Genomic DNA, 72,089 nt, shown 5'->3' on the forward strand with positions numbered 1-72,089 from the left:
AGTCCCGCATCGGGCTCCCAGCTCCATGGGGAGTCTGCTTCTCCCTCCTCAAATAAATAAATTTAAAAAAAATAAAAATAAAAGAAAGCAAGGACATTCTTACAGTCACTTAAGTGAAGTCAGTGTCCTTCACTTTTAAAAGTGAAACATCAACATTGAAGCATGTTTTATTTTATCTCCAAAGGGCATTTGCAGGAGGCCCTGCATCTTTCTCTCCCGTTGTCTGCACCACACCCATGTTTTCTGACTGCACAGACCCAATTTGCATACTTATCCACAGGCATGCAGGGTCTGGCTAAGATGAAATAAAAGGCAAATAAAATGCTGCTACTTGAATTAAAGTATTAGTTATCCAAAACTATATTATCTTTGGGAAAACCCATTTATTTAAAAAAATATATTCTATTATTCAAAGCTCACTACACTACAGACCTACCAATGAGGCAGATACACAGTTCACACAACCCACAGCTTTATGAAATCAAATAAATCCCTCTATTCTGTCCCAGTAAGGGTCATAGTAACACAAATAAACTTAACTCCCAATATATTTCTGGCGCTACTTATTTAGCACAGTAGTATATGTCCGTGTGAGAATGTGTTCAGAGTGGGTTGTACAAAGGGGCAAGGGTAGCAAACAGGGTACACAAATCCAACTCATGCTCCATTCAACAAACATACACAGACTAATATCTTCTGCTAGCAGTGGCTCTGGTATGTATATTTATGTCTGTAGGCAGCATCTAGGGATTAATAGACTAACTGAACTTTCAACAGTGTGCTTCAAAGTTCTTTTTCAGGTGCCTGCTTCCCATGAAGTGGGGAAGTGAAGCTGTTAGGGAAGAATCAAGTGATGTAGTTGGCAGAGTGTGTTTGTGCGTGCATGCGTGTGTGTGTGAGTGTGTGTGGCAGGGGAGGTGGGCATATTGGGGAGAAAACCGCCAAGTTTCTCTTTCATGTATTCCCTGGCTTTTATTTCAATCAAGCCGGACCCTATCTGAGATTGTATAGTCAGTCACTCTCTATCCTTCTCTTCCCTGAGAAAAAGGTGCTCACAGAACAGAAGAACTTCAAGGGAAACTTGGTCCCTACTTTGGCTTCACTTTGCTCTGCATGACTACCTCAATTGGTACCTTATTTTAGTAACCACCACTTTCAAATGACAGCTGAACATACTGTTTCATTTTTAGTTCTGTTTTTTTTTTTTTAAAGATTTTATATATTTATTTGACACAGAGAGAGATCACAAGACGCCGATGTGGGGCTCGATCACAGGACCCTGAGATCATGACCTGAGCCGAAGGTAGAGGCTTAAACCTATGAGCCACCCAGGCGCCCCTTTAGTTCTGTTTTTATTGCTAAGATCAAAATGACTGAAGCAGGAAAAATGACCCAGAGACAGAATGGGGGCATACCTGTATCAGGACAGATTCTGAGCCTGTCATGTTCTGTGAGGTCAGTGCCTGGTAGACATGACCACATAAAGATGCAGAATGGGTATTAACTACTGCAAAGCCCATTATCGGAATGATGAGAGCAGTCTCCACATGAACTTCCTCTCTTATATGGGGTCTTCATGATTTTCCCACTGCTTCTACTGGCAATGGAATATTCGAGGGACAAAATTAGTGACAACACTAAAGAATACAGGGTTGTATCATGTGAATGGAATATGTAACGAGAGTCACAGAAGTTCTGAAAAAGGAGAGAGCGATTTCTGAAGATTGGAAGCACAAAGACAATTTCAAGGTAAATTGTTAGGATTTACATATATAGAGAAAAAGGAGATGGTGTTCCACTGCCGTTACAGTATACCAAAGTATGCAACCAGAAGACCGGTTTGTACTAGGGTTCCTAAGAATTTAGGGGATTGGCAACTCACAGAATATTTCTTAATTCTTTATTGAATAGACCTGCTTTCATTGAGAATCTAGGTACTTACCATAGCTTATCATATTTACTTCTTAGGAAATTCCTAAGAAGATTCCTAAGAATGTATAACCACTACCTCTTTATAGATAAGGAAAAAGAATTCTGTGTTGTTAAGCCATTGGTGAACTGAAGGCCACACAACAAGCAAGTGACAGAGACGATGTTTATACCTGTACCTCATGGACCACTGAGCCCATTCTCCATAGGAAAAGTAAACTTTTAATCTATAATTCATATCACTGATGAGCATCTCTAATTACAAAGAAGATAGTTTAAAATTTTTTTCACAAAAAGCAGAGCCAGACCTATAAATACAGGGAAAAAACTGATGGTTGCCAGAGGAAAAAGTGGTGGGGGGTGGGGGCAAACTGGGGGAAGAGGTATGGGAGATACAGGCTTCCAGTTATGGAATTAATACGTCACAGAAATAAAGGGCACAGCATAGGGAGTATAATCAATGATAGTGTAATAGCCTTGTATAGTGACAGTTGCTACACTTGTGAGCATAGCATAATGTATGTAGAAGTTGAATCACTATGCTGTACACCTGGAAATAATGTAACACTGTGTCAATAATAGTCAAATCAAGTGAAATTATAAAAAAAAAATTTACTCTACCTAAAACAAAACAAAACAAAACTCTTGTTGAGGTGCCTGGGTGGCTCAGTGGGTTAAGCCTCTGCCTTTGGCTCAGGTCATGATCTCAGGGTCCTGGGATCAAGCCCTGCATCAGGCTCTCTGCTCAAAAGGGAGCCTGCTTCCCCCTCTGTCTGCTTCTCTGCCTACTTGTGATCTCTCTCTCAAATAAAAAAATAAATTCTATTAAAAAAAACATGTTTTTCAAAATTTCTCTTGGTTATGATAATCTTTAATATATCACCAAAAAAAGCAAGTTGCAGATCTGCAAAGTTATACAGCAAAGGAGTAACAGTGAATACTTCTAAAGAGTGATGGATTTATAATTTCATTACACTTTAGTTCAGATAATTCTCTACCATTATTATTATTATTATGTTATTAAACAATTGCCAAATGGTTCTTTTATAACAATTCCCTCTTTTATTTAATTAATTAATTTATTTTTTAATATTTTATTTATTCGATTGAGAGAGACACAGCAATAGAGGGAACACAAGCAGGGCGAGTGGGAGAGGGAGAAGCAGGCTTCCCACTGAGCAAAGAGCCTGATACGGGGCTGGATCCCAGGACCCTAGGATCATGACTTGAGCTGAAGGCAGACACTTAATGATGAGGCACCCAGGTGCCCCTCGCTCTTTTATTTTAAAAACTATTTCTTGAACATCTTTTTTTTCCCATCTTTTTTTCCCTCATTAAATTTTGTTCTAATTCTTTCTCATGACCATTAATTATTAAAGTTGGCTATCATTGTCAGTTAGGGCTCCTGTATGAAAAGTTGGAAAGCCAGCCTCCTTTAATTATAATTAATTAGCTACAGTATAGTTTTGAGTGTTATTATCCTAGTAGCTTTGTTCTGATGTACTCCAGTTTATCTATGACTCCTATTAAAAAGTGTTATGCCAAACGCTATTCCATACATGATCTATCTTTTGGGTTATTTGGCATATTGGACTAAGGAAATGCTGAGAAAAATTTAAATATCTTAAAAATTAATATACTCCTATCTATTAGTAAATATGGGAATAGAATTAAAGGCTACAAAAGGTTTTCCTCCCACTGTGCATAGCTCTTTTTACTAAATAATGCACAAATGCTTTTACCTAAGATAAGCAGATAAAAAAAAAATAAGATGCTTTATGTCCAAAGATGCTTTATATCCACTTTACTCCAAGGATCCACTGAGGAATTTTACCTACTAATGCAGGGGGTAGAATATAGACAACCTCCAGAAAAGCTATGGACACCTCTTGCTGCTGCTGAGCAAAAAAGTCAGGTGACTTTTATGCTGGGGCAGGCGTTGAGGTCTGAGAAAGAACATGCAGAAGTCCAGCTTTTTTCTATGAAACTCTGGCACACCACTGGAGGGAGGAAAATAGGAGTTTGGTCCCTCAAGGAAACACTGCATGGGGCTGATCTAGCCAGCAAAGGCAATCTTTCCTGCAGGGGAAAACGAAGTGGTATGTGCCCTAGCTGGGCAGGAGGAGGCTGGAGAAATTGATTTGTCCCACCAATACCTGGAGTACTAAGGTGAGAATTCTAGCCTGTATGGGATGCCGGGGTGGGGAGGGTTGGGGGGAGGGTTAGGGTTGGGGGAATGTTGGAGTGGCTTGGGAGTCAGGGTGGGGGTGGATGGGGACAGTAGGAAAGAATTTCAAATGGTGTTAAAGGGATTGCGTGCAGCAGAACCATGAACCTCTGGGACTGGAGATCTCCGAAGCAAGCCCAAGTGCATCCTCAGTGCAGTGAGTGCCAAACCTACACCTAGCCTCCATTTTGCTGCTGACTCCGTGTGCGTGCTCCTGAGTGAACTTGTGAGTGGGAGCTCAGTAAACTGAGCATAGTAAGAAAACAGGCCACAGGGATACCTGGGTGGCTCAGTGGGTTACTGCCTTCAGCTCAGGTCATGACCCCAGAGTCCTGGGATCCAGGCTGGCATTGGTTGGGGGGGTGGGGTGTGGTGGTCCTTGCTTAGCAGGGAGCTTGCTTCTCCCGCTGCCTGTCGCTCTGCTTGTGCTCTCTCTCTTTGACAAATAAATAAATAAAATCTTAAAAAAAAGAAAGTAAGAAAGAAAGGGAGGGAGGGAGGGAGGGAGGGAGGGAGGAAGGAAGGAAGGAAGGAAGGAAGGAAGGAAGGAAGGAAGGAAGGAAGAAAGAAAGAAAGAAAGAAAGAAAGAAAGAAAGAAAGAAAGAAAGAAAGAAAGAAAGAAAGAAGAAAGAAAAAGAAAAGGAGGAAACAGGCTCCAGTTGGTGGACCAAGGATAAACGATACACTTGAGCTCTAGCGCCACCTTCTGGAATGCAAAAGAGAGGTTTCTAACAGCCACCTGGGTGAATTACACGAAACAGAGTAGATAGGAAGGATTGGAAATTCCACGCAAGAGGAAAGAAGAGTGAAGCAGATACACTTTCAGAGACAGAGGAAAAACAAAAAACCCTCAGATAATAACAGCTTCATAGAAATAACACTTCAGGGTGCCTGGGATGTTCAGTCGTTAAGCATCTGCCTTCAGCTCAGGTCATGATCCCGGAGTCCTGGGATTAGGTCCCACATCAGGCTCCCTGTCCTGCAGGAAGCTTGCTTTTCCCTCCCCCACTCCCCCTACTTGTGTTCCCTCTCTCCCTGTGTCTCTCTATGTCAAATAAATAAATGAAATCTTAAAAAAAGAGAAATAACACTTCAAAGGCAAGTGGCAAAGAGTTAAGGAGAGGTCTCCTACTTCAAAGGGAGCCCCCATTAGACTATTACCTGATTTCCCAGGAGAAATTCTACAGGCCAGAAGAGAGTGAAGTGACATATTTAAAGTGTTGAAAGACAAATTTCCATTCAAGCATACTTCTTCTGGCAAAATTCTCCTGCAGATATGAAGGAGAAATAGAGGCTTTCCCAGACAAAGATGAGAGAGTTCACCCCCACTAAATTGCACACAAGAAATGCTGAAAGTTTTGCAAGCTGAAGTGAAAAGATGTTAATCAATGGCATAAAACATATGAAAGTACACAGTGCACTACTAAAACTCTACAGCCAGACTTAGAAGAATGTAACTCTCTATTAAGATAGAGTATTAATCACTCAACTATGATAAAATAAATTGTCAACCTTTGATGTTTGCGGGCTCTGCTCCCCGGGATCCCACCCACGGAAGCTTTATTTCAACACTTACCAAGGTCATAATGACTCAGCAAAACCTCTAAGTATGGGCTTTTTTTCTGCCCCGAGGACATATTGTATAATATGGTTCACTAAAAAAAATAACTAAAAAGGACCATTCCAAACATAAAGATAAAAAAATGAAAAACAACAACAACAACAACAAAAACATCCCTGGTTATACAGTCCTGCTAATACTAGAAGCTTAAGATAAGGTCTGCAACTCTCTGAAATGTCCTTTGTCTAACAATTTGTAACTTTTTATATAAAATATATATATATATATATATATAAAACCCTTCCCCAAATGTTCCTTACCTGGAGCACTCTTTTCTTTGTGAGGATTGTGTGTCCCCAATAGCTGTCCTAACTTGGGCTTGAATAAAACTTTCTTTTAGAAATTCTAAAATGTTTGTTTAATTTATGTCATTTTTTGGCACAGTTGACAAGATATCAGAGCAATTCCCTGGGAACACCTGGGGGCCACCTGGAACTTGATGCTTGGTACCAGCTCCTCCGATTTTTCAGCTCACCTCACCAGTGTGAATGTCCGGTGAGCTCTGCTATGTGGACCTCCTCAGTTTGAGCGGACAGTCCTAACGTATTGGAGCACTGAGGGTTACTGGTAATGTTCTCCAGATGGAAATAACTTAGAGGGTTTGGAGTTGCTGGGTTGGTTGTTTTAATTTGGCATTATACTAATTGACATTACTAATATAAGGCTTGAATAAATTTTCTGGCTAGAAATATGAGAACTGGAATCATTCAGCTGCAGGAGAAGTGATATTTGCTCCTTCCAGCCGAACTGCACTTTCAGGCGACTAAAAGTCTACTGGAAGTGTCTGAGGATATTCCTGGAGACATATTAACAGCCTCGGAGGAATTTCCCATCTCACGAGATAGTGAACGATTAGCTCATCTGGGGATGCACATATAGGGGCTGATCAGCCAATGCTCTGAGCCTCCTGGATGGTCTTAGACCTTACCAGGGGAAACTAGACGTATAAGAGAGTATACTCCTGCCATTTGGAAGTGACACAAACAACGCTCTTTTGATCCAGCATACTTACCATCATTAGATTTTATTCAGATTTATTCCATAACTGAAGAGAAAACAAATAGGGAATCCTACTTTAAAAGCTGAACAGCTTGAGGAAAATGAACAACCACCCATAGGAAACTCCAGCAGGGTCTCTGTAGAATACATATGGAGCCCATACCTTCAAGTGCTTACCTAAATGAGAAAATTAAGATAGCCCAAAATCAGATGGCCCACACGGTGTTCTTTTGACATGTCTGAATTTGTTTTTTTGCACACACAATTAGAGAAAGTCAGCTATAACACTAAACAACCAGAAACTAAGAATTCTTTTGGATCTGTGAGTGGCACCCTTAAATTTTGGGAAAAATCAATGCTCACAGAAGAACCCTGGGCTTCATTTGGTTTATTTTTTTGCTGTAGCCTTTGGTATCTTTGCACAAAACTGCCCACATTCTAAATGGAAAATGGAAAATTACTAATGGTTCCATAAATTATAATGCTATGTTGCAATTAGAGTTGTTTAATAAAAGAAAGACTTTGGAAATTGGGTCTTTAATGTCCTCTCCACAAATATTAGTGAAACACAGTCTAGATTTTGTTTACACATTGTTTATGTTTATGTGTCTATATATGTTATAAATGTGAGATATTTTCTCAAGCACCAGACGGTATTGCTAAAGTTAATTTGCAAAGGGCTTCTATTAATTGGTTTAAAGGCAAACACTTGCAAAAAATTGGGCATTCTAAAACTCAGAAAGAAAAGAACCAATCCAAATGTTTTTCAAGTTCATGGGCTCTGGAATAATCTTTGATAAATTTAAATTCAAGGTTGTTGGTCTAATTACACTAGCCATGTCTTTAGAGTTATCAACATTAAATGTAAAACTTTTATTTTACCAAGGTTTACTAAAGGTAAATAAGCTCATGTTGTTTCTGTTGCAATTTATCAGCAACGATGACTTAAAATGAGTTAAGATAATGGTTGATTTTGTCTGTCTCAGGCAGTATTCATGGGTAATAGTTAAGAGAAAATACTTTGAATAAATAAAAATGTTTATAGGTAAACTTTTAAATAGCTTCCAAAATCTTTGGTAACCTGACATCTTGAAGTTTTCCTAAGTTAAATAATAAATTGGGTTAAATTCTTTGGATGTCTATGTCTTTTCCAAATAAGGTGAAGTACTGAAAGATTAAGTACTAAATATACATTTGTCTGCCTTTGCGATATTACAGAGAAAGTAAAGATAAATTTGGGTCTGCTAATAAACATGATTCATGCTTTACTGAAAGTTGTATTCTGGAAAAAAAAAAAAAAACCTGTTTCTAGAAATATATTAGTAAACTTGCCAATCTAAAGAATTCTGGTGTAATAGATAGTTCACAGTTGGTTACTACTTAGTTTTTCATTGGAAATTAAAGTTTCTAAGTATTAAAATTTTTATAAATTATTAAGAATGCTGGAATGATAAATAAAACAACTCTGTAGGAAAATAGGAGATGTATAAGAAAGGTATAAGGTATGAGAATAGATATTTGTTGATTTAAATAAAAAAAGAAGTTTGTCTTGAAATGAGACATTTAAAGAGGGAAAATTTAGGATAAAAATCCAAATGAAAAAAAAGTGGTAAAAGTTTTGTGAAGGAGAATTTTTGGAAGAGAGTTTTACTCATGGTCAGAACCAGCTAAGACTTGAATAAATTAATTTTGAAAGTACACTAGTATAAGATTGGAACTTGGTTTTTCTCTGTTTTAAAAAGGAAGTGTTTTCTTGGATTATTGGTCTGCCCTTGACAAGAAATTATAAACAAAGTTTTTTCTTTATTTGTCCAGAAAAACAAAGCTTCTATATTTGTTTTTATCAGGTATTTGATTACATAAGAAAACCAAATGTTGTCAATATTAAAGGAGATACGTTTTGCTAACAATTAGGTAAACTTCTGTAAACTCTCTCTATTTTTTTTTTTTTAAGATTTTGTTTACCTATTAGAAAGTCAACACAACGGGGTGTGGAGGAGGGGCAGAGAGAGAGGGAGAAGCGGGCTTCCTACTGAGCAGGAAGCCCAATATGGGCTCCACCCCAGGACCCTGAGATCACAATCTGAGCCAAAGGCAGATGCTTAACCCACTGAGCCCCCACGTGCCCCAACCTTCTGTAGAATCTCTTATGGTACCTGGGTTAAACAAATAATTAAGTTCTAAATTTCATAATGATCTGTAACCCTATTTAGGCATGTGCTTTAGAATCATCTGAGGTTTTTAATGAACTTCCCAAATACTCAAATTTTAAGTGAGGTCTTTTGGATGTTTATTCAGTATGTTAAACTACATGAGAAGCATTCCCAGGTAAGGGATGTTAAACATTCTTAGGTTATATTGTATGGGTGAATGCTATAACTGTTCTAGAAATTATATAATATTTTTAAAGTCTTACTATGTCCTGGTATAATGTAATCATTTGAAATTTGAAATATTGAAATTTGTGTCACAAAAATACCTGAATAGCCTTGCACATAATGACCTCTCATCTGATTTTTAACCATGGCCATTTCTGAGTCTTCTGCTATTTACAGTCATTATCTTGAGGCTCTTGCAACATCAGGGAGATTCATGAAAAGGACTTTTGAGAAATACAGATTTCTGATATCTTTAAGATTATGAAACTGAACTGGATAAGAACTTCTAGAACTAATGGAGAGTCTGCATTCAAGCAGAACACGAATGAATAAGATGGGATTAAATGAACTGAAAAAGATGATTATAGTTTTAATGACTCTTGTTTAAAACTTTGCTGGTTCTCTAATGTTTGTTCTTCCAGATTTGAGGAAACTTTGTCCTTAAGCTATCTATGACTTACAGAAACCTGATAAGGTATTCCTTTGTAAATGAATTGGAGCATTTATCTTTCTCCCTAACCGATCCCTCAAGAATTTGGAAACTCTCAGTGAGTATTTTCACAGCAATTAGCTATTTGCTTATGTTCAGTAAGAATCTGTTCTCCTTGTAACAGGACATAATTAGAAATATTGGTTAATTTACCAAGTCTTTGACTGGAATGTCATGTTTGACAGAGATATGCATGGACTCAGACATGACCAGACAGCTTTAGGGAACTAAGACTGACTTTATGGAACCAATAGAGTCCCTTGGAAATGTTGGCCTGATGACTTGCTTACAGAGTTCCAAGCAGCCTTACCAGTTAAGTAAAGAATATTGTTTCCTGGCAGGTGCAATAACTTAAGGATATTTGGGGGACATTAGGAAGAGAGGAGTTTGCCCAAACTTACAGGTGTTATAAGCAAGTCTGATGACAAGCATTTGGCTTGGCTTCTGATCTTGAGAGGCTAGTAAATGTTCAATATAAAATCCCTTATAACAAGTTCTAGTAAAGCAGTTTTAAAAGAATCTATATGATCAATTGTTATTTATGCTGTGCTAATGTAAATAATAAGGCCACATTGTTAAAGCTATTTGTTTTACACATTAATCTTGATCTGGCTATCCTTGACAGAAATGATGGTGATTTTAGAGAGGTATTGAGTTCCAATAACACAATTTTCTAGATGTTGGACATTTTATACTTATTGTTATGACAACCCTTTTCAGTAGATACAGTTTATAGCTTCCTGTTTCTGGTTTACCCTGGCCTCAGAGACAGACCTTTTGATTGGGAGTTTTCATAAGATGCCTCAAGCGTAGGGGTGTCTGGCTGGCTAAGTTGGTGGAGCATGAGACTCTTGATCTCAGGGTTGTGTGTTGGAATTGTATAATACTAAAATTCAAAAAAAAAAAAAAAGATACTTGAAGCCTAAACTACCTTTCCTGAGTCCAGCTGATCCCCAGAGAAACTTATGCATCATTGTCATGCCAAATGATTCCAATTCAGGCTATTATCTGCCAGCCCACTTTTCCAATTCTTTCTTCCTGCTCAGATGAGCTTACAGGAAGATCAGCACATCCACTCGCTTGGTAATGTCTAACCAGGGAATCTGTAATGCCATCACCAGCCTTACATCCGTACACCATCCTTATTTCCAATCTCTGGAATTCCTCCCCTTATCATGGCTCAAGGGGTGTGGCGGTGGACTGGGGGAGGGTGATGGGGTTGTTGGAGGAAGCTTCTCCCCACAAGCATTAATCTTCCACAAAACGGATGTCTTCTGACCCTTTTACTACCTTGCTCCTTCTCAGACCCCAAAGGAAGCAAACCCAGAATTTTATGTGACGGCTAACAATATCAAGATAAGTTTTGCCTCTCTTAAGAAGTTAAAAGTTAAAAAGTTAATGCCCAGTCTTAGCTACTGGTAAATCTCTTTAGAAAGAGGAATACTCAATCCCACTTGTTTTTGACTAAGGATTTGGTCTCCTATGTATAGCAAAATGAAAAGTCTGATTCAACACCCTGATATACTAACATTTATCACAGTTACAATCTCCACTTGTGTGTCTATCTGATTTATGGCTTTCTGTTCTGTGCAACAGTAATTCAATGAGAAAAAAATTGCATTTGTGTTTGATCACCATTTTATTTAAGGTACTGAATATATTACTTGATGGATAATAAACATTAATCCAATATTAAAAATAATAAATTATATAAATAATGAATTAAATTTAAATTAAATTAATAGCATAGAGGACATGGGGAGTTAGAGAGGAGAAGGGAGTTGGGGGAAATTGCAAGGGGAGGTGAACCATGAGAGACTATGGACTCTGAAAAACAATTTGAGGGGTTTGAAGTGGCGGGGGTTGGTGGGAGGTTGAGGTACCAGGTGGTGGGTATTATAGGGGGCATGGATTGCATGGAGCACTGGGTGTGGTGAAAAAATAATGAATACTGTTATGCTGAAAATAAATAAAAAATTAAAAAAAATTAATCCACTATTTAAAAAGCTCAAATGTCTAGTTCAGTAATGCCACTAAAACATTATTAAAAGATATCTCATTATAATTTAGTTAGTTATTAAAATTTTGTGAACATTGGGATAAACAAGAATGGAGGGATCCCAAATATACAACTAAAAGTCATTAAATATAAATAAAGCCATAGAGCAATTTATGACACAGTATAGATTAAGAGAATATCAAAGGTTATTTCTGGATGGAGATATTATAGAGGCAATAAGGTTTTTTTCTCTTTGGATTTCCTATACATGTGAAGATCTAATCGGTTTTTATTTTAATTTTATTTTTAAGTTTAGTAATTTGCTTATTAGTGAGGAATAAAGACAGAAATATCTCAAAAAGCAAAATCAAACCCACTCTTGTTCACATTCACCTATTTATTCTGTATTTAACAAATATTTACCAAACTTTTAGGGGGCCTTACACTGAATGAGGTCCTGTGACTATAATGCTTAGGATAGCACACAGACTCTTTTCAGGAGCTTAGGGATGTGTGGGAGACACAGAGCAATAAAAAGGCCATGCTATCCTGCCAGATGGATACCAGTGTGCTGGAGAACATCTAGAAGGGAGGATTTGCCTAGGCTTAGGTGATGGGGAAATTTCTGGAAGATATAATGCCTAATTTAGGGAGAAAGGCACGGGTTACCATGAGATCAAAAATGTCTGCCATTCTTTTTTTCTGATGAGAATGTATTTTGAGTTTGCTGAAACTTTATGATTATTGGCAGAGAGGAGATAGAAGGAGAGGGTTTTTAATAAATCACAACACACTTCTGGGAAACTGACTCATCCATTATGTTTCTGAGATGTGATGCTGAGAGTTCCTTTGGACTCAAGCCTTTTTACTTTCTGTATCTCTGTCTCTCTAGACACGTGTTGGGTTATTCCTCCCCACCCCTCTTTAGTTGGTTTTTAAAATAAGATACTTCAAAAGAAAAAAATATAACAGGGGAAATAGACATTTTCAAACTGAATTTTTAACTATTTGAGAAGATTTTCGGTGTTAACAATGTTTACATGAACTTCATTTTTGTTAAATTGATATGAAAATATTAGGTTACAAAAAGTGAATTTATCAGCTTATAAGAGATATTTGCTTAAGGAACTCTAATTTGATTGGTTTAATTAGGAAGAATTCTATACTAATGGCTACATAAAGCAAGGGAATTAATTATAAATACTAGCTGTGACATGTTGCCCAAGCTCCCTGAGCAGAGTTAGAATTATTCCTTCTCAGACTATCTTTACCTTACTCTTCTATTATAGCACTAAAAACATTAAGATCCTTGAGATTAAAGATTGGGACTTTATTTCCTTTTTGTGCAGTATCTGGTCAGTACAAAGCCAAAAACAAGACCACTGGATTCTGAGTTTGAAATGTTTGAAAACATCATGTTTGCCTTCCTTCCCATCAGTACTCATTTCTATTTACAGATTCTTGTGGTTCTGAGAAATAGGACTCTACACCAGGCTTCTGACATAGGAGGAGAGAACATGTGACTTCAGCTAAACTAATTCAGAACACGATTCAGGCCACCTTATTTCGTAGTGATTTAAAAAAAAAAAATGTGACCTAACCTGGCCCAGTTCAAATAAACTTCAGGATAGATGTTTATATGCTAGTATAAAGAATTTACTTACTTTTCCCTCCCTTGGATGCTGTGTTATCTGGATCTGTAGTTTGAATATCTATGGTCATGGTTGTCACTGTTATAACCACACTCTTCAGGTTTTTGTTTTTTTTTTAAATTGTTTCTTATAAAAATTTTGCCTCCATGACTCCATGAAAACTGCCCTTCTCAAGGGCATCAAGGACTCAATTCTTGGTCTTTCTCCCTTATTTGATATATTGACAGCTTATCCCTCATCTTTAAAACATTTTTTTTTCCACATGGCTTCTTATGGAGTAAAATTCATTCATATCTGAAAGATCCACTCTTTTTTTTTTCCCCTCCCCAGAACTGTTAATGTATTGGTATCCCAGGACTATCTTTAGACATTTTATCTTTCCTATTTACACTCACTCCATGATCTCATCCAATCTAATGTCTTTAAATATCTATTTTTACATTCTGGGGATTCCCAACTTTATATCCTACTCTGGAGCTGTCTGCTAAACTCCAGACTCAAATATCCTACTACCTACTCAACATTCCTACTTGGTTACACAAAAGGCATGTACCAAAAAAAAAAAAAAAAAAAAAAGCATGTACAACTTATCCAAAACGAAATTCCCAATCTTTCTACTGAAACATGATCCTCCTAAAACATCTCCATCTCATGAAATAGCAATACCCAAATTCTAGTTGTTCAGTTCCCAACCTCATAGATACTCTTGATTCCTCTCTCTCTCTCTTACTCGCACCTCAGATCCATCAGCAAATCTTGATAAGCTTTCCATTCAAAATACACCCAGAATCTTACACTTTCTCAGCATCACACAGCAACCATTTTGGCTTAACTACCTTCACCTTCTGTCCTTAATATTTACCATAGCTTCATAACTATCCACATTTAGTCAACCCCACAGCAGTAGAAAAATCTTGTTAAAACATCAATCAAATTATGTCATTTTTCTGTTTGCACCCTCTAGCAGCTTCTGCAGGAGCTCTCCAAACAACTTATTTCTCACTCTGAAAATAAGACATAGTCCTTACAATAGCCCACGAGGCCCTGCGTGATTGGCTTCCTGTCCTTTGCTTCTCTGGTCCCATTTTCCAGTATTTTCCACTCTGTTTTCTCAGCTCTTGGTTTATTACTATGACTCATATTATATATTTTCCTAATTTTATCCTCAGAATTGTCTGTCTTCCTCCATCACAATATACGTTACACCAGGGCAAGGATTTTTGTTTTTTTTTAAATAAATTTTTAACACTGGGAATAGTGACTGATACATAGTAAATACCAATATGTATTTATTGAGTGAATGAAATGAGGATGAAGCTAAAGCAAAGCAAATATAAAACAACAGAAGCCTGCTTATGACTCTTGGCTTTGCTTATTATGTATAGCTTCAGTAGGAAACAACTTCCACTTGATTAACCAATATGTCCCCTCAATTATTTGAAATTGCTAGTTCTTAAATTGAATAGAGGCCAACATACTCATTATAATTTGACAATTATAATTGATGATCAAAAACTGTTTGTAATGTGATGTGATTCTTCAAAATAATTTGGAAGAATGAAGGGGCCTTATGTTCATGGACAGCCTACTTTGTTAATGCCAAACAAGCCATTCTTTGTAAGAGCTGTGAGTATATGTAATTAGTGATTAGATGATATTGCCCCTTTATTCATTGGCCCCCATGGCCCTATGACTATCATTTCTAGGAGGTCTGAGATGCAGAAAGAACTCTCAGTCCCATGCCTGTACTGTTACATTTGCTAACATCCACTAATGAAATTTCTTCTTGTCCCTTGACTTGACAGAGAAGCCCCAGTTTCTCAAAACAAGTACAAATACTCACCAACCTACCTGGTTGTCTTCCATCAGTTCTGTGCCCTGCCCTGGAGTGGGAAGAAGCTGTATCTCATTATTTCTCCTTGAGTAACATATGTGCTTATTCCTTGAAATTTTGCTTAAGGAAGCTGGGAGGTGACATTAAATCTTACTTTTATATTCATTCCCTGCTGTTAAAAATTCATCCACTGAGGAGATAAATACCTTTTTTTAGTGCCATGTTTAAACTATAGCTTGATTTTTAATAGGATTGTGACATAACCTGTAGGTAAAGCCAATACATGGGGGAGAACAGAATAGAGAGGACTGCAGAGAAATGAATCTGGTAACTTGAAGACATTGAAAGACTTTGACTCCAGTAGTGTGTTCACTTTTGGGTTTATTTAGTCATATAATTAAGAAAAACCTCCTGTATTGTTTATGTTAGTTTGGACTGAGTTTTCGTATTTTTGCAACAAAAGAGTACTACTATATCTATGCAGTTAATTAGGGATATAAGTAAGAGCAGATGCGTTGAAATTGTGCACTCTGATGAATAAGAGTCAAGATTCATAGACTGTCAGCTCCATATATGGGGATTTAGCACGAATGGATTAAATGCAGGTTCTGTTCTAAATACTGGTGATACTGGTGCCATAAACAGAAGAGTAAGCATCACGTCCTTCCTTTTATAGATGAGGGAGATGTGCCTTGGGAAGCAACTCTACTTATTCTTACCATATTATTTTCTAGGGATTTGAAAATAGCTACATTATCCTACTATGGGAAAGTAATGGGTTTGGGAATTGAGTTTATAGCCAATTTACAAAAGGTCATAACATTTTGATTAAATGCTTTAATTTATAGGAAAGAGCATCTGTTGGAAGATTTTTAAGCGGAAGGGAAATACATGATAAGTATGCTCTGGAAAGTATAGTCTGGTAGCAGTGTACATGGTGAACTGATTTTGATAAGTTAGCACACTCAAAATTAATAGCCCAGGCAATGGGCTTTCCTGATATTTAAGGGTGGTATCCCATCCTCACAATCTCGGTTTTTTTCCTTGTTGTTTCAAGAGTTTATAATAAGTCATTGTTTTTCAGAGATTTTTTTTCCTTTAAGTTCTCCTTTACTGAAGGTTCTTATACAGAATCATACACTAGAAAATAAAGCTCCTCCTGTAGTATGGGCAGAACGATAATAATATGTAATGTTTGTATACTGGTTTTTTACTGTCATGAAATGTTTATGCATATTACGTTGTGATATTAGAACAACACTGAGAAGTAATTGGGCAAGAATTTTTATTTGACACCTTGAAAAAGTGCAGTTCAGAGAGTTAAGTAATTGTGTGATGTAGGAGTTCAGAGAGTGTGAGCAGGGGCAGATCATTCTCTGGAGATTCTTAGCTTCTCATTTCTCCACACAGCTTCATAGCAGGCAGCAGAATGGGTTAATACTTTCTTTACTCCACGAAAGGGGATTGAAATTAATTCAGATTCTTAGCTGCCTCTTGATCACCTTGATTCAGTGATCCAAGAGTATATCAGAATCAAAGTCCTTTTGCTTGCTTTTCTCTTCTTCTATCCTTCCTTTCTTTAACTCTTTCTTTCTTTGGTAGAGTGGGTTGGCTTCATCTCATTGATCACTTTCTTTTCGATTTATTTGTTATCCTTGCAAGCTGTAGTTCAGCCTAAAGTTTGCCAGTCAGTACCCTAACTCTTAACTCCAAATTGCCAAATAAAAGAGTTGAATCAAATTTGCATCCCTGATAATAATGATGACCTACACAGTAATGGAGTTCTTCATATTTAATAAATAATATAAAATTTGCTGACATTGTTTTAAGATGTAGGAAATCCATACTTTCCATGAAGTTAGGATTTCCCAGTGCAACTAGTCAGCACATATAGGACATAGTAAATCTTCAATGTAAATTATACATTATATATATATTTATATTATATATTTATATATAATAATATATAATATATTACATATATCATTATATATTATATATGCACATATATATATAATATATATATATGAATGAAAGACTAGCAGTTAGCTTTTGCTTGCCAGATATATGCAAATGGTGCTGGATTCCCAGTGGATATTTCATGACAAATATATCTTGATATGTATCAATACCCTTAGTTGCTTTTAATTTCAGTGTTCTTATAAAATCAAATATATTGTGGTATATTCCTTTAAAATACATTTATAGCTATTTTTCTTTTTTATTTCAATTTTACGTGCACCAAACAACCAATATATCGGCATACCATTTTAAAATAATAAACACGATATTAAAGAGAGAGAATGAACTTCAGAATAAACTAAACTTTCATGATTCCTTTAAAAATATTCCTTCCTTGCATGTATTTATTATGTCTCAAAAGGAAGTTGGCCCTTATTCCTTCCTTTTCATAGAAATAGAAGGGATGTTCCATGTTTACCAAAGAGGTGGAGATGTCAACTATTCTTTATTTTTTATAAAGGTAGTGTTCTTTTGAATATAACAGGAAATACATTAAGGATTTCTTTGGCAATACATCCTTCTTAAAAATGATATACGTCAATATCACAAAATACAGTCCACAGCTTCCAGGTGAAGTTGACTAGGAGGTTGACTCATTAAGGGCCACTGCCTTTCACTGACCTACCCTGTCTAATGATAGTCTTTCCCTATTAAGTTGTAATTTGATAAACTATAATTTCACTCTAATCTTATCTTCAGGAGAGTAAATCTGGGTTATCTTGACTAGAGTTTTGGGACTTCCCAAACCCTTGAACTGGAATTGGTTTAACTTGGTTTAACCAAGTTCACTTAGTTTGACTAAGAAATAAAATTATCTTTATAAATTCCTAAGGGGTTGGTCATTTCTGATTCAATGCACTGCCTAATTGGTTCCTTGCCTAGAAGTTACTGGAAGCATTGATTAGTAGCATCAAGTCAAGGTGAGAATCTTGTGCTAAACAAATACAGAGAACTAGACATTGATATTTTCTCTCTAATAAGCATTTTTTCAACCATTTCCAGATATCTGCAATAGTATTTGCAAATAGTGACAATGCTTTAATAAGAATTTAATGAAATTCTACTGAACATTTAGGTGACCTGTGGGTACACACACAACATGGTTCTATAAATGGAATCAATCCTGATTTATATGTACAAACTATCAAAAAGAGAAACAAATTTAGTTTAACAAAATTTTTAAACATGTATTTATTTGTTACTCTATATATTAAACCATGGGTCAAGATGCTAAAATATAAAATAAAAATATTTTAAATAATAAGAATTTCCCACAGGTTGGCGTCACGCTTTCAAGATTATTTTTGTCCTTTCAATTTGCCATATGTCAGTCACTTTATATTGTTCTCCTTCATCTTATATTCATCTCCTTCATCATTTTTCAAGGCTAACTTAGAGTGGTACTATAGTCACTTGGAAAAGCTTTTCAATATCCCCCAAGCATTAGATGATTTGTTACTTTCCCCTCACGGATTAAATTATTCTTTTCCTCCTTCAGATAATTGCAGGGAGTTATAAAGATTTATCACTTGATAGAAAAAATAACAGAGTTATACAGTACTCTGATTTCGTGGCATTCATTTACACTATACTCTTTTTTTTTTTTTAAGATTTTATCTATTTGTCATAGAGAGAGAAGCAAGAGCAAGCACAAGCAGACAGAGTGTCAGGCAGAGGCAGAGGGAGAAGCAGGCTCCCCGCCAAGCAAGGAGCTCGATGTGGGACTCCATCCCAGGACGCTGGGATCATGACCTGAGCCCGAAGGCAGCTGCTTAACCAACTGAGCCACCCAGGTGTCCCATTTACACTATACTCTTTATTATGTTCTTTAATCCTTTCTCATTCTTCTGTTTTTGACACTTCTGGTGGACCTTTACATCTTATTTTCACAAACTTCAAAATATTCTGGGATTTAGCACATTACTTTCCTTACTCCCTAGGAATCTATGTAGTATTGTGACTTTAAATGCCGTATACGCAGTGACGATGATCCCCCAATTCTTATTTCCATATTAGACTAAGTTCCAGACTCCACCACCACTCCATACTTCTACCTGTAATCCGCCTCAAACGCAGTACCTGACTTTCTGCCCAAACCTGTGTCTCCATGTCATGTCACGATAATCTATTCTTTTTCCTCTCCTCTTGACTTCCCTTTTTTCTCCCTTCCTTTATTCTTCCCTTCTTTGTTTCTTTTTCTTTATCCTTCCTTCTTTTCTGCATCTGTTTACATTGAGGCATAATTTACCTACGATATGGTAATAATCTTAAGGGTATATAGCCAACTTAACCTTTACATATGTTTATAGTTATGTAACCAGGACTCCAGAGGACTCCCTCATCTCCTCACCCATCTATGCCACATTTAGTCTATCTCTTGTCACATATTTTATAATTACAGAATAGGTCTTTAAGATAATAACAGGGCAAGTCAGTAGGATTGAGTCACTATGCAATTTTTTGAAGTTATGGGAAGGTATCCTGTGCCTGATTACCATGGAACTGCAAGTCTTAAATGTCACCTTGTCAAAAACAAAACAAAACCTTCATGAGTAGAGAACAAGCAATCTCAGAACTTTATAGAACGGAAATTTTTCTTTTCAAATAAATACTCACCATGAATACATTTTTAATCTAAACTGTCAGTTAATTCTAACAGAATAGGAAGCAGCATTGTGCAGTTCTTAAAAGCATCAGGCTTTTGTCAGGCTCTATCTGGGTTGAGTCCATGCTCTGACCTTTGCCAACTGATTATATCTGGAAAAGGTACTTAACCCTCCTATCCCTGTTTCCTCTTCTGCGAAGTGCAGACAAAGGACTTTTGTGTGGATAAAATGCAAAAATGTATATAAAAAAACACAGCACAGTATTTGAAACGTAGTATGTTTTCTAATTAACTTTGGTAGCTCTAAAGAGAAACCAAGAAGAAATTTAGAACTTATTAAGCATCCTGGTATCTCTTACTTCTAAATAGCTTGCATCCATTATTTCACTTAATCAAAAACAAGAGAAAAACCATCTCACTTTAAAATAATAACTCATGACATTTTAAAACACTATATGCAAAACAAGAGTGCATTTATAGCCCTATTTCCCAATCCTAGGAGTTTTTATTTTCAGACAGTTCCCTTTGACTGTTTTCATGTATGCCTAAGCATGCGTATGTGTGACTGATAGAGGTAGTGTTCCCTTCACCCTGCTATTGGAAGAGCCATAAAGCCTAAACTTTATACCCAATTACTACTGGGTGGCCCTAGACCTCTAGGGATTTTCTCATGTCTTACCAATCGTGTCACCTCCCGGAAAGTATGGCTCTTTTCCTACTCCTCTTCAGCTTCTCACAGATCTGGAGTCCTAAGACATCAGTATATGCATACATCTATTTTTATATTGTTGGAAGAACAACATGAAATTCCTAGAAGTGATTTAAGGATACATCCTAGAAGGATTCCGGATTAAAGGGGGAATGCACATATACTTTCAGTATTTTGAATTGGGGAATTAATTATTTTAAATTTTGGTCAAAATGTTTCAGGCAATGAATTTTCTTATCACTGTGCTAAGTATAACCCACAAATGACATTTTTATTACCACTTGTTTATAGAAATTCCATAATTTATATTTATATGCTCCCTGTCACCCAAGATCTGTTTAGTGGAGGATTTTTAAATTTTTAGGTAGAAAAGCCTTTGGAGTTTTTATTTTATTCATAATTTGTGGTTTCATTAAATATTTTTATACCTTTGTTTTATGGAACTTACAGATTTTTGTTGTTGTTGATCTAATATCCTAACATTTCTTTCTTCTTTCTTTCTTTCTTTCTTTCTTTCTTTCTTTCTTTCTTTCTTTCTTTCTTTCTTTCTTTCTTTCTTTCTTTTTAAAGGGATAGACAGAGGGAGAGAATCTCAAGCAGACGCTCTGTGGAGCCCAAGGCAGCATTCTCCCTCATCACCCAGAGATCATGACCTGAGCTGGAATCAAGAGTCAGATGCTCAACCAACTGAGCCAGCTAGGAACCCATTTCCTACTTTTTTTCTTTCTCCATTCTGAATCTACATAATTTTAGAATCTACATAATTTTAATTTGCTAGCCTCTCCCTGCTTTCAAAGTGAAAATAGCAATAAAAGCCTTTATCTCATTTATAAATGCAATTATCAGTACTGACTATAAGTCTAAAACTTATATTTAATGAAAATATAATGCATAAAATATTGAATATGTTCAATAAATGTATTGAATAATGTATATGCAATAAAACCTGAAAACCATGAATCTTTGTGGTTCTGCTAATATTTTTTTTGCCTATGTAGTTTTCTGCCAGAGGTAATATTGTCTTTTTCTGTTTGTTTTTACATTACAATACTGGAGGCATCAATGTGATGCATTTTCAGCAACTTGTGCATATTTTGTGGATCCATGTATGTAATTTTGCTTATTTAAGTGTGTAATGTATATATTTGCTTTTTAATTTTGCAGGCATCTATTTTTGTTCTCAGTGTTCTCTAAATATTTAACTACAAATAAAATTAAAATTAACTTTTGACCTGGGAATTTCCAGTGGAATATACAATGGTTTGTTCTTTTTCACTGTCTTTTGAAACCACAAATCTAATTTAGTTGAAAATAAGAAATCTAACTTGTTTTTACAGACCTGATATGTTGCTATTTTAAATGTTGATTGTATGGCCTCATATTTATAGAGCATAGAATTTTTTAAAGATTTTTATTCATTTATTTGAAAGAAAAGAAAGCTTGTGTGTGAGAGAGCAAGAGATAGGTGAGGGGCAGAGGGAGAAGCGGACTCCCTGTGGATCAGGGAGCCAGACAAGGGTCTCCATCTGGGACTCTGAGATCATGACCGGAGCCAAACACAGACACTTAAATGACTGAGCCACTCAGGTACCCCTAGAGACTAGTATTTATTAGTTATGCATTTCCAGTCTAGTTTCTATATAACTAGCTAATTTATCTCTTTTAAAACGCTTATTTATTTAATGGATTTAAAAAAAAATTTAATTTCTTTATTTTTTTTAACGATTTTATTTATTTGACAGAGAGAGAAATCACAAGTAGGCAGGGAAGCAGGCAGAGAGAGAGGGGGAAGCAGGCTCCCTGCTGAGCAGAGAGCCCCATACGGGGCTTGATCTCAGGACCCTGGGATCATGACCTGAGCTGAAGGCAGAGGCTTAACCCCTGAGCCACCCACGTGCCCAATTTTTAAAATTTTTGAACAACTTTTTAAATTTTAATCCTAGTTAGTTAACATAGAGTGTTGTTAATTTCAGGTGTACAATACAGTGATTCATAAATCACCCAGGGTACATGAGGATAAATGCCCTCCTTCATCCCCATCACCTACTTTACCCATCCCTCTCCCTGCCCTGTAACCATCAGTTTAACAGTTTTTTTTTTTTTTTTTAATTAAACTCAATGGGCTCAGATTCATGCCTTTGGAATTTTTTCACTTAAATAATTTTGCAAAATCAGGTAAAGCATTTTACATATTTACATATTTTGTATATTTAATTAATGTTTGTACTTCCAATATTTTCATTATATGTCTACATAGCCTATTAATTCCAACAAAAATTAATTTATCTTTATTTAGTAATAATAATTATTAAATTTAATAAATTATCTTTAATAACATTTATCTCTCCCCTCATTCTCAGTTATCTGTTTTAGTATGTGGTAGGACAACAATACAGGTAGCTGGAGTGTACATGAAGTATATTCATCCCATAAACGAAATTATGAAACCTACACTGCTTCTTAAGTCTGCAAAGACAGAATGATATTTTAAAAACCCCCCTTTCTCTTTTTTCCATTACATGTTCCTGCTTGATTTCTCTATGACACTTATAGTGTATAATACATAGTTTCCTTGTTGGCCTGTTCTATGATATAATTCATTTATGACACAAATATTTTTGAGGGTCACCTATGTGTGAAACACTCTGTCAGGTGCTGGGAATACAATTGTGAAGTACACAAGAGGGGCAAGATCCCATTAGAATGTGAACTCCTTGAAGACAAGGCTTGGAGCTGGGATTAGCCAGGATGGCAGGGAACCTGGTACCAAAGGTGTCCAGACCTCAGGAGAAGCTGCTGTTGGGATAAGCTGGAAGCCTAAATTCATGGGAGCTTGCTGGAAGATTGGTGCCCCAGGAGCTGCCTGTGGTCAAAGGAGCATGCCAGGCCATAGGAGCTGCCTGGAGCTGTGAAAGCCAACAGAAGTCAGGCAGGATCAGCAGACTTGGTACATGGGTCCCTCTTGGGAAACTGGAGCCGAGGAAGCAGCCTTGAGCTTTGCAAACCCAGCCCCTAGCTGGCCTCTGGAGCCAGCAACACTGTGGTGAGTTGGGGGCTGTGTTTTCAAGAGTCCCTAAGGAGCTCCCTAGTGCTCAGGAGGTTGCCTGGTGCTGAGGTGGGCCATCTCTGAAATCTGTGGTGACATCAGGTAGTCACTTTGTTCTACTTTCCTTGTGGTCCATGCTGGGCTGCCTAGGACTAGGGGAGGTGAAGGAGATTGAGTGTGAATCTACTGTGCTTGTTTGTTTATTTATTTATTTATTTATTTATTTTTTAAAATTTTTTATTTTTTATAAACATGTACTTTTATCCCCAGGGGTACAGGTCTGTGAATCAGCACTCACCAAAGCACATACCCTCCCCAATGTCCATAACCCCACCCCTCCTTCTCCCAACCCCCCTCTCCCCAGCAACCTTGAGTTTGTTTTGTAAGATTAAGAGTCACTTATGGTTTGTCTCTCTCCCAATCCCATCTTGTTTCATTGATTCTTCTCCTACCCACTTAAGCCCCCATGTTGCATCACCACTTCCTCATATCAGGGAGATCATATGATAGTTGTCTTTCTCTGCTTGACTTTTTTATTTCTGTGTTTCACCCAGTTGCTGGATCCCTCACCTAGAATCCGTGGCTATTTTTGTGAGTGATGTTTTTAGGTGGAAAATAAGTGCTAGAAATTCTTATGCTGCTATTTTGCTGACATCACCCTGCAATCAACGCTATGAGATTTTAAGTGCTTATCTCATTATTATTTTTTTACTAAATATCCTCATATTATACACACACACACACACACACACGATTACACTGATTTTATAAAAGAGGAAGCTGAAGTCTGATCTCTTTGTCTTTATAGATTAGTTTGCATTTTCCAAATTTATATGAATAGAATCTCACAGTGAGTACACCTCTATGTCTTCTTTCACTCAGTCTAATAACTTTGAGATCAATGATGTTGGTTTATCCAGTTACATGTGGATGAGCACTTGGATTGTTTCTAAGTTTTAGGTATTTTTTTTAAAGATTTTATTTATTTATTTGACAGACAGAGATCAAAAATAGGGAGAGAGTCAGGCAGAGAAAGAGAGAGGAGGAAGCAGGCTCTTTTCAGAGCAGAGAGCCCGATGCAGGGCTCGATCCCAGGACCCTGGGATCATGACCTGAGCTGAAGGCAGAGGCTTTAACCCACTGAGCCACCCAGGCGCCCCTCTGTTTTAGTATTACACATAAGTCTTCTATGGATTCTCAGGTGTAAGTCTTGAAGAGATAAATGTTTTCTTTTCTCATGGGCATTTGGAAATGGAAAGCCTGGATCATGAGATAGTGTATAACTTTTTAATAAGTCTGCAGATTCTCTTACATCCTCTAAACATTTTATAATTTCTTTATTCGGGTATGTGATAAAATGGAGAATTACTTATTGTATACACTGCAAAAGTCTGGCTCAAACTTCTTTTTTTTTTTTTTTTTGTTAATATATGGACATCAATTTTTCCACTACCATTTGCTGATAAGACTATTTTTTCTCCTTTGAATTGCCTCTCCAGCACTGTCAAAAATAAGCTTTCCATATACAACTGACAAAAAATACAGGTTTCAGCTTTTGTGAATCCACTTATACATGCACTTTTTAATTAACATATAATATATTATTTGCTTCAGGGGTACAGGTTAGTCCTCAGTCTTTTACAGTTCACAGCACTCACCATAGCACATACCCTCCCCAATGTCCATCACCCAGCCACCCTATCCCTACCCCATGCCCCCAGCAACCCTCAGTTTGTTTCCTGAGATTAAGAGTGTCTTATGATTTGTCTCTCTCCCTAGTCCTATCTTGTCTCATTTCTTCTATCCCTATTACCCATGACCCCCCTGCCCTACCTCTCAAATTCCTCATATCAGAGAGATCATATGATAATTTTCTTTCTCTGATTGATTTATTTCACTCACTATAATACCTTCTAGTTCTATCCACGTCATTGCAAATGGCAAGATTTCGTTTTTTGATGACTTCATAGTATTCCATTGTATATATAGACCACATTTTTTTAATCCATTTATCTGTTGAAGGACATCTAGGTTCTTTCCATAGTTTGGCTATTGTGGACATTGCTTCTATAAACATTCAGGTGCATGTGCGCCTTTAGATTACTACATTTGTATCTTTAGGGTAAATACCCAGTAGTACAATTGCTGGGTCATAGGGTAGCTCTATTTTCAACTTTTTGAGGAACTTCCTGTTTTCCAGAGTGGCTGCACCATCTTGTATTCCCACCAACAGTGTAGGAGGGTTCCCTTTTTTTCTGCATCCTCATCAACATCTGTCATTTCCTGACTTGTTAATTTTAATCATTCTGACTGGTGTGAGGTGGTGTCTTGCTGTGGTTTTGATTTGCATTTCCCTGATGCCGAATGATGTTGAACACTTTTTCATGTGTCTGTTGGCCATTTGGATGTCTTCTTTGCAGAAATGTCTGTTTATGTCTTCTGCTCGTTTATCAGCTGGGTTATTTGTTCTTTGGGTGTTGAGTTTGATAAGTTCTTTATAGATTCTGGATACTAGCCCTTTATCTCTTATGTTGTTTGCAAATATCTTCTCCCATTCTGTCAGTTATCTTTTGGTTTTGTTGACTGCTTTACTGTGCAAATGCTTTTGATCTTGATGAAGTCCTAATACTTCATTTTTGCCCTTGCTTCCTTTGCCTTTGGCAATGTTTCTAGGAAGAAGTTGCTGCAGCTAAGGTTGAAGAGGTTGCTGCCTGTGTTCTCAAGGATTTTGATGGATTCCTATCTCACATTGAGGTCTTTCATCCAGTTAGAGTTTATTTTTGTGTGTGGTGTAAGGAAATGGTCCAGTTTCATTCTCCTGCATGTGGCTGTCCAATTTTCCCAACACCATTTGTTGAAGTTATTGTCTTTTCTCCTTTGGACATTCTTTCTTGCTTTGTTGAAGCTTAGTTGACCATAGAGTTGAGGGTCCATTTCTGGGATTTCTATTTTGTTCCATTGATCTGTGTGTCTGTTTTTGTGCCAGTATGATACTGCCTTGTTGATTATAGTATTGTAATAGAACTTGAAGTCTGCAATTGTGATGTCACCAACTTTGTTCTTTTTTTTTTTCCTTCCTTCTTTCTTTTTTTTTTTTTTAACATTCTTTTGGCTATTCTGGGTCTTTCTGGTACCATATATATTTTAGGATTATTTATTCCATTTCTTTAAAAAATGATGGTATTTTGAAAGGGTTTGCATTAAATGTGTTGCTGTTGTTGTATAGAAATGCAACTGATTTATGTGCATTGATCTTATATCCTGACACTTTATTGAATTCCTGTATGAGTTCTAGAAGTTTTGGAGTGGAGTCTTTTGGGTTTTCCACATAAAGTAACATAACATCTGCAAAGAGTGAGAGTTTGACTTCTTTGTCAATTTGGATGACTTTTCTTTTGTTGTCTGATTGCTGAAGCTAGGACTTCTAGTACTATGTTCAATAGCAGTGGTGATAGTGGACAGCACTGCTGTGTTCCTGACCTTTAGGGAAAAACTCTCAGTTTTTCCTCATTGAGAATGATATTCACTGTGGGTTTTTCATAGATGGCTTTGATGATATTGAGGTATGTACCCTCTTCACTCCACTGTGAAGAGTTTTGATCAAGAAAGGATGCTGTACTTTGTCAAATGCTATTTCAACATCTATTGAGAGTATCATATGGTTTTGTTCTTTCTTTTATTAATGTATTATCTCACATTGATTTGATTTGCGGATGTTATACCAACCTTGCAGCCCAGGAATAAATCCCACTTGGTCGTGCTGAATAATCCTTTTAATGTACTGCTGGATCCTATTGGCTAGGATTTTGGTGAGAATTTTTGCAGCCATATTTATCAAGGATATTGGTCTGTAGCTCTCCTTTTTGATGGGGTCTTTGTCTGGTTTTGGATCAAGGTAATGCTGGTCTCATAAAAAGAGTTTGGAAGTTTTCTTTCCATTTCTATTTTATGGAACAGTTTCAGGAAAATAAGAATTAATTCCTCTTTAAATGTTTGATAGAATTTCCCCGGGAAGCCGTCTGGCCCTGGCCTCTTGTTTGTTGGGAGATTTTTGATGACTGCTTCAATCTCCTTACTAATTATGGGTCTGTTCAGATTTTCTATTTCTTCCTGGTTCAGTTGTGGTAGTTTATATGTCTCTAGGAATGCATCCATTTCTTCCAGATTGTCAAATTTGCTGGCCTATAGTTGTTCATAATGGGTTCTTATAATTGTTTGTATTTCTTTGGTGTTGGTTGTGGTCTCTCCTCTTTCATTCATTATTTTATCAATTTGGGTCCTTTCTCTGATGATTTTGATAAATCTGGCCAGGGGTTTATCAATCTTATTAATTCTTTCAAAGAACCATCTTCTACTTTCGTTGATTTGTTCTACGGTTCTTTTGGTTTCTATTTCATTAATTTCTGCTCTGATCTTAATATTGTTTCTCTTCTCCTGTTGGGTTTAGGTTCTCTTTGCTGTTCTTTGCCCAGCTCCTTTAGATGTAGGGTTAGGTTGTGCACTTGAGACCTTTCTTGTTTCTTGAGAAAGTCTTGTATTGCTACATACTTTCCTCTCAGAACCGCTTTTGCTGTGTCCCAAGTATTTTGAACAGTTATGTTTTCATTTTCATTTGTTCCCATGAATTTTTAAAATGCTTCTTTAATTTTCTGGTTAATTTTTCTGATCCATATTGTTTTTTCTCATGGCATCACTCATCTCGAATTCTCCTTTGTGGTCCAGTAATTGTTTATCTCTCTTTTTCTCAGTTTCTTTATTCTCCATCATTTGGTCTTCTATATCACTAATTCTCTCTTCTGTCTCATTTATCCTAGCAGTAAGAGTCTCTTTTTTTTTTAATTGCACCTCATTAAGTTTTTTTTTTTTTAATTTCAACTTAGTTAGATTTTAGTTCTTTCATTTCTCCAGAAAGGGATTCTCTAGTATCTTCCATGCTTTTTGTGAAGCCCAGCTGGCACCTTGATAATCCTCATTCTGAGCTCTAGTTCTGACATTTTACTAATGTTCATATTGATTAGATCAGTTTTGCCTCTTGTTTTCTTTTGAGGTTTTTCTGCTTTGTCCTCTTATCCAGATAAGAGTAGATGAATGAGAGAACAAAATACCAAAAGGGTAACAACAACCCCAGAAAGTTGTACACTAACCAAATCAGAAAATAGCCAAAACTAGGGGAAGAAAAAAGAAAAAAAAATAATAGAAAAAATTATATATATATTTTAGACTGATGAATCAGTCACTTGATTTTGGGTGTATTTTGATTTGCTAGAAGATCTCCCAAATCTTCCAAAAATTTAAAGAAAACCATATGTGTGTGTGTGTGTGTGTGTGTGTGTGTACACAGACATATACATGTGCACACTATATATATGTACATATATATACAAATAAAATATACAAAAATACAAATATACAAAAATAAGGGTAAACATGATGAAGGAATGGAATATGACTTTAAAGATGAAAATTTAAAAAGATTCTAAAAAAGGAATTGCTAATAGTTTGTTGAAAAAGAAAAGAATAAAAAAAAAAAGGAAAGAATGTGATCAGACTGGAGACTAGAACAAAGCCATGCTAGATTTAGGATATACTTTGATTTGTTAGAAGAAACTGTATCCTAAATTTTAAAGAAAGAAAAAATCTATATGTAAACAAAAAAGATTAAATACAATGAAGGGATAACATATGAGTATAACAATGAAAATGAAAAAAGGTCTTTAAAAAGGTATTGATAAAATAGTTAAAAAACGCTAAAATAGGATTGAGGGGAAAATAAAAAATAGAATAAGAAAAAAGTAAAATTTTAAAAATTTAACTTTGAAAGACTAAAGAATCATGGGAAAGAAGCCCTGAATTCTATGTGGTGTGTTCCCATAGCTCTGAAGTTTTGCAGTTCTCATTGATTGGTGAACTTGTTCTTGGCTGGATGTTCTTGCTGATTTTCTGGCTGAGGGAACTGTTGCCGTGATTCTAAAATGTCTTTGCCTGAGGCAGAATTCACCGCCTTTGCCGGGACCAGGCTCAGTAATCTGCTCTGCTCGGGTTCCCTCTTGGGAGATTTTGTTCTCTGAACATTTTCCATACAGCTTTGGAGGAGGAGAATGAAAATGGTGGCCTCCCAATCTCCATCCCAGAGGAGCCTAGAGCTCAGGGCCCCACTCTCCAGTGTGTCCTCAGAGAAAAGCAGCCAATCACTCCCATCTCTCTGGTCTCTGGTGAGCTCCCTGCTCACCCAGCCTGTCGTCAAGCATTTCTATCTCTGGCACATGGCCCCATTTGGTCTCCAAACCCAGCAGATTCCTGTAGCGCACTCCCATGCCATTCCTTCCAGAGGAGGAAGGGGGGAAGTCTCCCAAGTCTGCCACTTGTGGGGTTTCTGCTTGAAGAGAAGTGGCCCGACTGTGTCTTGGATCACAGTTTAAAGTAACCCCAAGCTGAGAGCCCACTCTTCAGCTGCATCTCTGCTGCTGGCTTCCCTGCTTTGATACCTGAGAGCTCTGCTGCACTCAGGCATCCCTGGTCTTTTTATGACTGTGCAGGTATTGAGACTACACTGTCCCCTTGAGGTCTCCACACCCTGCTTAGCCTTTGGAGTGACATCCCTCAGTGGAGCAGAATTCTAAATTTTCAATTTTGTGCTCCGCTGCTCTACCACTGCCAGGAGCTGAGCCCTCTTCCTATGGTCTATCTTCCAGTATATTGCCTTGGATTCATGTCTCTGTACATCCTATCTTCCAGAAACTGGTTGCTTTTCTGTTTCTAGAATTGCTGCTCTTCTTCTCTTTGATCTTCTGTTGAGTTTGTAGTTGTTTGAAATGGTTTGATAACTATCTAACTGTACTCCTAGGACATAATATTTAGATCTCCTAATCCTCCACCACCTTGCTTCTCCACCCACAACATATTTTTTGATAAATACATTTGCAGGGTTGCACAGCACAGTACTATACAAAAATGATTTTCTTAACAAAGGTTTTTCTCTAGGTTGCCCTATTGTAAGAACACAGTATACACACACACACACACACACACACACACACACACATATACACACACATATTTTGCATTTATATATATATATATAAATCTAATATCCAATCCAATTTATACATATATATGCAAAATATATTAATTCACTACTTATGTTATCAGTAAGGCTTCTGATCAATAGTAGGCTATTGATAGTTAAGCTTTGGGGGAGCCAAAAGTTATACACTGATTTACAATTGTGCAGGTGTCAGTCCCCTTAAACCCTCCGTGTTGTTCAAGGGTCAACTGTATCTTTATATTTCCAGACTGGTGATTTTGTGTGTCATTTCTTCTGTGCATAAGAATAGTTTTACTCCTTCGTTTCTAATTAGATGCCTTCTGTCTTATCTGATTGACAAGCCAGATCTAGTACAATGCTTGGTGATGAAGGTAGACATCTTAGCCTCCTCCTTTTTTTTCTGATCTTAGAGGGGAAAAAAAATCAAGTCTTTCACCATTACAGTGTTAGGTGTACATTTTTTTTTTAGCTTCTGTTTATCAAGTTGAGAAATTTACCTTCTCTTTTTGATTTGATGAGAGTTTTATCAGGATTGGATATTAGATTTTGTCAAGTGCTTGTTCTTTTTATCTACTGAAGTAAACTAGTTTGCTTATATAGTAGAACACAGTTTGATTTTAAGTGTTAGCTCAAACCTGCATCCATAGGGAAAATCCCAGTTGGTTAGGGTATATTATCCTTTTACTATATTGCTGGATTAATTTGTTAAATTTTTATTTGGAATATTTTCATTCATGCTCATGACAGCTATAGATTTGCACTTTTTTTTTTTTCCTCTTGCACTGTCTTTGGTTTTAGGGGTAGGATAATACTGGTGTCAAAGAATAAATTGAGGAGCATTTCCTCCTATATAATTTTCTAGATGAGATTGTGTAAACTTAGTATTAGTTCTTTAAATGTTTGGTGTAAGGCTTCACTGAAATCATCTGGACCTGGAAATTTCCCTTTGGGAAGCTTTAAAATTGTGAATTCAATCTCTTCAATAACTATAGGATGATACATATACTCTCATCCTGGAGGCATCAGTAGTTAAGGCTTGCACTCCATCTGTCTGGCCAGACATTTTTAAATTTTTTTTTATAATCATATATTTTTATCCCCCGGGGTACAGGTCTGTGAATCGCCAGGTTTACACACTTCACAGCACTCACCATAGCACATACCCTCCCCAATGTCCATAACCCCACCCCCCTTCTCCCAACCCTGGCCAGACATTTCTTAACTACTTTCAACACCTCCATCTTTTTTAGATGTGTGTGTGTGTATTTTCTCACCTATAAAATGGGCCTACTTCACCCTGTTGAAATCAGTCTTAAATGAGAATGTATGCAAAAATTTATAAATGATAAATCTCTCTGAAATATCATTATTTTTTTATAGAAGGCTATGTATGTATGCTATGTATATATGCACTCTTTTAATATATCAACCAAATCTATGAGGAGATTAAAATAACAAAAAATAAGAACTGAGTTGATTCCTATTTTTATTAAAATTTAATTTTATAGGAAAATATTTTGGAAATTTTGTACTATATTATTATTTATATGGGCTGAATCTAGCTGGGGTAAATTATAAATACTAGAAAATATTACACAAGAATCTCTCATGTGGTTGCTTACATAATTTTTTTACTCTAAAAGATAATTACTTTTGTTTAAAGAGGAGGCCATGAGACAAAGGTAGGTGTCAATCTTTGAATTTATTCTTTATTCAAGTAAAAAGTCATTTCACAGGAATAACAATGATGTTTCAGTCTTTTTTCTTTTCTTTCTTTCTTTCTTTCTTTTTTTTTTTTTTTTTTTTTTTGCATGTTGTTTAAGGAAACATGTACTTCTCCATTTTAATCCAATGTTCTAGTGACCTAAGGTCTATGGTTATACAGTTTACAAAATTGTCAACTTAATTCAATTTGTTAAGTTTAAAGTACCAAATTTCTATCAAAGTCCAAAGTTGTCCTTATAGACTATGCTGCTTGTATAAATATCTGCATGAAAAGAGATTTCTATAGAGAGGAAAAAAAGATGAATTACTGAGTGGAACCATATTTGTAACTAACATGCCTACAATTTCTCCTGTGGTATGTTTCAATAAAATGTTGCAGCTCTCTTCACTTAGTCCTGTGCAATGCACACTGGGCGTCTCAGTAAATTTTGTTTTCACATAGGCAAGTTGCCTTGCACTTTTCCTTAAGCAATTCATGTCCACAACCAGCTGTTTTCTTCAAGGAATCACAGTTACTAAGGAGATCTTCAAACTCGCAACTGTTGGCTGTGACAAAAATAAATGAGTTCATTATCATTTTCCTCAATAGCAGCAAAATAATGCTGTACATTCAAAAGTGCATGAGGCCATAAAGATTGGACAAATCAAGTCAATATCACTTACACAATGATGGGCTTTTCGTTTCTTGTGAGAAATATCTTGTGAGCATGAGTTGAGTTCACTGATTAAACTATCACTTTTTATTTTGAACTTGGTGATATGTTTCCAAAATAAATTGACCTATTTTTCTTCTTTAGCCAATAAAGTTAAATAAATATAAATAAATCTCTCTACACCTTCAGTGTCTAATATCAGAACCACTAGTTTGATATAGATATTTAAATTTAAATTATTCTATATTAGATAAAGTAAAAAATTTAGTTCCTTAATCTTACTAGCCACATTTCAATATTCAAAGGCCACATGTGACTAGTTTACTTGTAAGACACATGCTGATACAGGACTTTTTCTTTATTTCATACTATTGAACAGCACTGGTTTAGACTCCAATGTTTGCTTCCTGGAGAAAGGAATTTCAATGGGAAGATAAAGATGCAAAACAATGATAACATGTCCCCTTTCCTTCTGGTATTTCTTTCTGGATCCTCCCCAGAGGCCACAAACTCAACAAATCTCAAACTAAACTCATCATACTACCTGTATGACTGACAATTCTTGGGTATGTTCTTCCTGTAAACCCCTTCACCCCCATCTCCCCACATCCCCACCAACAATATCAGAGAAATGGCTCTCTAACTACTCAGTAATTTAGACCACAAACTGGATCAGTTGGACGTCCTTCTTCCCTACTTCTTCCCTACTTCCCTACTTCCATATTTCCCTAAGAAGTACTTCTCCCTACAGCACTCAATCAGCACAGGTAACAAACATTGGCTATTCTATTCCTTATATTCCAACCCCATCCAATTCTCTTCATTATTTTGTCAGTAATGTGGTAGAGAGATTTTTTTTTAAACCCATAGTCAAACAGTTTTCTAGCTGACTTCCATCTAATTGTTTTTCTATACTATTGCTAGAAAGCTCTTTATAAAACATGGTTACAACCCTGTCACTCTTTTGTTTAAAATATTGATAATAGGATAAATTATAAGCTTCTTCCCAACTAGCATTCAGCAGAGCTATTAATATATAAATTTTTTCCTTCTTTAGCTGATTTATATTCTAAATAATATTCTGAATAATAGCTATATAATTCAGTCAGTAAGAATGATAACTAAAGTTGAATGCATTTGAAAGTTAAAAATCTCAGTGAATGAGCTTCATTCAATTCTATTATTCACAATAATTTTAATACAAGTATCCCAGCTATAAAAAGCTAAGAGCTATTTTTACCTGTATTCATTGCAACTTTAGAAATTATGTATGCAAAATTTATTTTCTCCCTTTTTGCAACAGTATTTTTGTGGTCTCTGTATATATGTACCACTATATATGGATTTGATTTTGTCATTAAAAATGTGCAGTAATGACAATGTTGTTGACTGAGGAAAAAAAAATGCAGTAGACTACTATCAAATTATAAAGAAAGTGATTATTAAATTAAACACTATGATTCCAATTTTACTATAGAAAAAAAGAGGTAGTTAGCATAATAAACCCATTAGCACAAAAGTAGTATAATATTTGATTTGCCTGTCTAGATTCAGATATAATGTGATCTTATATGCATAGATTTGCTTTTCAGAATAGGACTTTTGACACAATCATACTAACTTTATCTGAACTATTTGCCAGAAATATGTATAATTAATATTAATAGCTATGCCTAGTAACAAAAATATGTGAATGGTAGATCTTTCATTATCTTACATATGGCAATATTCTTTTCATTACAAATAATATGTAGGTTACTAAAGTGTGTAAAATGTTTACATAAACATGCTGTGTTGAGTAACATATTTGTCTTCTGCATAATGATATTATTTAAACTGATTACTTTAGGAGATTTCTCAACCCACAAAAAGAAAATAAAATTTCAACTTTTTATTATAATAGCAAGGTGATCACTTCAAACTTACTGCATAGTCCATTGTCACAGTTACCAGGGCAACTGGCACAAGGTGTCCCTTGTTGATAAGGGGTATTCTTTTTACTCACGTTATTGCCACTGAAATTTAAAATACATAATGTCAAATACTTTTCACTTTATAATTTAGTTTATACTCCTCAAGGGCAGTATAAATTACCAAACATACATGACTACAGATGTTTTCAGTTATGTTAAAAAACTTAAAATTTTTAATGCCCAGTGAGTAATTCAGGTAACATTCAAATTAAGAAACTGCTTCACATATTGACAAATTTCCTTGACTATAATTCTTCAGATTGAGCAACTAAATTAGAGTAATTAGAGTCTAAAGTTTTCAAAGTATATTTCAATGTGGTCCCACTTTCTTCATGTCCTAGCAGACTTGGTCAAACTGGCAAGGCAGTATAGCCCAATGTGTTAGCTAGAGGTAGAATATATCCCCTAGGAAGACAAAAGAGCTCTTGGGAGGCAGGTAGTTGCAGTTTGGAAAAGAATATTTAATGTTACAATATCATTTTATATTTGAAAGATAATAAAATACCAAATTTCTTAGATATAATCTAAAAACAGTAAACTCCAGTATATATATACATATATATATATATGTACTTCACCTTCTAGATGAGGGCAGGGATATTTGAGTTAAGTTATTGGTGTGTGTTTCTGGGACAGGCAGAGAGAGAGAAGGAAATTTGTGAGTTTCTAGAGGTATGTGAGACATTTTTAAACTTACCAAACAGGGAATGTTCACTCAAAAATTTTGACAAGCATGGATATCCAGGGTGTAATCACATTACAGTGACTAACTTACAACTTGCTGATGATCATTACCTATGAGCCATTTAATTTATTTGAATTACAAGTGAGTCCAAATCTCGGTAGTGTCAAGTGGACCAAGAACACAATGTCATGCATCTGAATCTTTCCATGCACAGAACATAACAACCATGTGTGAGCCCCTGGAAAAATGTGAAATAAGACACAAACATGCTCTGGAAGTTCTCTCACCCCTGCTTTTCCTCATTATTCACTCCAACTCTCACTTCAGATGACTGGCTCCATACTCTCCTCTCTCAGAGCCAGCCAGTGAGTTTGTGTGCATTTTCCTAGGACCTCTCAATTCTTTCTACTAAACCTTAGGGCTTGCAGGAAAATGATGTTGGAAGTCGTACCTCTCACTCTGTAGAATCACATGCTTGAATTATCTACAGTCTCAAAACAAATCCTGTAGGAGCCTTGGTTCTAGGGATCTCCCTGTCTCCAGTGGCACGAAAGTTCAAGCATTAAAAGAATTTAAGATTAACAGGTAAATTGAGATTAGATCTTCAGTATATCCACAGAATTTATTATGGGTAAATTCAGACATAATCCTTGATAGAAAGAACATATTTTCTGCTATAGGTCAAGACCTTAAAAAATGGTTCATTGTGGGGATTTTGTGAAAACTTCTGAAAAACAAAGACTGAAGATTTTTTTTTCTGGACTCTGAAGTATATTAACGATCTCTTGAAAAACCTTTGAGATGCAAAAGAATGAGTAATCTGTGAGGAAATAATGTGGGTTATTTTTTAGATTAATAGGATAAGGGATATTTTAGCAGGAGAAATGGAAATCACAATCTTCCATCCCCTACTTGCCACTCCACGACCATCCCTTGCTTAGCCATCAGGCTGCAACCTCCTGAAGTGTAAAGTTAGTGAGAACTGATGATATCAAATCTAGAGTAGTGAGCCCAGGCAAAGGTGACTGAGAAAAAAGATGCTACTTTGTAACTAAGGAAAGAGAGTTTCAGATTTTATATTTGGGAGTTGAGAACTTGGTCTCTTCCCTGAGAAGTTGAATGTATCTCAACTTAAAAGGCATTTCCATGATCCCAGAGTCCTGGGATTGGGCCCCGCATCGGGCTCTCTTCTCAAGGAAGCCTGCTTCCTTTCCTCTCTCCCTGCCTGCCTCTCTGCCTACTTGTGATCTCTGTCTACCAAATAAATAAATAAAATCTTTAAAAAAAGGGCATTTTCAAAGATGTATTCCTTTTGGATGGACCTAAAAGGGTATTATGTTAAGTGAAGCAAGTTAGAGAAACACAGACACCATAGGATGGACAAAATAGATGAAAGGTAGAGGTGATACAGGCTTCCAGTTATGGAAAAAGTAAGTCACGGGGATAAAAAGTACAGCATAGGGATAATAGTCAATAGTACTGAAATAGTCATAATAACATGGGACACCTGGGTGGCTCAGTTGGTTAAGCATCTGCGTTTGGCTCAGGTCATTATCCCAGGGTCAGTGGGGAGACTGCTTCTCCCTCTGCCTGTCGCTCCCCCTGCCTGTGCTCTCTCTCTGACAAATAAATAAAAATAGTTAAAGAAATTAAAAAGTAGCTATAATAGCATCGTATGGTGACTGCTGATAGCTACTCTTGCAGTGAGCATAGTATAAAGTGTAGACCTGTCACTATGTTATACACCTAAAACTAATGTGACATTGTATATGGACTATGCATCAATTTTAAAAAATGAAAAAAAATTATTCTTTCCGTTTACTGAAATATGTTTTATGTTCTAATTTTTTTTACTATAAAAGAATTTTAAAATACTAAATTGCACGTAGGATTATTGCATGAAACTCTAAAGTGTATACTTACGCAGGACAATATTGGCAAACATAGTAGTATTTTAGATTCTCTTGATTGGGACAATAGGCAATTCCACATCCAACATGGTAAGTAGAGTACCAAACGAGCTACAATTCCAAAAGGGAATATATGAGAGTACATTCAAGATGAGGGAAAATATTAAAAGAATAGTAGCAACTATAAAACTGAAAAAATGATACTATTATAGCTTGTGGCCAAGTACCTTTTGAAAATATTTACAATTATTGAAGAAAATCACAAATTTTAAGATATTAAATCTTAACATGCCTTCACTATTTTATCCATTTCTAATTTTGAGAAAGTCCGGAGTATGCTTCCTTACCAAGAGTTTTGCAAGTGATGGAAAAAAAAAAAAAAAAAAAAAAGACAACTCTAGATGAAGTACCAGCCAACATCAGGACTATAATATCTATTCATGCTCTTACCCAAATTGAACATTGGACTTGGTGATAATTTAGAGATGCTTTCATATTAGAGCATTTGTGGTCAAAGTATTTTAATTTGCTTGTCTTACCTGGGTGTAATGTCCAACAACTGCATTGGAACTCTTAGGTCCTACACCATAGACAAAATTATGGCGCTCATCATACCAGCTTTGGATTGCATCTGACCACGGAGCAGGGTAACTTGACATATAGAGATTCTCACCACATTTTGTACCTAAAGATAAATGGATCATTCTTGAGGAAGCAATAAAGTATTCAATGGCAAAAGAAATCAACTATATAAACACAAGGATGGGGGCGCCTAGGTGGCTCAGTGGGTTAAAGCCTCTGCCTTCGGCTCAGGTCATGATCCCAGCATCCTGGGATCGAACCCTCGCATAGGGATCTCTGCTCCGCAGAGAGCCTGCTTCCTCCTCTCTCTCTGCCTGCCTACTTGTGATCTCTGTCTGTCAAATAAAATAAAATCTTAAAACAAAACAAAACAAAACACAAGGATGTTGCCCTTCAAACACAGTGCCTATACTTATAACTCATAATACTTAGTTAAAGTATTCCATTCTTCTCAGCTCTAAAGCTGAATAGAAGACAGATCTATCTAGGGACACCTGGGTAGGCTACTAGGTTAAGAGGCTGACTCTTGATGGGCTCAAGCCATGATCTCAGGTCTTGAGATCTAGTCTTGCATCAGGCTCTCCACTCAGCGAGGAGTCTTCTTGAGAATTCTCTCCATCCACCTTCACCATTCTATCTAAAATGAATAAATAAATCTTTAAAAAAAATTTCTTTAGGACACTGAGGCTGGCATCAACATGCAAAACTTTGCACAGGTTAAGAAGACTTTATGCTTCAAAAATCTTCTGGAGTTTCAGAAATGAATTTTTTTTTCAGGCTAAATTCTTCACATTGTATTGACTCCTATGCTCTTAGCTTTGTATCATAAATTCGTGAAAGGTAGTGAACAACTTTTATTCCTTTTCTCCTCCTCTCATCCATCTTCACCAGAGATTTTTCACATATTGGACCCTGTTCTAAATGTTTATAATTATGATTTTGTGTGAAATTGGTAAAAAGCGTTCTACAGGCAGTCTGTAAGAGCCTCAATTTATAGGCATCTGACATCAGGAGGAATGGCAGATTTCAAAGCTTTTGGAGTCTTTCTTAATCACTAAATCAGAATGTCATAGGCCAGTCTTCCTCAGAGAATTAGCCAAGAGCCTTGCAGGTGACATTAGAAAGATGGGGAGGTAGGGAGCCCCAGACTCTCATTTCCCTAACAAATACACATATTCAGAAACAATTTCCAAACAAATTGCCCTTTGTGGGAAAACTAACTGAGACTCCTAGATCATCGGAGAATATGAACCCAGACTCACTGAAGTCTGTAGGGAAACTGGGACACCCTTTCGCTAGAATGCCTACCCTCAGCACAGTGCTTCCCCTATGATCAGGAAGAGTCTCTTAGCTCCCATCTTCTCCTAGGGGAAGGAAGGTGTTGGTTCTTGTGTCCAGCATCCCAACCTTCCCTAAGGAAATTCCCCAGAGATGGCTGGCTTCTCTCTTGGTAGTCTTGGAGTTCTGACAGGCACGGGCTAGTCATCTGGAGGAGAATGGAGATGCTGGCTTTAGCTGGTAGTTATCATATCTCCTCCCCTTGGCTTAGTTCTTAGTTCTCAGCTTCCTCCTGGGGAAGCAAAGAGTTGATTGGTGTGCCCATTGCTCCAATTTCTGCCTAAAGTACTGACATCAGCCTTGCTTGTCTTAAAGCTCTGAAGGGTTTGGCATAGTTTCAGTGTTACTCCATGGGGGAGAACAGAGATGGTGGTTTGGATTGGTAGATGCCATTTCTCAGCTCCCCAGCACAGCACACCGTGAGCAAGTGCCATATCTACCTGTTTCTCCCTGGAGTGGGAAAAAGTTGGCCTGGGCATCCAGTGCCACAAACATTCCAGATGTTGCCCAGAAAATTGACTTCTGACTTGCCTCTCTGAAAATGTTATCAGATCTAGCATAACCAAGATGAGCATAGAGATTTGGGTTCATAAATGCTAAAGCTTCCCTTCCTTGTTCAGCACAGAATAAGCAGATTAAAAAATCCAAACTTCTAGCCTCTTCCTGAGTAGAGAAAGAGTTGGATGGAATGCCTAAAGATCCATCTCTTTCAGGAGGCTGCCTGAGAAATTGATTACAGATCTTTTCTGACCACAGTTTGATTGGACATTCTCCAAAGACGCACAAATGGCCAACTGGTATGTGAAAAGGTGCTCAGTGCTGCTAAACATAGGGAAATACAAATGAAAACCACAATGAGATGTCACCTTACACCTTTCAATAAGTCTTTTCTGGAGGAAAAAAAAAAAAACAACCTGACAATAAGTGATGATAAAGATGTGAAAAAAATCGGAATGCTGTATACTTTTGTTGGGCATAAAAAATGGGGTAGTTCCTGTGGAAAAAAACAGAGGTTCCTCAAAAAATTAAATTTAGAACTGCCAATGATCCAGTAATACTACTTCTGGGTATTTATCCAAAAAAATTGAAATCAGGGTTTTGCAGCAATATTAGCATTCTTCATATTCATTGCAGCATTCTTCACAATAGCCTATATATGGAAACATAAAATCTGTGGACAGATGAGTGGATGGACAAAATGACACCCATATATACACAACGGCTTTCATTTATCTTTAAAAAAGAAGGAAATTCTGCAACACTTGCGTGAGACACTATGGATGAATCTTGAAAACATGATATTAAGTGAAAAAATCCAGTCACAGAAACACAACTACCACATGATTCCCTTTATATGAAGCACATAAAATAACGGAATTCATAGAACCAAAGAGTAGAACAGTAATAGATAAGGATGGGGGGAAGGAGAAATGGAAAATCACCACTCAATGGGAATAAAGGTTCATTCATAAAGATGAATAAGTTCTAGATTAATAACTTCTGCTGCAGGACATTGTACCTAATGTCAGTAATATCATACAGTACACTTATTTGTTAAAAGTGTAAGCCTCATGAAGTGTTCTTACCACAATAAAGAAAATAACTTGTTGCCCAGAAACTTTTCTTGATCTTTTCAACCTCTCAATTATGAATTACATTTTGGTAGCTTAAAATATAATGTCTATGTGTTGCTTAAAGAGAATATAAAATATTTTTTGTCTATGTCAAAAAGAAACTAAGAATCTAATAGTAGACTTGCATCTCTAAGACCATTTGTTTTAATCTTCTACTGAATGCAGTCATTCTTTTCATAATTTCATTAACAGAGCAGCATCAACCATATAAGTAAATAATGTGATTAAATTACAGGTAAAAATTTGTTGCTTTCAAATTGAGCCTGCCTATATATATATTATGGTTGAAAATATAAACAAATATTTTATTGTAAGGTTTATGCATAAAACATTTTTTCTTTCATGGTGTTTATGATATTTGACAAGAATTCAAAAATTAAAAATGAATCAACATACCAAAATATTTATCATAATTTTTAAACTTTAAGTCTTTTTAGAGCAATATTCACAAAATTCAGGAACAAATCAAGATAATTTAATATATTTTATGAATACAAAAGAAGAGATATGAAAACATCAGATAGCTACACAGGATTACAAAAAGGAGTAGTGGATTAGAAATAATTAAGGCTGGATAACTTTCCAATATATGACACACTTCAGATTGTGACTTGGGGAAGTCATTCTTCCCCTGTCCTCATCTTCTCATCTTTAAATTTGGAGAAATGATACATGACTCATTGACTCATGAGCTGGTTGAAACAAAAAAGTGGAGTATTGTTTCAAATATCATTTGCATAATGTAAATAATCAACAAGCACAAAATGGTACCTATAATTCTCTCTCCTTCTACAGATACTTTGATTTTAAAAAGGAGAATATAGGGACACTTGGGTGGCTCAGTTGGTTAAGCATCCAACTCTTGATTTCCACTCAGGTCATGATCTCAGGGTCATGAAATCAAGCCCATGTAAGCCTCCACACTTGGCATGGAACCTGCTTGGGAATCTCTCTCCCTTTTCCTCTGCCCCTCCTCCCTTACTCATAGTCTCTCTCTCTCTCAAAACAAAAATAAAAGTATATAAATAGAGCAGTATAAACAACGTTTGTTCTCTAAGTCTTCTTATAACATCCGGGAATGTTCCATTCTATCTGATTTTTTCAATATTATTTTATTCGTTCATCTATTCAAAAAAAATTTACTCATTTACATACTGGTTTTTCGGTCCTCTGGCACACTGTGTTCCAAAGTGCACTTGTTTGCCCACTTTTGTGCATTTGCTGCTGCTTCTCTGTTCCATTCCTAAATGTCACAAGAAAAAAAATATACACTTAAAAATTCAACTCCTATGAAGCATATCGTTTATAATCTGATTGGTAGGTTGATTTGCACTACTTTAAACTTCTATAGATAATTATCTGATCATCAGTGGTATGCAAAGACCTTTTTGGTAGGGGTATATAGGCGTGTGTGCATTTATTTGCTCCGGTGCCAATTTCCACATGAAGAGAAGTTCATAAATGATGAATAGATAGAGATAAATATCTAACATAATATCTGGCAATTTATTATAGTACAGGAACAACATGCAAGATTTTTAGTAATGGGGTTACTCTAAATACTCAACTTGTGAAGTCTTTGAATTATATTTCCTTAGTAATAAGCAGGCCTAGATTATTCCCAATTTCAGTTGTAGCCCATTGGTTTCAACTGGGAGATAGTCTAGCATTTATGAACCATGCTGTGGAAAGTGGGCTCTTATTTACCCACAGGATTCTTCAGAGCCTGAGTCTGAGCCTCACATTGGGCATAGAGATTAATTAAAAAGAATAAAATACATGAAAGAAAGGGACCTCCTTTATTTTAGACTAGGGCAGATAGTGACAAAAAGTACAATGGCCTCACATTTGATGTCTGAAGATCTGGCTCTAATGTTGCCTTCCTGACTGAATATCCCTATAAATTTGACAGATTATTTAACCAGTAAAAAGGAAAATTTTTCTGCCATGCCCATAACACAGCTCAGATGAAATAGCAGAATAGAAGAAAAACTTTGTAAGCACAAAGTTCGTAAGAAATCCCTGCTCTGGGGCACCTGAGTGGCTCAGTGAGTTAAAGCCTCTGCCTTCGGTTCAGGTCATGATCCCAGAATCCTGGGATGGAGTCCCGCATCAGGCTCTCTGCTTGGTGGGGAGCCTGCCTCCCCCTCTATCTCTGCCTATCTCTCTGCCTACTTGTGATCTCTGTCTGTCAAATAAATAAATTTTAAAAAATCTTAAAAAAATAAAAAAGAAAAGAAATCCCTGCTCTTATCACTGCTAGCTCACACCATTAGCCCTTATCATTGCCTCTTACCATCCTTAGCATGTTGCTGGCAGGTGGAGAGACTGATTTCCTTAGTTCATTGTGTTTATTTACAATATCTTTTTGGATTTGCGTTTGAGTGGTTAGCAAAGCAGTAAAGGATGGATCCTAAAAGGAAATAAAAATTAAGGTTATCTTCTTAACATTTATTAAAGTTGCATTTAAGAATGAATAAGCAAATTCAAAGGAGCAAAGATTTTAAGAGCATTTAGTTCAAGTCAATATTAGTTGTTAAGCATTGCCAATGAACCTGAGCCAAAGCTATGACAAATAGAAAATAAATCATTTGAAGCTTTGAGAAGGAGGGTGAAATTCATGGCATAACAAATTAAAATCTCCTCTGAAGCTACAGATTGTTAATCAGATTCTCTACTTTCTACCTTATATGGTTTCCTGGACCTTCTCTATGATTCTTGTAGACATATGAGTGATAATATTTTATAACCACAAAGGCACACAACAGGAACTTTAAGACATATTCATTCATATTTGATCAGGTTGCAGCAGGTGGGATGAGAGTGGAGTTCAAGATTCACCCTAGGGGCGCCTGGGTGGCTCAGTGGGTTAAGCCGCTGCCTTCGGCTCGGGTCATGATCTCAGGGTCCTGGGATGGAGTCCCACATCGGGCTCTCTGCTCAGCAGGGAGCCTGCTTCCTCCTCTCTCTCTCTGCCTGCCTCTCTGCCTACTTGTGATCTCTCTCTGTCAAATAAATAAATAAAATCTTTAAAAAAAAAAAAAAAAAAAGCAAGATTCACCCTAGACTTTAAGGGAACTTTGACCTGATATAGTCTGTATTTAAAGAAATATTTTTTTTGGAATCTATTTAGAGAAAGAATGTTCAGGAGTTCAAATTTCATTCAATACCCTAGTAAAATTATTCCTAGTACAGTAGATATGATTATCTATTTTATTACAATCTGTATTTCTGAATACCAAATAAGTTTTCACCCAGTGGCAGAATTCTCTGGTCTGATGAGATCTAGTCCTACTAGTCTCTGGTCCTGGGATATCTTCCTGTATGCCCGGAATTACAGATAGGGAAACAGCAATGACCAGAGTTCCTCACATTCAAGAGATTTTCTGATCAAGAGATAAACATTTTATACGGGAACCTACCCTCCAGTCGTTGAAAGGATGACTGATCTTGGTCTTGGGATTATTTAAGCAATGTAGTTTATTCAAATTAAAAGGTTTGAATTCAAGAGGTAGGCTTCACATATCAAGCATTTTTGAGCATGAATAAGAAAGCAAAACAAACACTAAGACTTTTAGAGGTAGATTTTTTTAATGTAAAAAATAAGTATAACTTTATCATGCAGTAAGGATGAAAATTAAATGTGGTGATATATGAAGTAGTGCTAATTTAAAGTTATGTTTTGTTAGTTCTCTTTATTCTGTTCCATTGATCTATGTGTCTGTTTTTGTGCCAGTACCATGCTGTCTTGATGATGACAGCTTTATAATAGAGCTTGAAGTCCGGAATTGTGATGCCACCAACGTTGGCTTTCTTTTTCAATATCCCTTTGGCTATTCGAGGTCTTTTCTGGTTCCATATAAATTTTAGAATTATTTGTTCCATTTCTTTGAAAAAGATGGATGGTACTTTGATAGGAATTGCATTAAATGTGTAGATTGCTTTAGGTAGCATAGACATTTTCACAATATTTATTCTTCCAATCCAGGAGCATGGAACATTTTTCCATTTCTTTGTGTCTTCCTCAATTTCTTTCATGAGTACTTTATAGTTTTCTGAGTATAGATTCTGTGCCTCTTTGGTTAGGTTTATTCCTAGGTATCTTATGGTTTTGTGTGCAATTGTAAATGGGATGTACTCCTTAATTTCTCTTTCTTCTGTCTTGTTGTTGGTGTAGAGAAATGCAACTGATTTCTGTGCATTGAGTTTATATCCTGACACTTTACTGAATTCCTGTACAAGTTCTAGCAGTTTTGGAGTGGAGTCTTTTGGGTTTTCCATGGAAAGTATCATATCATCTGCGAAGAGTGATAATTTGACTTCTTCTTTGCTGATTTGGATGCCTTTAATTTCCTTTTGTTGTCTGATTGCTGAGGCTAGGACCTCTAGTACTATGTTGAATAGCAGTGGTGATAATGGACATCCCTGCCGTGTTCCTGACCTTAGCAGAAAAGCTTTCAGTTTTTCTCCATTGAGAATGATATTTGCGGTGGGTTTTTCATAGATGGCTTTGATGATATTGAGGTATGTGCCCTCTATCCCTACAGTTTGAAGAGTTTTGATCAGGAAGGGATACTGTACTTTGTCAAATGCTTTTTCAGCATCTATTGAGAGTATCATATGGTTCTTGTTCTTTCTTTTATTGATGTGTTGTATCACATTGACTGATTTGCAGATGTTGAACCAACCTTGCAGCCCTGGAATAAATCCCACTTGGTCGTGGTGAATAATCCTTTTAATGTACTGTTGAATCCTATTGGCTAGAATTTTGGTGAGAATTTTCGCATCTGTGTTCATCAAGGATATTGGTCTATAGCTCCCCTTTTTTATGCGATCCTTGTCTGGGATCAAGGTGATGCTGGCCTCCTAAAATGAGTTTGGAAGTTTTCCTTCCATTTCTATTTTTCGGAACAGTTTCAGGAGAATAAGAATTAGTTCTTCTTTAAATGTTTGGTAGAATTACCCCGGGAAGCCATCCGGCCCTGGGCTTTTGTTTGTTTGGAGATTTTTAATGACTGTTTCAATCTCCTTACTGGTTATAGGTCTGTTCAGGCTTTCTATTTCTTCCTGGTTCAGTTGTGGTAGTTTATATGTTTCTAGGAATGCATCCATTTCTTCCAGATTGTCAAATTTGTTGGTGTAGAGTTGCTCATAGTATGTTCTTATAATAGTTTGTATTTCTTTGGTGTTAGTTGTGATCTCTCCTCTTTCATTCATGATTTTATTTATTTGGGTCCTTTCTCTTTTCTTTTTGATAAGTCGAGCCAGGGGTTTATCAATTTTATTAATTCCTTCAAAGAACCAGCTCTTAGTTTCATTAATTTGTTCTATTGTTTTTCTGGTTTCTGTTTCATTGATTTCTGCTCTGATCTTTATGATTTCTCTTCTCCTGCTGGGCTTAGGGTTTCTTTCTTGTTCTTTCTCCAGCTCCTTTAGGGGAGTGTTAGGTTGTGTACCTGAGACCTTTCTTGTTTCTTGAGAAAGGTCTGTACCGCTATATATTTTCCTCTTAGGACTGCCTTTGTTGTGTCCCACATATTTTGAACCGTTGTATTTTTATTATCATTTGTTTCCATGATTTTTTTCAATTCCTCTTTAATTTCCCGGTTGACACATTCATTCTTTAGAAGGATGCTGTTTATCTCCATGTATTTGGGTTCTTTCCAAACTTCCTTTTGTGGTTGAGTTCTAGCTTTAGAGCATTGTGGTCTGAAAATATGCAGGGAATGCTCCCAATCTTTTGATACCGGTTGAGTCCTGATTTAGGACCGAGGATGTGATCTATTCTGGAGAATGTTCCATGTGCATTAGAGAAGAATGTGTATTCTGTTGCTTTGGGATGAAATGTTCTGAATATATCTGTGATGTCCATCTGGTCCAGTGTGTCATTTAAGGCCTTTATTTCCTTGCTGATCTTTTGCTTGGATTATCTGTCCATTTCAGTGAGGGGAGTGTTAAAGTCCCCTACCATTATTTTATTATTGTTGATGTTTTTCTTTGATTTTGTTATTAATTGGTTTATATAGTTGGCTGCTCCCATGTTGGGGGCATAGATATTTAAAATTGTTAGCTCTTCTTGTTGGACAAACCCTTTGAGTATGATATAGTGTCCTTCCTCATCTCTTATTATAGACTTTGGCTTAAAATCTAATTGATCTGATATAAGGATTGCCACTCTTGCTTTCTTCTGATGTCCATTAGCATGGTAAATTCTTTTCCACCCCATCACTTTTAAATATGGAGGTGTCTTCGGGCTTAAAATGAGTTTCTTGGAGGCAACATATAGATGGGTTTTATTTTTTTATCCATTCTGATACCCTGTGTCTTTTGACAGGGGCAAGTAGCCCATTAACACTCAGGGTAACTACTGAGAGATATGAATTTAGTGCCATTGTATCGCCTGTAGAGTGACTGTTCCTGTTTATGGTCTCTGTTCCTTTCTGATCTACCACTTGTAGGCTCTCTCTTTGCTTAGAGGACCCCTTTCAGTATTTCCTGTAGAGCTGGTTTGGTGTTTGGAAATTCTTTCAGTTTTTGTTTGTCCTGGAAGCTTTTAATCTCTCCTTCTATTTTCAGTGATAGCCTAGCTGGATATAGTATTCTTGGCTGCATGTTTTTCTCGTTTTGTGCTCTGAAAATATCATGCCAGCTCTTTCTGGCCTGCCAGGTCTCTGTGGATAAGTCAGCTGCCAATCTAATATTTTTACCACTGTATGTTACAGACTTCTTTTCCCGGGCTGCTTTCAGGATTTTCTCTTTGTCACTGAGACTTGTAAATTTTACTATTAGGTGACTGATGGGGTGTGGGCCTATTCTTATTGATTTTGAGGGGCATTCTCTGTACCTCCTGAATTTTGATGCTCGTTCCCTTTGCCATATTGGGGAAATTCTCCCCAATAATTCTCTCCAGTATACCTTCTGCTCCCCTCTCTCTTTCTTCTTCTTCTGGAATCCCAATTATTCTAATGTTGTTTCGTCTTATGGTGTCACTTATCTCTCGAATTCTCCCCTCGTGGTCCAGTAGCTGTTTGTCCCTCTTTTGCTCAGCTTCTTTATTCTCTGTCATTTGATCTTCTATATCACTCATTCTTTCTTCTGCCTCATTTATTCTAGCAGAGAGAGCCTGCATTTTTTATTGCACCTCATTAATAGCTTTTTGGATTTCAACTTGGTTAGATTTTAGTTCTTTTATTTCTCCAGAAAGGGCTTTTTTATCTCCCGAGAGGGTTTCTCTAATATCTTCCATGCCTTTTTTGAGCCCGGCTAGAACCTTGAGAATTGTCATTCTGAACTCTAGATGTGACATATTACCAATGTCTGTATTGATTAGGTCCCTAGCCTTCGGTACTGCCTCTTGTTCTTCTTTTTGTGGTGAATTTTTCCGTCTTGTCATTTTGTCCAGATAAGAGTATATGAAGAAGCAAGTAAAATACTAAAAGGGTGGCAGCACCCCAGGAAAATATGCTTTAACCAAATCAGAAGAGATCCCAAATCGTGAGGGGGGAGAAAGGGGATAAAAAGAGGTTCAAAAAGTAAGAAAGAAAAAAAAAAGAAAAAAGAAAAAAAATGAAAAGAAAAGAATTAAAAAAACGATAACGAATAAAGAAAAATATAAAAAAGAAAAAATATATATATATTAGATAAACTAGTTAAAAAACGTTAAAAAAGGAAAGGGTAAAAGTTAAAAAAAAATTACCAGAAAGCTAGATAAAAAAAAAAAAAAAAATGAAGAAAAAAAAAATTAAATTAACTGCAAGACTAAAAAAACTCACAGGGAGAAAGCCCGGAGTTTTGTGCTTTGCTTTCTCCTCCTCTGGAATTCTGCTGCTCTCCTTGGTATTAAAACCACACTTCTTCATAGGTGAACTTGGTCTTGGCTGGATTTCTTGTTGATCTTCTGGGGGAGGGGCCTTGTGTAGTGATTCTCAAGTGTCTTTGCCCCAGGTGGAATGGCACCGCCCTTACCAGGGGCCGGGCAGAGTAATCCGCTCGGGTTTGCTTTCAGGAGCTTTAGTTCCCTGAGCGCTTTCCATAGAGTTCCAGAGGACGGGAAAACAAATGGCGGCCTCCTGGTCTCCGGCCCGGAGGAGCCGAGAGCTCGGGGCCCCACTCCTCAGTGCGCCCTCAGAGAACAGCGCCCAGTTACTCCCATCTGCCTGACCTCCGGCCGCGCTCCGAGCTCACTGAGCCTGTGGCTGTTTCAAGGTAACCCAGAGCTGCGAGCTTACTGTCAGCTCTGTCTCTGTAGCCGGCTTTCCTGTTCCAATACCCGCAAGCTCTGCGACACTCAGACACCACCGATCCTTCTGTGACCCTGCAGGACCTGAGGCCACGCTGACCCCATGTGGGCTTCGCCCCGATTTAGCCTCTGGCGCAATGTCCCTCAGTGGAACAGACTTTTAAAAGTCCTGATTTTGTGCTCCGTTGCTCCGCCTCTTGCCTGGAGCCGGCCCCTCCCCCTGGGGTCTATCTTCCCATTGCTTTGGATTCACGTCTCCGCCAGTCCTACCTTTTAGAAAGTGGTTGTTTTCTGTTTCCAGAATTGCTGTTCTTCTTCTCTTCTATCTGCCGATGGATTTGCAGGTGTTTGCAATCTTTAGATGAGCTATCTAGCCGATCTCCTGCTAGTTGAAGTAGTCTCAGCCTGCTACTTCGCCATCTTTTCTTCTATCCATTTTTAATTGAATTAGTTTTGTGTTTGTGTTGAGTTGAATCAGTTCTTTAAATACTTTGGATATTTACCCTTTATCAAATATGTCATACGCAAATATCTTTGCGCTTCCAGGACATTGTTTTTTAGTGTTTTTATTTTCTTTTTCTTTTATTTTTCTTGCTGTGCAGAAACTTTTTTTTCTGTTGTAGTCCCAATAGTTTATTTTTGCTTTTGTGTCCTTTGCCTCAAGAGACAAATCTAGAAAAATGTTCCTAGAGCTGATGTCAGAGACATTACCTGCTGTGCTCTCTCCTCTCTCTCCTAGGATTTTTTTTTTTTTTTATGGTTTCAGGTCTCACATTTAATTTAACCCATTTGGAGTCCACTTTTGTGAATATGCAAAAAAAAAAAGTGGTCCAGTTTCATTCTCTTGCTTGTGGCTGCAATGGATTATTTTCCTAACACCATTTGTTGAAGAGACTGCCTTTTCCCCATTGTATATTCATTCCTCCTTTGTTGAGGATTAATTGATCATATAATTGTGGATTTATTTCTGGATTTTCTGTTCAGTTCTACTGATCTGTGTGTCTGCTTTTATGCCAGGACCATACTCCCCTCATTACTATAATTTTGTCATATAACTTATAATGAATTGTGATACCTCCAGTTTTGTCTTTTTTTTTCCTTTGTTTTCAAGACTGCTTTGGGTATTTGAGGTCTTCTGTGGTTCCATGCAACTTTTAGGATTATCTGCTCTAGTTCTGTGAAAAATGCTGTTAGTATTTTGATAGGGATTGCATACAATGTGTAGATTGCTTTTGGTAGTACAGACATTTGTTCTTCCAACTCAGGAGCATGGAATGTCTTTCCATTTCTTGGCATGGTCATGAATTTCTTTCACCAGTGTTTTATGGTTTTCAGAGTACTGGTCTTTCACCTCTCTGGTTAAGTTTATTACTAGATATTTTCCTGTTTTGGGTGCAATTATAAATGGAATTCTTTTCTTATTTTGACTTTGTGCTGCTTCATTATTAGCATATAGGAATGCAACAGATTTCTGCACATTGATTTTGTATTCTATGAGTTTACCAAATTCATGTGTCAGTGCTAATAGTTCTTTGGAGAAGTCTTTGGGGTTTTCTATATACAGTATCATGTCATGTGCAACTAGTGAGGGTTTTACTTCTTCCTTACCAATTTGGATGGTTTTTATTTCTTTATGTTTTCTAAATGCCATGGCTAGGACTTCTAGGACTCAGTTGAGTAAATGTAGTAAGGATGGACATCCTTGTCTTGTCGCTAATCTAAGGGGGAAAGCTCTCAGTTTTTCCACCGTTGAATATGATGTTGGTTCTGAGTCTTTCACATAAGGCTCTTATTATGTTGTCGTATGTTTTCTCTATACCTACTTTGAAGAGGCTTTTTATGATGAATGGATGTTGCACTTTGTCAAATGCTTTTTCTGTATATATTGACAGGATTGTATGTTTTTTATCCTTTCTCTCATTCATGTGACATATTGCATTGATTATTTTGTAAATATAGAACTACTGTTGTATTCTGGGAGTAAATCCTATTTTATAATAATGTATGATTTTTAAAAAAATATTGACATTATTTTAAGCAATAAATTTTACTTTTAATGGATTGACTAATAGTCTACAAAAATAATATGTCTACATCCTAATCCTCAGAATCTGTCAATGTGACCTTCTCTGGATATAGTTAAGAATCTCAAGATTCAACCATCCTGGATTATCTAAGTAAGACCAAAATCCATTGACAAGTATCCATATGAAAGACACAGAGAGGAGAAGGTGATGTGAAAGGGGAGGCAGAGAATATGTGATGTAGCTACAAGCCTAGTTATCACAATGATTGGTCAAAGCCAGCATAAGTTAAAAGACAGACATGGAACACATTCCTTCCTAGATCCTCCAGAGGGAGTGTGGCTTTGCTAACACAAAGATTTTAGGCTTCTGGCCACCAGAACTGTAAGAAAATAAATTTCTGTTGTTCTAAGTCACCCAATTTGCACTCATTTCTTACAACAATCTTGAGAACCTAATACGTTATTGAATTATTTATCCAAAATATCATTTCATCATGTACTGAATATCTAAGTTATTAATGACATATTTTCTTCTTCTTCTCCTTCTTCTTCCTGTTCTCCTCCTCCACCTCCTCCTCCTCCTCCTTCTTTTTCTTCACTAAATCTTTGAAATCTAGCATGTGTACTACAGTATATTTTGTTCTGGATAAGCTGCACTGTAAGTGTTCAATAGTCACATGTGACCAGTGGGTACTGGAGAGCTCAGCATAGACTCTCATCAAGATATTGTGTTAAGTGATCTGAGCCACCAGTGAGTACTTTGTGATATACCAGACACTTTTCCCTTTCTCCTCTCAAAGGACCCAACCATCCCACAAAGTTGCATGGATAGATTTAGAAAGATTTTCTTGTTTAAGTTTACCTTTCCTTCTGTGGGTAGAGATGGAAGCAGCAGAATGGCCAGAAACAACACTACTGGGAATAAAGCCATTTCTGGGAAGTCAAAGAGAAGAAAATTCTGCATTAAAACATATAGCACATGGACCTCTAACTATGAGTAAAAGCCAATATAGTGATCTTGGTTAGTTCAAAGGAACTGTAATTCCCAAATTCATTTTAAAAAATGTAACAAGAGAAGATTTTTATTTGGTTGCTAGAATCATAGTAGAATCAACTTTGTTATTGATAGGGGCAATAAAAAATAAACTGAAACACTTGACTGATGCTCTTAAAGTATACATATAAAGGCTAGGGACATGTCATTATATTTCTGACCAACTCTATTCCTCCTAAGTTCATTAAAAATGTGGAAAATACAGATTTCTTGAGTTAATTATGATACTGCATTGATTATTCATCACAATTTTGGGGAAAACATTATTTTCTGTATGCACAGTCTCTTGGTTTGCTCTGCTCTATAAAAAGTAGAATTGTTTGGGGGCGCCTGAGTGGCTCAGTGGGTTAAAGCCTCTGCCTTCGGCTCAGGTCATGATCCTAGGGTCCTGAGATAGAGCCCTGCATCCGGCTCTCTGCTCAGTGGGGAGCCTGCTTCTTCCTTCTCTCTGCCTGCCTTTCTGCCTGGTTGTGATCTCTGTCTGTCAAATAAATAAATAAAATCTTTTAAAAAAAGTAGAACTGTTTGTTCTTTTATTTACACATGATTCTAATCAAGACTCCAAAATTATAATTACAGAGAAATAAATATATAAGGAGCCTGGGTGCCTGAGTCAGTTAAGGATCCAACTCTTGATTTCAGCTTGGGTCATGATCTCAGGGTCATGAGACTGAGCCCCACGTGGGGCTCTGTGCTAAGCATGGAACCTCTTTGTCTCTATACCTCCCCCTCTGCCCCTCCACCCTACAGGTGCATGTTCACATGCATTCTCACTCTCTCTCTCTCTAAAATAAAAAAATAAATATACAAACACTTCATTAGTGGTTATTTCCCTGGTAGAGGGATTAAAAGTTATTTTGATTTTATTACTTATACTTGTCTGTATCTCAAATTTCCCAGTATAAAAAAATAAAACACAAATATTTTATTGAAAATCAAGCCCGTTCAAATTTGCTGAATCCATGATTTGGTACAAAAGTTATTTAATATCCTCACTAACTTTTTAAAAGACACTCATTTTGGGTTGTCTATGTTGTCACTTCTCAATGTTTCAAAAAAAAAATATTCTTGGTCCTTTAGATGAAGCAACAAGTCCACTAAGTTTAAAAAAAAAAAAAAACACTTATCTTCTGGCCATTAGTCATCTAAGTTACTCACTTTGTAAACTAAAGGAATAATGCATTGATCGTTTTTTGTTTGTTTGTTTGAGTTTAGTATTTCCAAATTCTTGAAGAGAAAGAATATCTTAAACAATTTATTTATGGTACTTCCTAGGCCTTATTGATTTTTAAATAGTAGACAATTGACACCTGCTCCATGTATTCCCTTTATCCTCAATAATGTGCTCATAAAAGGGAAAGACTGACCATTTGTTGACCATGCAAAGCAAAATTTGCGTCTAATGTCATCATACTATAGTGGGTATGACTATATTTTACAGCTGAAAAAATTGAGTGTTAAACAGTTAATTTACCTATTCCAATAGTGAGTTCTTAAGTAACTTCAGAAATTAGCCTTCCATCAAGCATAATGTCAAAGTCAATACACATTAAAAGGAACATAGTTTCAACGGAGAAAAGCAAAATCATTTCATAGTCACTGGAGGCACTCTTATCCTTATTTTAAAAACCCCTGTATTAATACATAACCATACATGTTTATAGTAAAAATCATCAATAATATACACAAATTGTCATGCTTTTACATTTCTTCTAGTAAAGATAGTTCTAGAATAATTGTTTCAAAGTCATAAACCTGAGAATTATTTTTATTATCTCTCAAGATTAAATGTAAGGAAGTTTCAAATTGATAAAGTGAGAAAAGAGTAAAACTAGCTCGATTCTTTTAATAAAAAATTATCCATAAAGTTTTGGAAATTATGGATAAATGTATTAAGTATATAATTTTTCCATTTGCAAAACAAAAATGACTGACACAAAGTGTTCACATTAAAATAAATGAGTTATCACTTACTGTTGGTTCTCAAAGTAGGAATTTGCTTTATCTGTAGAAAGAAGGAAAGTGGAGAAGAGGTTAGAGCACCATATATCTTACATCTATTCTGTTTTAGCAATTTCTGTTTGTGCAAGTAAATCTAAGTCAGTAAATTTCTGAAACAGAATTATTCACACCAGTATATTCAAATTTCATTGCTAGTTGTCTGACATGGCTTTTGACATTACTTTGCTTCCATACAGTATTTTTAAAAAGTTTTTAACAAGACAAACTTTATTGAGATCTAATTTACATACCATACAATTCAGTCATTTAAAGTGCATGATTCAATAGTTTTTGCATATTACATTGTTATAAACTGCCTTTTTAATGAAACTGGATTATCTGTTTATTCAATCACTGTATTAAAATACAAGTAAAAGAACAAGCAATAATTTTAGAACATACTATGAAAATAATTTGAAATTGTGATGTCAAAGTGGCAACAGATTTCATCAATTATATTCAGCTTTATTCTTCACATTTGTTTAGCTTAGTCTCAACTATGGTTTACTTCTTTTCACAGCACTAGCAGGTTCTTTTTTATCCTTTAGGAAAGCATTTCCAAAGACTGGTACACATACCACTTTAAAAAAAATCTTTTTATTTAAATTCAATTTAATTAAATATATGGTATTATTAGTTTCAGAGGTTGAATTTAGTGATTCATTAGTTGCATATAACACTCAGTCCATCATGTGCCCTCCTTAATGCCCATCACCCAGTCACCCCATTCCCCATCCACCTCTCTTTCAGCAACCCTCGATTTGTTTCCTGTAGTTAAGAGTTTCTTACAGTTTGTCTCCCTCTCTGTTTGTATTTATTTTTCCTCCCCTTCCCTTATGTTCATTTTTTTTTCTTAAATTCCAAGTAGGAATGAAATCATAGGATATTTGTTTTTCTCTGACTGGGTTATTTTGCTTAGTGTAATACCTTCTGGTCCCACCCATGTCATTGCAAATGGCATAATATCATTCTTTTTGATGGCTGAGTAATACTCCTATATATATATATGTAATTTTCCATAATATGGAGTAATAGTCCATATATATGTGTGTATATATATATATATATACACACATATGGATATATATATATTATAGCCCACATCTATGTATATATATACACATACGGACATATAAATGGATAAAGAAGATGTGCATATATATGTACACATGTATATATATATATATACATGTGTATAAGTAATGTGTATAATGTAATATATATACATGTGCACATATATATACATGTGCACATATATATGCACATCTTCTTTATCCATTCATCTGTCAATGGACATCTGGGCTCTTTCCATATTTTGGCGGTTGAGGACATTGCTGGTATATATATTGGGGCACACATTCCCCTTCAGATCACTGTGTAACCTTTGGATAAATACTTAGTAGTACAACTGCTAGGTCATATGGTAGCTCTATTTTTAACTTTTTGAGGAACCTCCATATTGTTTTCCAGAGTGGTTGCACCAGTTTGCATTCCTACCAAGAGTATGAAAGTGTTCCTCTTTCTCTCATCTTCACCAATACCTGCTGTTTCCTGAGTTGTTCATTCTAGCCATTCTGACCTGCGTGAGGTGGTATCTCTTTAACATGAGTTAATACAACATGATTTCCCTCCCTAATCAGCCCTCTTCTTTTACCAAGCACACAAAAATCTGGATCTGCTTAGCATTTTTATAATAACTACTGAAGATTCTGGATTTGGCTTAGCATTTTTATAATAACTACTGAAGACTGGTTAATCACTGTGAAGTTAACCAGGATGCTACCTTATAGCTAAAGGCTCCGCTTTCTTTTACATCCCAGTTACCAACTTTTATGACTTACTGCTTAAGAGCATAGTCTTTGGAAACCATCAGTTTTGGAAAATCCTGAGCTTCAATTTTCTCTTCTGTAAAATGTGAACTATCATATCAAAAACTTTGCTTTGAAAAAGTGAATGGAATAATATACATAAGGCCCCTAATACAATGACTGACAAATAATAACATATGTAAGTTATTAATATTTTTATTATAATCCTTTACAATATGCAGTAGTTTGCTATGTTCATAAGATCTTTCCATGAATGCATGGTGTTTGATTTTAAGTTGCTAATTTTAGAAGTGTTTATAAGACTTGTTTTATTTCTGGGTATCATAGGGAAAAATCAGCATAATCTAATCAGAGATTCAAATGTTCAAGGCCCATTTCTACTGGAAATCTTCTGGCTAACTTTAAGAAAAAGGATCTAACATTTGTATCCTTATCAGCTCACTTACAGACATATAGATTAGCCTGATAATATTGTATGGCTCAATCCTTCAATGGGATTGCGTTAGATGACCCACAATTACATAATTCAGTAGGCCAAGATCCCACATATTCCTCCCTACCACTCTCCTTTCCCCCACCCTCATTACCCAAACTATAATCATCTTTATTGCATCAGTGAAAACAATGACAAACCCACATTCATACATAGTTGAAAAGTTTGCAGCCATTTTTTTCCTTGCTACTTACTAATGGAAAAGTACTGTGCACTTTTTTGCAGGTGTTTTAAGACTGAGATGACATAGTTCTAAGGTGTCTGTAGGAAGATCATGGTGTTCAGTTTGATAATCCTAGAACAAGGAAAAAATGATATTTAAAATAAAGATGGGACGAATAAATAGGTAGTATCAATAACCTCTGTCACAAACTTAAAACACTATGTTTTTAGTATTACCCCAATATTTTCCTGTATTTATTTGATCTCACCCATTAAGACCATAATACACTTCTGAGATCAGATTATGTTTTGATGTCTCGGTATTTCCTTCAAATAACAAAAAGTGACCTTCTTAAGGAAATTCACTTGACTTCCTTAGATTATCAGCATATTTTCCAGACTCCTAAATCCCTTATACACTCTTTTTTAGAAAAAATTTAAAAATATTTTATTTTTCTATCTATCTGAGGAGAAAGGGAGAGAGAGAGAATGAGCACCATGGCTTAGGTGGAGAGCAGAGGGAAAGGGACAGATTCCTATGAGCATGGAGCCCACATGGAGTTATGGGTTCTATCCCATAACCCTGAAATCATGTCCTGAGTGAAATAAAAGTGAAGTCCCCACTTAAGGAACTGAGCCACCCAGGTGGTCCCCATATATATATATATACACTCTTTATAAGATAATATCTATAAGTAGTCACCCACATAATAAGCATTTACTACAAGGATTTGGAATCACACCTATATGTCTTCATGTCTTTTCCTGGAAGCCAGTAGATGACATACAGTCCAGTAGAGTCAACAGCTATAAGTCTAATAATTTGCAATACACAGTTTCTTATAACTGTGGGTTCAAAACACAACTAAGAAACTAAAGTTCTTAATATGACCTCATGAACTCCTCATTTACAAGACTTGTTTTCTGCTATGAATCCAAGCATTTCATGGAAATGTAATGATTAATATTTTAAGACAGAGTTTCAATAGGATAAACATCTATGAGAGGCATATTGGAAGTCTTTGGTGGAATGGAGATAATCAACAAAACTTAAAGCTGTCCATATGCACTGAATCAGCAGATATGTCCACCAGAGTGTCAGAAAAGGCCCGGAGGACCACAGCACCCCTCAGCTCACCCATCTTTTTCTATCATTTTCACCCCACCTCCCAGGCCCTGGTCATTTCCTTTCCCAGACTGCTCCAATTCTTACCCTGGCTCCAGAGCCCCGATCTTCCCACAGTGGGGACCGGAGCCAGAGACTGGTGGCTGCTCGCTGTAGGACAGCGAGAGTAAAATACCCATCCAAGCAGGTGTGAGCCACGAGCGACGTCACGCGGCTTTGTGCCTTCAGCGCAGTCGTCAGCTTACTGAATTCTCACGACTGCCCCGTCTCCCTGTGACGCAGCGCTGACAAAATCCTGCACAGCTTCCCTTGAGGAAAGGAAATGTCTGTTCGCCCACTTGAACAGGAGGAAGAAGATGGAGATAATACTAGGATTCGAAATGCACAGGGGGTGGTTGAAAAAGACCGCGTTCTTGTAGAGATAAGAATTCCTGAATTAACACAGGTCAGAATTTAAAGAGCAGATTGGTAAAAATCCACAGACAATTAAGTTTGCAATACAATACTAGTGTAGTCCCCTAAGTGCATTCAGGGTTACATAAAGTTGGCATTTTGTAGATTTGCTCATAAACACCTAGTGTTCTTGATGCCTCTCTTCCCTTCCAGAACAGTTTTGTGGTTAAGAAATTCAATTAAGGGGCACCTGGGTGGCTCAGTGGGTTAAAGCCTCTGCCTTCAGCTGGGGTTGTGATCTCAGGGTCTTTGAATCGAGCCCCACATGGGGCTCTCTGCTCAGCGGAGAGCCTGCTTCCTCCCACTTCTCTCCCTGCCTGTCTCTCTGCCTACTTGTGATATGCCTGTCAAAAATAAATAAAATCTTAAAAAAAAAAAAAAGAAAAGAAATTCAATTAAGAGTAACAAGAGCAAGTCTTAGGAAAATGCCCAGAATTCCCAATCCAAGGCTGGTGGCTTCAAGTTCAAGAAAAGAAATTCAATTAAGAGTAACAAGAGCAAGTCTTAGGAAAATGCCCAGAATTCCCAATCCAAGGCTGGTGGCTTCAAGTTCAGTAGGTATATCTGGCACTGGTTGAAGATGTATTGCCCTTTTCTTCACAGAGGGAAGATGAGTAATGGATGCATTTCCTCCTATGCTTAGTTGTTTTCAAGATTTAAAGGAATGAATTAACTCATCACATAGAAGATAGGTTTGGATGACAAACCGAGGATCAACACCCATCACATATTAACTGACTCTACCCCTGCAAAGAGGCTTGAACTTTTCATTCCCACCTTTGAGACTCATCTATGCACAATTATTAACTGTAACGCTATCTCCTAATATTGAGTGTCATTTTCCCCTGGCAATGTTAAAATTCCAAGAGACCAATGCACAAACATTATTTTAGTTCTCTTTTACTGCTATTTCAGTTCAAATACCATTAACAAAAAAAAAAAAAAAATGGAATTTAGAGGTTATAGTAACCTGCTTTAATCTTATGGTTCCGTTCAATCAAAGTTAACTTTTGACAGTTTTCTTTTCTGAATGTTTACAAAATCCATCCCTGGATCTTTCTCACTGCTGTATTCATGTTTTCACTGTATCTTGCTTAGACTATTAATTTAACAGTTCAAATTCTTATATTTACAAAGTTGCTACTCACTTATTTATAAATAGAATTTCATAGTACATTTTTTTTTTAATTAGTGCAACACAATCAATTGTCATCCTGTAATAGTCTATAAATTACCATGGATATCTTATTTTTCATTCTGGGAGCCACCATACCTATAATTATTACTTGTTTCCATAGATGATGTCAGAATGAGAGCAACTTGAGTGTTGTAGTGATAGATATTGTGAGTAAATATATATTTGAGAAACGGATTATATCTCCTTTGATTATTGCTATATGTCAAAAGCCTAGCATGATCCAAATTATCTAAGTAATAATTTATAAATATTTGTTGAGAGAATAAATATTGAGTTGACCTAGATTCTTAGGGAATGCAGAGAAAAACACGCATCATCTCTTTCCTCTAAGACTTACAGTAATATAGGAAAAATGCATACATACGAACATTCTCAGGTAGTGTAGTTTAGTGCTAAGTAGTTGGAACAGGGAATATCTACAACAATTGGGAATTCTGGGTTAATAATATCTGAATAAAAATTATCTGAGTTAACATTATCTGGGTAAAAATTCCGAGTAATATTATCTTGGTAAAAATCTGGGTAAAAATGTTATCTGGATAAAAAATTTCCTTTGAAAAATGCATATGACTTTATCAGAAAAAAAGTTTTAACACTTGTTTGGAAGGGCAAAACAGACAAATCAATGTATCACAAGGTGTATGTAAGTCAGAATGATACCCTATTTAAAATGTTGGGATAATTTTGCATAGAAATCTGAGGAGATTTGCTTCTTTGTATAACATGGGAAAGTAAATTCACTGATGTTTAGATAACTGGGAAAATTTATGATCAAATATTATTTTATAAAAACTACCAAATGGAATATTACTTAGTTATACTAATAAGTGCAAAAGGAAAAAAAAAAAAGAGGGAGGCAAACCAAGAAGAAGACCCTTAACTACAGAGAACAAACTGATGGTTAATGGAGGGGAGGTGAGTTGGGGGAAGTATGAAATAGGAGATGTGAATGAAGGATCGCACTTGTGATGAGCACTGGCTATTGTATGAAAGTGCTGAATCACTATATTGTATACCTGAAGCTAATATTACACTGTATGTTAACTAACTGGAACTTAAATAAAAACAAAGAAAATTCTACCCAATAACTCTATGTAGGGTGATTTGCAGAGTAGAGAAATTGGTGACAGAAAAAATAAGAACGTGGTGGCAATTTCCCATATTAATTTTAGAACAGCAGAAATAGAACAAAAGTTGGGATGTGAAGAGATTAAAAAAAAAAGTGTTGATGATGAAGTTGGTATGGAGGGCAAATCTGGAACAGAAAACAGCTTGTAGGTTTTGAGTCACTTGAAAACATATCCCCATCTACTGAAAGGAACAGTATAGGTATTTCTAAATATTCATGTAAAACCAAAGGTTAGCAATGTGCTGAGCTGAGAGGCACAGTGTTGAAAATGCCTGAGAGCTAAGGGCTAGGGTCTTGCATGATTCTGCAGAGAAGTCCACTCTAATTCTTACCCTATTACTTTATATGTAAGATGCTCCCCTCGCCCTCTACCCATAAACAAGTGACCTTACTAAATTTGCTTATTAGTTCTTGTAGCTTTTTTAGTAGATTCCTTTGGATTTTCTACAAAAATCATTTTAGAGTTGTAAAGACAGTTTCTTCCTTTCTTCCTTTCTCTTCTTTTTTTTTTTTTTAAATCACTTTATTTTTTTCATCTTGGTCAGTGCACTCTTTAATCCCCATCATCTATTTCACCCATTCTCCCCACCCACCTTTCCCCAGGTACCCATTAGTTTGTTCTCTACATTTAAGAATGTGTTTCTCGGTTTGTCTCTCTCTTTTTCCCCTTGCTCATTTGTTTTATTTCTTAAATTCCAAATTTGAGTGAAATCATGTGTTATTTGTTTTTTACTTATTTCACCAAGCCTTATACTCTCTAGCACCATCCATGTTGTTGCAAATGGCAAGATTTCATTCTTGTTATGGCTGAATGATATTTCATTGTATATATATGGCACATCTTTTATATCCAATCATCTTCCAGTGGATGCTTGGGCTGCTTCCAGAGTTTGGCTATAAATAGTTTGGCTAATTTTGCTATAAGCGTAAGGTTGTGTGCGTCCCTTCGAATTAGTGTTTTTGGGTAAATACTGAATAGTGCAATCACTGAATCCTAGGATAGCTCCACTTTTAACTTTTTGAGGAACTTCTGCACTGTTTTCCACAGGAGCTATACTGTTTGCATTTCCACCAACAGTGCAAGAGGGTCCTTTTCTCCCACATTCTTGCCAACAAGTTGCCATGTTTTAAAACCATTCTGACAGGAGATGATTTCTCATTGTGGTTTTGACTTGCATTTGCTGATTATGAGTGCCAGTGAGCATCCTCTCGTGTATCCCTTGGCCATTCTTGTCCTCTTTGGAAAAATGTTTGTTCATGTCTTCTGTTCATTTTTAATTAAATTATTTGTTTTTGGATGTTGAGTTGTACCAGTTCTTTATATATTTTGACTAACTCTTTATCAGATATGTCATTTGCAAATATCTTTGCTCATCCAGGAGGCTGCCTTTTACTGTTTTGATTGTTTCCTTTGCTGTACAGAAGCTTTTTATTCTGTTGTAGTCCCAATAGTTTATTTTTGTTTTTATTTCCCTTACCTTGAGACAGATCTAGAAAAATGCTCCTACACCCAATGTCAGAGACATTACCTCCTGTGCTCTCTCCTAGGGTTTTTATGGTTTCAGGTCTGACATTTAGGTCTTTAACCCTTTTGGAGTCTGCTTTTGTATATGGTACAAGAAAGTCGTCCAGTTTCATTCTCTTGCATGTGGCTGCAATGGATTTTCCTAATACAATTTGCTGAAGAAAAAAACTGCCTTTTTCCCATTGTATATTCATTCCTCCTTTGTTGAGGATTAATTGACCATATAATTTTGGATTTATTTCTGGATTTTCTACTGATCTGTGTGCCTGTTTTTATGCCAGTACCGTACTGCTTTCATTACTATAATTTTGTAATATACCTTGTAATGTAATGAATTGTGATACCTCCAGTTTTGCCTTTTTTTTTCCCCCTTTGTTTTCAAGACTGCTTTGGGTATTTGAGGTCTTTTGTGGTTCCATGCAACTTTTAGAATTCTTTGTTCTAGTTCTGTGAAAAATGCTGTTAGTATTTTGATAGAGATTGCATGCAATCTGTAGATTGCTTTGGGTAGTATAGACATTTGTTCTTCCAACCCAGGAGCATGGGATGTCTTTCCATTTCTTGGCATCATCATGAATTTCTTTCACCAGTGTTTTATGGTTTTCAGAGTACTGGCCCTTTCACCTCTCTGGTTAAGTTTATTCCTAGATATTTTCCTGTTTTGGGTGCAATTATAAATGGAATTCTTTTCTTATTTTGACTTTGTGCTGCTTCATTATTAGCATATAGGAATGCAACAGATTTCTGTGCATTGATTTTGTATCCTATGAGTTTACTGAATTCATGTGTCAGTGCTTATAGTTCTATGGAGGAGTCTTTAGGGTTTTCTATATAGAGTATTATCAGAGTTTTATTTCTTCCCTACCCATTTGGCTTTTATTTCTTTATGTTTTCTAACCACTGTGGCTAGCACTTCTAGGTCTCTGTTGAGTAAATGTGGTGAGAGTGGACATCCTTGTCTTATCCCTGAGCTAAGGAGGAAAGCTCTCACCATTTTCACCAAAACTGTGAATTTTTCACATAAGTCTTTTATTATGTTGAGGTATGTTCCCTCCAGACCTACTTTGCAGAGGCTTTTTAGGATGAATAGACGTTCTTTGTCAATTTTTTTTTTCTGTATCTATTGAAATGATTGTATGTTTTTTATCCTTTCTCTTATTCATGTGATGATTCATGTTGGGGATTTTGTCAATATTGAACCACCCTTGTATCTTGGATTCAAATCCTACTTTTTCATGGTGTATGGTTTTTTAGATGTATTTTTGGATTTGGTTTGTTAGTATTTGTTGGGGGATTTTTGCATATATATTCATAAGAGATATTGGCCTGTAGTTATTTCTCTCTCTTTCTTTCTTCTGTCTTTCTTTCTGGTGTCTTTATCTAATTTTGGTATCAGGGTGATATTAGTCTCATAGGATGAATTTAGAAGTTTTCTTTCCTCTTCTGTTTTTGGGAAGAGTTTGGGAAAAATAGGTATTAACTTCTCTCTAATTGTTTGGTAGAATTCTCCTGTGAAGCAATTTGGTCCTGGATTTTGTTTTTTGGGGGGAGATTTTTTGCTTACTGATTCAATTTCATTGCTGGTTATTGGTTTGTTCACATTTCCTACTTCTTCTAACTTTAGTTTTTGTAAGTTTTATGTTTCTAGGAATTTAGTCGTTCCTCATAGATTGTACAATTTGTTGGCATATAGATTTTCATAATACTTTGTTATAGTTATTTGCATTTCCATGGTATTGGTTGTTATTTCTCCTCTTTCATTAGTGATTTTATCTATTTGAGTCCTTTCTGTGTTTTTGATACATCTGGCTACAAGTTTATCAATTTTGGATTTTTTCAAAGAAATACCTCCTAGTTTCCTTGATCTGCTTAATAGTTTTTCTGGATTCTCTATCACTTATTTCTCCTCTGATATTTTTAATTTTCTTTCTTCTGATGGTTTTTAGTTGTTGTTGTTGTTCTTCTTCTTTTGTAGCTCCTTTAGGTGTAAGGTTATGTTGTTTATTTGAAATTTTTATTGTTTCTTCTTGAGATAGGCCTGTATTCTTATAAATTTCCTTCTTAGGAGCACTTTTGTTGCATCCCAAAGATTTTCTTCTTTGATTTCTTGGTTTATCAATTCATTAGTCGCATGTTATTTAATCTGCATGTGTTTGTGGATTTTCCAGATTTTTTTTTCTTGTGGTTAATTTCTAGTTTAATAATGTTGTGGTAAAAAAAGATACATGTTGTGAGCTTGATCTTTTTGAATTTGTTAAGACATGTTTTGTGGACTAATATGTGATCTATTCTGAAAAAATATCCATCTATACTTGAAAAGAATGTGTATTCTGGTGTTTTAGGATAGAATGTTCTGAATATATCTGTTAAATCCATCTGGATTTTGTTGTCATTCAAAGCCACTGATTTCCTTGTTGGTTTTCTGTTTGGATGTTCTATCAATGCAAGTGGGGTGTTATCATCCCTTATTATTATTATACTACTACCAACTCATTCCTTTATGTTTATTATTAACTATTTTATGAATGTAGGTTTTCCATGTTTGCTGCATAAATATTTACAATTGTTATATCCTTTTTTGGATTGTCCTTTTTATTATTGTATAGTGTCCTTTGTCTTTTGTTACACTCTTTGTTTAAAAGTCTATTTTGGGGGCATCTGGGGGCTCAGTCAGTAAGCATCTGCCTTCGGCTGAGGTCATGATCCCAGAGTCCTGGGATTGAGCTCTGTGTCAGGCTCCCTGATTGGAAGGAAACCTGCTTCTCCCTCTCCAACTCCCCCTGCTTGTGTTCCCTCTCTCACTGTGTCTCCCTCCCTGCCAAATAAGTAAATAATAAAATCTTTAAGAAAATAAAAAAATGAAAGTCTATTTTGGAAGAGAATAAGATGGTGGAAGAATAGGAGGGGACCTTGTTTCATCTGGTCCCTTGAATCTAGTTAGATAACTATCAAATTATTCTGAATACCCATGAATTCAACCTGAAATGTAAGAAAAATATCTGGAACACTACGAGTAGAAAAGAGACCACTTTTTGGCAAGTTAGGAAGTGTGGAGCTGTGAATCTGAGGGGATATACCAGATGAAAAGCTGTGGGGGAAGGAAGGCTTCAAAAGGTGGCACTGGAAAGTGATATAGCCAGAGTCCAAAATGTGAATGCTCAGAAATCTGCCCAGTGAAAGAGACATTCTTACCTAAAAGGTGTTCAGGTGGTGAAATGGGGGGGATTTCTAGGTGGGACAGTGTTATCTCAGGATCCCTGGCATCATGGAAAGAACATGGGTGTCTGAGCTGGTGGAGTTCCCAAACATTGAAGCAGGGAAACTGGTTATGGTTAATGAAACTGGGAAGAGGCGATCTCAGCTCAGTTTGCCATAAAATGTGAGCTGGGAGGAAGGTGACCAGTCTCTGTGTGGGGACCTAGTAGAGGACAGGAATGTGGGGACCCTCCAACTTCCCCTGGGAGACATGGGGCAGTTGCTTACACCATTGGAAGAAAGCTCTCAGTGTGGGAGCCATTCAAAAATACAGGAATATTGTGACCCCCTACTTTCCCCCAGGGAGGGAGGGAGTGGTTGTGCACCACAGAAACCTGCAGAGTTTGGCACTCATGAAAGGGAAGACTGCTTATCCCTGAGGGTTTGTTGAAGAACAATCTTTTAACTCTGGGGCTGGAGATTGGGGGCATGGCCATTTAAATTTTGGTCCTCTAAAGGGGTGTGGCACAAAACCCTCAAGGAACAAAATCCACAGAGAGCAACCAGAAAGAGTTTACACAGAGCCTGGCTGCCTAACAAGGGTGATGCAACTCTGCCCAGGCAAAAACACCTAAGAATCAGCACAGCAGGCCCCATCCCCAGAAAAGCAGCTGGAAGAAGAGGTGAACAGAAAGTTTACGGACCTCACAGGACTACAAAATTCCAGTACTATGGGAAAATAATCTATATAGTTTGATGTTTTTTCTCATGATTCGTTTACCTTTCAATATAAAATTTTCCACTTTTTTTTTCCTTTTCAACTAGTTTCTCTATCAATTCTTGGGTTTTAAGTCTTTTTTTAACTTTCATTTTTTACATTTACATTTTATAGATATAGTTTTCATTTGTGACTTGCACTCTATTCTATTATATATGCATATATATATATATATATATATATATATATATATATGGTTTTGCTTTCTTTACAACTTTGAGATTTAGTGTCTTCTAACACAGAGACCAAAATACATCCAGGACCAAGCAGATCACCCTATTTTATCCACCCTGTGAGATTATATTCTCTCTCCATCCCCCCCTTTTTTTTCTTTCGTTGTTTTTTCTTTTTCTTTTTTTTTTCTTTCTGTTTTCTTTTCTTTTCCTTACTTTCTTTTCATTCTTTCTTTTCTTTGTTTTTTGTTTGTGTTTATTTGTTTCTGACCTCTTTGGCTTGTCTACTGTGTATATCTTTGGGTCGTGGTTGATATTATTTGATTCTGTTCACTCATTCCATTCTTTTCTGGAAAAAATGACTAGAAGGAGGAATTAAGAACAACAATGACAACAACAGCAGCAAACCGTGGTAATACTGTCTGCTACAGATCTAAGCAATATAGATATAAGTAAATGTCAGAGCTGGAATTTAGATAACAATTATAAAGTTAGTAGCTGGGCTTGAAAAAAGCATAAAAGACACTAGAGAATCTCCTAGTACAGAAAAGAGATCTAATCAGGTCAGAATTAAAAATGCTCTAACTGAGATGCCGTCTGAATTGGATGCTCTAACAGCTCAGGTAAATGAGGAAAAGAGAGAATAAGTGACATAGAAGACAAGTTGATGGAAAGGAGGGAAACTGAGGAGAAGAGGAAAATTTCTAATTGTTCATGAGGGGATGTTTTGAGAAATTAGCGATTCTACAAAACAAAACAATACCAGAATTATTGGGGTACCCAAGGAAAAGAAAGTTTAGAGGGCCAGAACGTATATTTGAGAAAATCATAGCTGAGAATTTCCCTAATCTGGGTAAGGAAACAGGCTCCCCAAATCAATAAAAATAGATCAACTTACTGACATATAATAGTGAAGCTTGGAAATTTCAAAAAGAAAGAGAAAATCCTGAAAGTACCTTGAGATAAGATATTCCTAACCTGCAGGGGCAGGAACATCAGACTGGTATCAGACCTATTCACAGAGACCTGGCAGGCCAAAAAAGGCTGGCATGATATATTCAGGGTATTAAATGAGAAAAACATGCAGCAAGGTTGTCATTCAGAATGGAAGGAGAGATAAAGAGCTACCAGAGTACCTGAAACAATATACAACCACCATGCCAAACTTGGAAAAAATATGAAGGGAGTCCTGCAAGCAAAGGGAAAGCCCAAGAGTAACAGAGAGCAGAAAGAAACAGATAATCTACAGAAAAAGGGACATAACAGGTAATATAATGGCACTCAATTCATATCTTCCAATAGTTACTCTAAATGTAAATTGACTAAATATTCCAACCAAAAGACACAGGATATCAGATTGGTTAAAAAGAGAAGACTGATCCATATGCACTCTCAGGAAACTCATTTTAGACCTAAAGATATCTGCAGACTGAAAGTGGGGGTGGGGAAATATTTATCATGCTAATGGACATCCAAAGAAAGCTGGGGTAGAAATCCTTTTATCAGGGATGCCTAGGTGGCTCAGTGTGTTAAGCCTTTGCCTTCTGCTTGGGTCATGATCTCAGGGTCCTGGGATTGAGCCCCATTTTAGGCTCCCTGCTCCACAGAGAGCTTGCTTCCCCCCACCCCCACCTGCCTCTCTGCCTACTTGTGATCTCTGTCTGTCCAATAAATAAATAAAATCTTTAAAAAAATCCTTATATCAGACAAATTAGACTTTAAACCAAAGACTATAGTAAGGAATGAAGAGGGCCACTGTATCGTACTTAAAGGGTCTACCCAACTAGAAGATCTAACAATTATAAGTATTTGTGCTCCTATTTTTGGGAGCAGCTAATTTTTTCAACTAATTAATAACCAAATTAAAGAAACATATTTATAATAATAGTAGGGGACTTCAAAACCCCAATCACACCAATGGACAGATCAACTAAGCAGAAGATCAGCAAGGAAACAAGGACTTTGAATAACACACTGGGCCAGAAGGACTTCACAGATATATAGAGAGCATTCCATTCGAAAGCAACAGAATACATATTCTTCTTGGGTGCACTTCAAACTTTCCCCAGAATAGATCACATACTGGGTTTCAAATCAGGTCTCAACCAATAACAAAAGATTGGGATTATTCCCTGCATATTTCTAGACTGCAATACTTTGAAACTTGAACTCAGTCACAAGAGGAAATTTGGAAAGAACTCGAACACTTGGAGTTAAAAACACCCCAGTAAAGAATGAATGGGTTAATCATGAAATTAAAGAATTTAAAAATTCATGGAAAGTAATGAAAATTAAAACACAACTGTTGAAAACCTTTGGGATACAGCAAAGGTGGTCCTAAGAGGGAAGTGCATTGCAATACAACCCTCTCTCAAAAAATTAGAAAAATCTCAAATATACAACTTAACCTTACATGTAAAGGAGCTGGAGAAAGAAGAGCAAGTAAAGCCCAAGCCAAGCAGGTGAAGAGAAATAATGAAGATTAGAACAGAAATCAATAAAATAGAAATCAGAAGTACAGTAGAACAGATCAATGAAACTAGGAGCTCGTTCTTTGAAAGAATTAATAAGATCGATAAATCCCTGGCCAGACTTGTGAAAAAGAAAAGAGAAAGGACCCAAATCAATAAAATCATGAATGAAAAATGATGGATCATGACTAACACCAAGAAAATACAAACAATCTTAAGAACATGTTATGAATAACTATTTGTCAACAAACTAGGCAATATAGAAAAAAAAATGGATGCATGCCTGGAAGCTTATAGCCTACCGAAACTGAAAGAGGAAGAAACAAAAAATCTGAACAGACTCATGACCAGCAAGGAAAGTGAAACAGTAATCATAAACTGCCAAAAAAACAATCCAGGGCCAGATGTCTTCCCAGAGGAATTCTACCAAACATTTAAAGAAGAACTAATACCTATTCTTCTGAAGCTATTTCCAAAAAAGAGAAATAGAATAGAAAGTTAACAAACTTGTTCTATGAAGCCAGCATCACTATGATCCCAAAACCAGATGGATCCCATCAAAAAGAAGAATTACAGACCAATAACCCTGATGAACATGGATGCCAGAATACTCACCAAGAGAGTAGCCAATAGTATCCACCAGTACATTAAAAGTATTATTCACCAAGATCAAATGGGATTTATTCCTGGCTGCAAGGATTGTTCAACATTCACAGATCAATCAACATTAATAAACAACACATCACATTAATAAAAGAAAGGGCAAAAACCATACGATACAATACATGTTGAAAAAACATTTGATAGGGTGCCTGGGTGGCTCAGTGGGTTAAGCCGCTGCCTTCGGCTCAGGTCATGATCTCAGGGTCCTGGGATCAAGTCCCGCATCGGGCTCTCTGCTCAGCAGGGAGCCTGCTTCCTCCTCTCTCTCTTTCTGCCTGCCTCTCTGCCTACTTGTGATCTCTCTCTGTCAAATAAATAAATAAAATCTTAAAAAAAAAAAAAAGAAAAAACATTTGATAAAATACAGCATAATTCCCTGCTTAAAACTCCCCACAGTGTAGGGATAGAGGGCACATACCTCAAAATCATAAAAGCCATCTATAAAAAGCTCACAGTGAATATCATGCTCAATGGACAAAAACTGACAGCTTTTCCCCTAAGGTCAGGAACATGACAGGGATGCCATGCCCACCGCCACCATTGTTGTTCAAGTACTACTAGAAGTCCTACCCTCAGGAATGTGGAATCCCCAAAAGACTCCACCCTAAAATTGTCAGAACTCATACAAGAATTCAGCAAAGTGGCAATATATGAAATCAATGCACAGAAATAAGTTGCATGTTTATACAGTAACAAGAGAGAAGAAAGAAATTAAGGAATCGATCTCACTTAAAATTGCACTAAAAACCATAAAACACATGGGAATAAACCTAACTGAAGAGGTAAAGTTTCTTTACTCTAAAAACTATAGAACACTTATGAAAGAAAATCTGTGCTCATGGATTAGAAGAACAAATATTTTTAAAATATTTATACTGCCCAGAAAAATCTACACATTCAATGCAATCCCTATGAAAACACTATCAACATTGTTCACAGAGCTGAAACAAATAATCTTAAAATTTGTAAGGAACGAGAAAAGGCCCTGAATAAACAACAACAACAAAAAAATGTTGAAAAAGAAAACCAAAGTTGGTGGCATCACAGTGGCAAACTTTAAGGTCTATTACAAAGCTATAATCATCAAGACAGTATGGTACTGGCACAGAAACAGACACCTAGATCAATGAAACTGAATAAACAACCCAGAAATGGACCATCTACTCTATGGTTAGCTGATCTTTGACAAAGCAGGAAAGAATATCCAATGGAAAAAAAGAAAGTCTCTTCAAAAAATGGTGCTGGGGGGCGCCTGGGTGGCTCAGTGGGTTAAGCCACTGCCTTCGGCTCACGTCATGATCTCAGGGTCCTGGGATCGAGTCCTGCGCAGGGCTCTCTGCTCAGCAGGGAGCCTGTTTCCTCCTCTCTCTCTCTCTGCCTGCCTCTCTGCCTACTTGTGATCTCTCTCTGTCAAATAAATAAATAAAATCTTTAAAAAAAAATGGTGCTGGGATAATTGGATGGCTACATATGGAAGGATGAAACTGGACTAACTCCTTTCACCATAAACAAAAATAGACTCAAAATGGGTGAAAGACCTAAATGTGAGACAAGAATCCATCAAAATGCTGGAGAACAATATATTGAAATAAAGGGATTGAATTAAAAAAAAAATCCTAGAGAACACAGGCAGCAACCTCTGTGACCTTCAGCCACAGCAACTTCTTGCTACATATGTCTCTAAAGGCAAGGGAAAGCAGCAAAAGTGAATTATTGGAACTTCATCAAGATCAAAAGCTTTTGCATGAAAAAGGAAAGAGCAAAACTAAAAGGTAAACTACGGAATGGGAGAAGATATTTGCAAAATACCTTATCAGGTAAAGGGTCAGTATCAACTTTTATAAAGAACTTATCAAATTCAACACCTCAAAACCAAAAAATCCAGTCAAGAAAGGGCAGAACACATGAACAGGAATTTCTCCAAAGAAGACACTCAAACAGAACTGGAACAAATCTTAAAAAGGCCAACAGACATATGAAAAAATGTTCCACATCACTTGGCATCAGGGAAGTACAAATCAACTACAATGAGATGCCACCTCACACAGGTCAGAATGGCTAAAATTAACAAGATAGAAAACAGAAAATATTGGCAAAGTTGTGAAGTATCCCAAAGATACAGATGTAGTGATCCTAAGGGGCACCTGCACCCCAATGTTCATAGCAGCAATGTCCACAATAGCCAAACTGTGGAAAGAGCTGAGATGTCCATCAAAAGATGAATGGATAAAGAAGATGTGGTGTATATATTCCAGTGTGTGTGTGTGTGTGTGTGTGCATGCACGCATGCAGTGGAATATTACTCAGCCATCAGAAAGGATGAATATTTACCTTTTACATTCAGATGGATGGAACTGGAGGGTATTATGCTTATCAAAATAAATCAAACAGAGAAAGACAATTATTATATGGTTTCACTCATATGTGGAATATAAGAAACAACCCAGAGGATCATACTGTAAAGAAAGGGAAACTGAATGGGAAGTTATCATAGAGGGAGAAAAGCCATGAGAGACTC

The 72,089-nt window shown here is 36.4% G+C and overlaps 1 protein-coding gene across 1 annotated transcript; it reads right to left on the reverse strand.

Moving 5' to 3' along the window:
- Positions 1-32,397: 32,397 nt before the first annotated feature.
- Positions 32,398-58,201, reverse strand: LOC309864346 (cysteine-rich secretory protein 2-like). The gene is made up of 10 exons (XM_082729752.1): positions 58,074-58,201; positions 56,893-56,993; positions 54,350-54,380; positions 52,184-52,254; positions 43,353-43,469; positions 42,212-42,299; positions 38,042-38,187; positions 37,516-37,613; positions 34,861-34,949; positions 32,398-32,827 (listed from the first exon to the last, which is right to left on the reverse strand). The coding sequence occupies exons 4-10, from the start codon at positions 52,250-52,252 to the stop codon at positions 32,700-32,702; spliced, it is 735 nt and encodes a 244-aa protein (XP_082585878.1). The 5' UTR covers positions 52,253-52,254; positions 54,350-54,380; positions 56,893-56,993; positions 58,074-58,201; the 3' UTR covers positions 32,398-32,699.
- Between the last annotated feature and the right edge of the window lie 13,888 nt (positions 58,202-72,089).

Source organism: Mustela nivalis (genome assembly GCF_964662115.1).
Source record: "Mustela nivalis genome assembly, chromosome: 5".
NCBI lineage: Eukaryota > Metazoa > Chordata > Mammalia > Carnivora > Mustelidae > Mustela > Mustela nivalis.

What these genes read in the sequence shown, in the direction of transcription:
- LOC309864346 (XM_082729752.1), bottom strand. Translation starts at nt 52,252, where the DNA reads ATGGCTTTATTCCCAGTAGTGTTGTTTCTGGCCATTCTGCTGCTTCCA. An exon ending in TTGTTGGACATTACACCCAG is followed by an intron (nt 37,614 to 38,041) that starts GTAAGACAAGCA and finishes TTGGAATTGTAG; the next exon opens with CTCGTTTGGTACTCTACTTA. An exon ending in CTGTGACAATGGACTATGCA is followed by an intron (nt 32,828 to 34,860) that starts GTAAGTTTGAAG and finishes TTTTTGTCACAG; the next exon opens with CCAACAGTTGCGAGTTTGAA.